The sequence below is a fragment of the Malus domestica genome, chromosome 06 (genome assembly GCF_042453785.1).
Source record: "Malus domestica chromosome 06, GDT2T_hap1".
Classification (NCBI taxonomy): domain Eukaryota; kingdom Viridiplantae; phylum Streptophyta; class Magnoliopsida; order Rosales; family Rosaceae; genus Malus; species Malus domestica.
This window is the reverse complement of record NC_091666.1, coordinates 5,072,263-5,144,351: the sequence shown is the minus strand read 5'-3', so window position 1 is coordinate 5,144,351 and position 72,089 is coordinate 5,072,263. Positions and strand designations below refer to the sequence as shown.

General features: G+C 38.5%; 3 protein-coding genes and 1 long non-coding RNA gene across 12 annotated transcripts; 2 read left to right on the top strand and 2 right to left on the bottom strand.

The window, feature by feature from the left end:
• Positions 1 to 41,695: 41,695 nt before the first annotated feature.
• Positions 41,696 to 48,592, bottom strand: LOC139196987 (uncharacterized). Of its 6 annotated transcripts, none has more exons than XR_011581921.1 (4): positions 48,399 to 48,592; positions 47,587 to 47,643; positions 47,134 to 47,469; positions 41,696 to 41,988 (listed from the first exon to the last, which is right to left on the bottom strand). XR_011581921.1 is itself a non-coding variant. In XM_070823395.1 (3 exons), the coding sequence occupies exons 1-3, from the start codon at positions 48,429 to 48,431 to the stop codon at positions 47,254 to 47,256; spliced, it is 306 nt and encodes a 101-aa protein (XP_070679496.1). In that variant the 5' UTR covers positions 48,432 to 48,592; the 3' UTR covers positions 47,046 to 47,253. The 6 variants fall into 6 exon arrangements, 1 of the variants encoding a protein (XP_070679496.1); XR_011581922.1 differs by lacking the exon at positions 41,696 to 41,988 and adding an exon at positions 48,029 to 48,148 and having other exon boundaries at positions 47,046 to 47,469; positions 47,551 to 47,643; XR_011581924.1 differs by lacking the exon at positions 41,696 to 41,988 and adding an exon at positions 48,029 to 48,148 and having other exon boundaries at positions 47,046 to 47,469.
• A 5,263-nt stretch (positions 48,593 to 53,855) lies between these two features.
• On the top strand, positions 53,856 to 54,767 carry LOC139196742 (uncharacterized mitochondrial protein AtMg00810-like). The gene has a single exon (XM_070823080.1). The coding sequence runs from the start codon at positions 53,856 to 53,858 to the stop codon at positions 54,765 to 54,767; it is 912 nt and encodes a 303-aa protein (XP_070679181.1).
• Positions 54,768 to 55,382: 615 nt separating this feature from the next.
• LOC103415953 (tobamovirus multiplication protein 2A-like) lies at positions 55,383 to 61,239 on the top strand. 4 transcript variants are annotated; one of them, XM_029104486.2, is made up of 7 exons: positions 55,383 to 55,611; positions 56,182 to 56,441; positions 57,692 to 57,791; positions 57,966 to 58,046; positions 58,133 to 58,237; positions 60,293 to 60,508; positions 60,807 to 61,239. In XM_029104486.2, the coding sequence occupies exons 2-7, from the start codon at positions 56,203 to 56,205 to the stop codon at positions 60,906 to 60,908; spliced, it is 843 nt and encodes a 280-aa protein (XP_028960319.2). In that variant the 5' UTR covers positions 55,383 to 55,611; positions 56,182 to 56,202; the 3' UTR covers positions 60,909 to 61,239. The 4 variants fall into 4 exon arrangements, with proteins under 4 accessions (XP_028960319.2, XP_028960320.2, XP_028960321.2 ...); XM_029104487.2 differs by having other exon boundaries at positions 55,403 to 55,611; positions 56,127 to 56,441; XM_029104488.2 differs by having other exon boundaries at positions 55,403 to 55,611; positions 56,123 to 56,441.
• Positions 61,240 to 64,742: 3,503 nt separating this feature from the next.
• Positions 64,743 to 65,483, bottom strand: LOC108173580 (uncharacterized). The gene is made up of 2 exons (XR_011581920.1): positions 65,247 to 65,483; positions 64,743 to 64,983 (listed from the first exon to the last, which is right to left on the bottom strand). It is a non-coding gene; the product is annotated as an uncharacterized lncRNA (long non-coding RNA).
• Between the last annotated feature and the right edge of the window lie 6,606 nt (positions 65,484 to 72,089).

The window sequence follows — 72,089 nt, the reverse complement described above, 5'->3', positions numbered from 1 at the left end:
AATTGATATATTGATAAGCTCGTCTGGAGTAGTAATTAATAATTAAGCAGTTGAATCTGGAAATGATACATTATTTGATATATAATCTGATACAATTAAGTGCTAATAACAAAGTCGATTTTCCATTACATACGTGCAGAGAAACTTATTGGATTTGCAGCAGAAAAAACAAAACACAAGCAGGCAGATGAGATCGAGGAGACGACGTCGTACTTGGGAGTCAATCCACTAATTGCGGTAGCATAGGCGATTGTAGCGCGTCCGATCACACCTCGGTGGAGGCGGATTGTGGTTAGACCCGGGGTGGCAAGGAGGGAAGCTTTTCCGATCACACGACGCCGCTCGGCCCCCATATAAGGCAATTCCGGTTAAACCTGGATTAGCGCCGGCCAAGATTCTTCGGCTGATTTCTGAGTCCATCATGAACTCCACATCCACGTCATCCAGCATGTCGGTGCGGGCAATAAGGCACGATGGGTCGTTGAGGCCGCCGTCGTCGCACCGGGTGGAGGACGGGCTGCTGGTGTCGGTGGTGGTTGCGTTGTTCACGCTTTGGCTTGTGGTCAACAGGGTCGTCACCATGGTTGCTAACAGCAATAGAGCTACTAAACGGTGGTCCATTTTGCCAATTGCCAATGGAAATTCCCCATTCTTCTTCTCTCATCAATTATTTTATAGCGATCAGAAGTCAGTCAGGAGCAAGAAATGGGAGGCTGTTGCTGTTGGTGTGGACCCGTTTGATATTCTTAAAAGATGCATCTCCAACCAGATAAATACTTCAGTGTAGTGAAAAATATCAGGTTTCATAATACAAGTGATTTAATACTTGAAAAATAAATTTGCAACCACTAGTGTCATAATACTTTGTGTACCAAATCGTATTTTCATGTACTAAAAAAATTATCCCCCAACGGTTTCTCTTAATATGACTGTTGTGATACAAATTTATTACCCACATTGCAATTTGAAAACTAATGTTTTTTTATTCACAATTTTGCTCTGACAAACTTTGCAGATCTTTATAATTTTGTTTAGGCTCTTTAACCAAAATAATATCTGAGATTTGCATAACTCCTCATTTTGGATCCTGAGATTTGAAATCAATAGAATTGGTCCCTGAATTTGTTTACCATCAATCATTTTGATCATTCCTTGAAAGATCTTCATTAAATAAGAATAGAATGACCAAAATATTCTTAATTTTGTCAAATCATTTTGACCTATTATTTATTAAATTGCAAGCATATTTGTCATTTTGATCCTTATTTAACATAATTTTGCACATAATGACCAAAATGATTGATGATGGACAATCTCAGAAACCATTTCTATTGATTTCAAATCTCAGGGATTAAATTGATGTGTTATACAAATCTCAGGGATTATTTTGGCTAAAAAGCCTTTTGTTTACTTTTATCATGTAAGCTTTTTTTAATTTTCCATTTTTTGAGAAAAAGTTGACAAAACACATTATTGAAGAATAACATGGAGAGTCACTAAATAAAGTTTGTCTTGTGGAAAGATCAATGATCTGTGAGACCCTCGTTTCACTACCTCGTCAATTAGAACCTTACGTATTAAGGATGATAATCCTAACCGTTAAACCCGACAACCGTGAATAATTGCCCGAAGGGATTAGATTTAGGTATGAAAATTCAAGTATATTTTGGGTATGGAGAAAAACCGTGATTATTATTTGGTTATAGTTTTGGAAATGGTTATAGAGGTCCCAATCCATATCCATTCCCAAATCCGAACTGAATAATATATATTATATATAATATTAAAGTATTAAAAAAAAAATATATATATATATATTATTCAGCTAATCCATTACCTTGAGAATACAAAAATTGCATTGTGTGAGTTGCATTTTGTGGAAAAGTTCAAAGTTTTAATATGAATCAAATCTATGAGAATTCAAGGGTACTTATGGGAGATATCAAATATCAAACCAACATTATCAATGTTTAGCTTTAATTTTTATACTTCACAAGATACATTAATTAAATCATTTTATACATCAAATATTTAATGACAAAATTAATATTTACTAAATTATCATGCGTCAATTGAATGAATATTATATTTACGAAGATGGATATAACCGCTAACCAATAGGGAATCCGTTACCCGATGGGTATGGTTATGGATAATATCTGATGATTAATTTTCGGTTATGGATATAGTTAGTTTTTGTGGTTATGGGGATGAATATAACATTTCCGTCCCTAAACTGAACCGTTGCCATCTCTATTACGTATGACACAAACTATTTTATAATCAAGGATTATAGAGTTTATCCAATGATGGAGGAATTAATGTGATTGATTATGTTGGGATTGAAATTAATTAATTATTGTTAATTAATATTTAGGTGCTTAAACGTTCTAATTGGGCGTTGGAATGGTTGACTTTAAGTGGGCTCATTAGGCCCACACACATTAGAGAACTTAAGTCATAAAGTGACTTAAAGTAGGATATAGCCCAATTAAGGGATTAAGGATGCGTTTGTTGAACCGAATTTTTTCGGATTAGATTAGCTTTAGAAACTAAGTTCAACTGGCTTAGATTAGACTAAGCTAGACTGACTTAGTGAAGTGTTTGATACAGTGTCGGACCAAAAAAGAAAATAATAAAAATATATATTTTTCATTTTTATTCTTTTTCTTTCTATTTTTCGGAACTCTCTATCTGTTTTTCTTTTTCTTATTATTTTTGTTTTTTAGGACTCTCTATCTGTTTCTCCACCTATTTTTTTGTTTTGTTTTCTTTCTTCTTTTCTTTTCATTTCTAGAACTATGTATTCCCTCCCTCCTCTGTTTGTCCATCTGTATTCCCCCAAGTTAGTCAAAGTGCACATATTGATAATCATAAAATGGAGACATGCCTCACTTTCAATTCTCAATTCCTAATTTTTTTCCCCAAATTTCCAATTCCCACCAAAAACCCCAATGACTGCTCCTCCCAATTTCATCGGCGGACATGGTAAGTTTTCTTGTCCGACAACCTCTCTCTTTTTCCTTTGTTTTCCCATCTAAATCCATCCGGCCAAATCCCTCTCTTTCCCAATTCCGTCGGTGGCCATGGCAAATTTTTCCATCTTAGTGTTTTTTATTCTAAGATTTTAGGGGGTTCTGAGTCGTAATTGGATTCTGGGTGGTTCCGCACCCCCTTACGATGCAAGATTGTGGTGGTGGGTCAAGGGGTTCTGGGAAGACAAGAGGCAGTGACATAGTCCTAGCTAATACCAAGATTTTAGTCGGGACTAGCTAGCTACGCTTAGCAAAGTTCGAAGTCGAGGCGAGTCCGATCTAGTGTCATTTAAGTTAGTCCCTTGCTACGCCAAACACAGGACTACACAGACTGTTAGTCCATCCTGTCCAGTGAATGCTAACAATGTCAAACAAACACCCCTAAAAGGCCTTATGGCCGGATATAGGGGAGAGAGAGAGAGAGAGAGAGAGAGGTGAGTGATGATTGTTTTTAGAAACAACCTTATGTATATATACATGTTCAACATCTATCAGTCACGCACTACTATGGTCTGATGGTATTTCTCTTCACTTGGAAGTGATGGGTCTTAGGTTCAAATCTCGTGGATGGAGAATTCGATACCAAATTAGGCTACCCATTGTGTGGCTTAGCGGAACTCCCCCACCTTTTAGTGTAAAAATATTGATGTACTCAAAAAAAAAAAAAAATCCATCATCCTTGTTTTTAGAAGGTGTCAAAAAGGTAGAAGCACCATCACTTTGGTGCGAGGGAGTTCACAACAAGATCAAGGAGGAAAGAAGGTCCTACACAAAGGGTGATCAACTTTGATTTTTCAAAATTAAATTAGTGCTATAAGATGTAGTTTTCTTATCACTCTTCCCTTACCTTTTAGTCCAAATAGTGAGTTTAAAGATTCATTGGTTTGGAAGTTTGATTTGCAAGTGTATATTTGCCTCTAATGTGGTCATATTTTCAATATTATTATCATATATTGTTTTAGATTTTGTATATATGAATGGTTTAAATGCACTAAATTATATTGTTTTGATCCTTAGGCATTCAATACCGGAGTTATGCAAAAGGAAGTGGAAAATAGCGATTTCGAGTGTCTAGAGTAATTCCAATGGAGTAAGAATCTAACTAACTGCACCAAAACATGTACATTACGATAAGGAGAAACTGCAACAATTTTGAAGATCAAATGGACATAGAAATACTATTCAATGGATTTAGGATTAGTGGTCATTTACTTGGCTTTTTTACTTGGCCTTGCCGTTGGTTTTATAAGGAGAATCCTTCTCCTTGTGAAAAGGAAGCACTAAAAACCAATCTACCGAACAACATCATTTTTCGTAGGGGTTACGGCAAGGAGCAAGAGGGAAGTGCTTTTCTAGTTTTCTTTTCTTCTTTGCTAGGGTTACAATGTAGCCTGATCATGAACACTTGATTTCTATGTGGTATTGTTATTATGAAGTTTTTCTTCTTTATTGAGTATATTTTACTATTTGTAATGCGCTTGATTTTTATTTAGATACTTGATCGCCATCTAGGTTTAGATTAAGTTGATTTGATGCAAGTTAGAGTAGATGTCATACTTAACTTGGGTTTAGCTTCTTGCAATCGATACCATAAATACCTGTTTTTGTAGATGCCATGCAATTAGGGTTTATGTGATTTTTCTAAAGATTTCCATGGAGCTTAATGGGTTCTTACTTGTTTAAATTCATCTAGATGTCATAGAGGGTTAACATGCAATGATAATTTTGATGCAACCAGATGCCATGGCAATTGAATAAATTAGGGAAATCGATCATCAATATTGGAGAACTACTTAAACATAACATATTAAGGGAATTTAAGTAGAATTGGTTACTGTGAGTTCGGATGCCCTAAGACTTATTATCTTATGTTTTCATTTTATTATTTACATGCATTTTATTTTCAGGTTTTATTTAATTTCAATTTAAGTCAAAATATCATATCTTTTCCGTTAAAGTTTCTCCATTATTATTTGTTTCAATTTAGTTAGTAAGATTTTTGGAATCAATTCGATCTCTATGGGATGATATGCATGCTTATATGTTATACAATCATTTGTTTCATATACTTGCGAGCACAAAAGTTTGAGACAAATGAAGTTATTTTGGTTATCTAATTTTCGCAACAACTTCCGCCCTTTAATTTTGTTTTTGCATGCAATTTGTTGGATCAAAATCATTGTGAAAATTTTCAAGTTTTTAAACCCAAAACCAACATACCTGGCTCGAACCACCATCAAGGCTCAAGCCTTGGCAAACTTCATAGCGGAGTTCACTCATTCTAGAATAAATGATCATACAACCTTGGTTGGCCAACATGTGTCCAAAGCACGCCTAACGAAGGATCCCAAGATGACAATATTAATTAGGCGGTCTATGGACTTGTGTTGCTCTACAGGATCTGTTTGGGAAGTAAGAAGCCCTTTTGACATCTCTTTATCTGCAAAGAATTCTCAAGCAGCTCTGGCTGAATATTTTATGTACTGTGAACAACACACCTCAATCATTTATGACGTTTTAGTCGAAATTTATAAATCATGTGATATATGACTATAAAAAATAAGTACGTAAATCAACACTTAAATAATAATTTAAGAGAAATGCTTAAAAACTCTCTCAAAATGGGGCTATCCATGAACTCTCTGCAACCTCACATGTTAACATTAATTTCCGTACCGATATTATAAAATATTGTATAAAAAACATAAGGTGGCAGAGAGTTTTAAAACATATACAACCACAGCCAACTTTAGTCCAAGATAATGACTTTTAAGTACACTATTGGAAGGATCTTAGTGGAATGGGAATTTGATACAACGTCATGATGTTATATTTTTGAGTCCATGTGTTGGTACTCAAATACCGTATTTAATATATATATATATATATATTTGCAAAACATAGCCAATGCCGTACTAAATACCGTACTAAATAGACGTCTTATAATTTGCAAAATCTATCCTAAATAGTTGGTCTGACTGAAATTATTCTTTATATAATTTGCAAAACATAGCCAATGCCAACTTTTGTCCAATATAATGACTTTTAAGTCCACTATTGGAAGTATTTTAATGGAGCAGGACTTTGATACCACTCAGATGTTTTTGTTTTTTTGTTTTTGTGGATCTGTATACCAGTCAGATGATTAATATCATGTTCTTGGAAACTTAGTGGATCGGTGGGTCGTTACTCAAATACCATATAAATATATTAATATATAATTGATTTTCCAAATTTTCCCGATAAGATCACCACTGAAATCGCATGGCTATGAAATTATGGAGTTTTAACGAAAAGTTATTTTAACGAAAAATCATATTTTTACAATAAAAAGTCAAATCTGGTACTATTTACTTTATCTTTTATTTTGTCATTATTATTAAAATTCAAAGTTTTCAAATCCTTTTAATTAATTTTGCTATGAAATTAAGCATGTGAAAAAGGAAAAGTATCAAAATAACATAGAAATTAGGATCATAAAATTGACAAGTAATTAATTAATTGATATATTAATAAGCTCGTCTGGAGTTGTAATTAATAATTAAGCAGTTGAATCTGGAAATGATACATGATTTGATATGTAATCTCATACAATTAAGTGCTAATAACAAAGTCGATTTTCCATTACATGCGTGCAGAGAAACTTATTGCATTTGCAGAAGAAAAAAAAGCACGAGCAAGCAGATGAGATCGACGAGACGACGTCGTGTTTGGGAGTCAATTCACTAATAGCGGTAGCATGCGCGATAAAGGCGCATCTTATCACACCTCGGTGGTGGAGTGGAGGCCGATTTCGGTTAGAGTCGGGGTGGCAAGGAGGGAAGCCTTTCCGATCAAACGACGCCGCTTGGCCCCTATTCGGGGTCTTTCCGGTGAAACATACACTATGGCCGGCCAAGATTCTTCGGCTGATTTCTGAGTCCATCATGAACTCCACGTCCACGTCATCCAGCATGTCGGCGCGGGCTATAAGGCAAGACGGGTCCATGACGCCGCGGTCGTCGCACCAGGTGGAGGATGGGCTGCTGGTGTCGGTGGTGGTGGTGGCGTTGTTCATGCTTTCGCTTGTACAGGGCTACTAAACGGTGACCCATTTGCCAATTGCCAATTGCCAATGGAAATTCCCATTTTTTCTTCTCTCTTTTTTCTGGGGAAAGCAGCATCAGTCATCAGTTAGTTAATAAGGATCAGGAGTCAGCCAGGAGCAAGAACAATGAGAGGCTGCTTTCGTTGGTGTGGACCCGTTTAATATTCTTAAAAAATAGCATCTCCAATAGAGGTATTTTAAGGAATACAAGTGGTTGTATACAGTATACTTGAAAAAAAAAATTCAATCATTTTTATTATATTACTTGATGTATCGGATCACATTTTTGCTGCACTAAAATTTATCCTCCAACAATTTCTCTTAATGTGACTTTTGTAATACAAATTTGTTATTTACATCGCAGTTTGAAAACTAATATTTATTGATACTAACTTTACAAATCTTAGTAATTTTGCTACTTTTCATCATGTGAACTTTCTTTAATTTTCTACTTTTGAGAAAAAGTTGGCAAAACATATTATTGAAGAGTTAGATAGAGTCTCTAAATATCGGTTGTTTTTTTGGTAGCTCAATGAAATGAGATATGCATCGCACATCTTGAGGTTATCGAGTGCACGGTCTAGGTCATTAATCTATTCATAGAGGTAGATGAGCGTACAACAAGAAATCTATAACCTTCACATTGCAATAAGAATGCTCTTTAGGGATGATTCATAGGTCTCTAACCAAATGATATAAGTTAAATGAATCAATGGAAATTAGGCAAAGTGACATGAAATAGCCTAACCAAATTACGAAAAATTGAAAGGGATTGCATTGCATCGTAATTACAAAAGATTCTCTCCTTTAATTCTATATTAAATTGGAGACTCTAACATATATCTAAGTGTCGTTTATAACCTGTGAGGCCCTCGTTTCACTACCTTATCGGTTACAACCTTACGGATGACACCCCTATTTTAGAATCAATGATTATAGAGTTTCTTCAAAGGAAAACTAATGAAAATGGCTTGAAAACTTTGAGTTTTAATGATAAGGACAAAATAAAGGGTAAAGTGAATAGTACCAGGATTGACTTTTTAGTGTAAAAATGTGGTTTTTCGTTAAAGTGAACAGTACCAGAAGCTTTTCGTTAAAGTTCCATTTCTTCAATGAAGGAAGAATTAATGTGATTAATTATGTGGGGATTGTAATTAATTATTTTTTGGTGCTTGAACGCTCTAAATGGGCGTTGGAATGCTTTTGAATTCAAGTGGGCTCATTGGGCCTACACCCGTTAGAGAACTCAAGTCATTGACTTCAAGTTAGATGGAGCCCAATTAAGGGATTGAAAGGCCTTATGGTCGGATATAGGAGAGAGAGACAGAGGTAGGTGAGGGTTGCCTTAGAAATAACCTTATGCATATATACATGTTCAACATCCATCATTCTTGCTCCTTAGTACTTCGCTATAGTGATATTTCGCTTCAATTGTAAGTTAGAGGTCTTAAGTTTGACTCTCGCCAAAGTCACCATCCTTCATCTTTACCAACCCTAGAATAGCAGGAGAGTACTAGCCCTCTCTGTTGTTCAGCATCCATCATCCTTATTTCTGCTAGGCGTTAGAAAGCAGAGGCACCATCACTTTGGTGCGAGGGAGATCGCGACAAAGGATGATCAACTTTGATTTTTCAAAATCAAATTAGTGCTATAAGAGGTAGTTTTTCTTATCACTCTTCCCTTTCCTTTTAGTCCAAGGAGTGAGTTTAAAGATCCATTGGTTTGGAAGGTTGATTTGCATGTTTGTATTTGCTTCCGTCCTTTGATTTACATGTGTGTATTAGTTTAAAGATCAATTGTTGGATCAAAATCATTGTGAAATTTCAAATTTTTTAACCCAAAACCAACATACACCAGCCACAAACCGCCATTAAGGTTTAGCCCTGGAAGATTTCGTAACGGAGTTCACTCCTGGAATAAATGATCATCCAACATAGGTCGGCCAACATGTGGCCAAAGCACACCTAACCGAAGGACCCCAAAATGACAATCTCAACCAAGCAGACTACCCATGTGATGTGTGGCGCTTGCATGTAGATAGATCTTCTAACGTAAAGGGACATGTGTAAGACTTGTATTAGTCACCCCGATGGATCTATGCTTCAACAGTCACTCTCGCTTGGATTTCAATACGTCAAACAACGAGGTAGAGTATGAAGAACTGCTTGCAAGCTCAAGGCTAGCAAAAGAAATATCAGTATAAAAAGATGGCCATCAACTCGGATTCTACGCTGATCACCAATCAGACATCCATTGAGTACATGCACAGCACTTGAGGATGATACGATACTCGAAAAAAGTTCAAGAGCTCCTCGAAGCCCTTCCAGTCTACACTAACCAAATTCCCCTAACTCTCATGTTCACTTCCTTGTCAACCTTTGATCTACCCCGGACCACCATTTCAAAGGTCAATCCTTGCCGAGCACCTTGAATGACCTAGTATCGACGAGGTCGAACCCAAAGTAATGCACATTGACACTTGTTGATAATTGCAAGTGTACAATATTGTCCAAGTAATAAAGTGATAAGTAGAGTCGTTCAAATAAGGATCGGATTAACCTAAATTTACTATTGAGATTGACACCAAACTAGACGTAAATAAAAGAAGGATTACATTGACAAATTCAAATATGCAAAGATACGAAACGAAAGTGAAAATAACACTTGATCGATCACGAAGTAAAAGTAAATGAATTATAAAAGATTAATATATGGAAACACTAGGACATCAGGTTCCTCATTCTCAATCTCATCTAATCCCGTTATTCATATTAACATCAAATTAATCCCATGTTGCTAGCAATTATTCCTTGATTCGTCAATATTTCATGTCAGAATATACTAACCGTGTTCCTAACTATCTACCCACCCATGCTATGTCTAGCCACATATATAGATAATCGAAACCTTTTACGCTAAATGGATAATTTCACAATACTACACCAATCATAACCAGTATGTCTACTCAATTATGTAATTCATGGTAATTGTTATGAGAAGCAATCTACTAAACTCAACATGTTAGTCATAATTTAGTTCTTCACACAAATAATGGTCAATTATTTGATAACGATAAAGCACAATAACAATTACTCAACATGGAAAATAACTGAGATTAATATAAAATAACGAGAATTAGATGTTCATGATAAGAGTACACCCTAGTCCTAGCAAAAGGACTTAGTTCATGATTAAACTAATGACAAACATGGATGTATTCCATAACATAAAGAAACCCAAAACTCCAATTCTATATCTGTGTGCGATAAGCCCTGGGAACCTGCAACCCTCTGTGAAGTTCTCTAACTGAAAGTTTGTGTGTGTGCGAGATATCTCCTCCTTTTCCTCCCTTTCTTGCGGCGCTGGGTTCCTCCCTTTTATGTCTCCTTTTATTTTATTTTTTTCTTAATTTCACCAAAAAGGAATTGATTCCAATTCATTGTGGGAATGGTTCACATCCCCAAACCTGCATCGCCTAGTTAGTTGGGTTGCTTAATTGGGATGCCTTTAATGTCCAATGCACCACTCCATTCCTTGCTCGGTGCTCCAACCCACTTGGCAATTCTTTGATTTTCTCCAAATTAAACCTCCAATTCTCTGTTTTGTTCACAAATCATTTTTTCTACAAAAACTCACACAAGACACATTAAACTCACCAATTGAATATAAAATCATGACTAAATAATAAGTGTAAGAGGTATAAAGCCTGCATATAAAATCAACCTAACAACACTTCTTGAAATACCATATAAATTAATTAATTATTGGTACTCAAATACCATATATATAATTCATTTTCTAAATTTCCCCGATAAGCTTACCACTGAAATTGTATGGCTATGAAATTAAGCATGTGAAAAAGGAAAAGTATCAAAATACCAAAATTTGGATCTTATATAGAATTATAACCACTTTTATAAGTTTATGATAATTATAACAAAAAAATTAATATGAAAATACTAACATACCAGTAAAATAGAAACTGAGAGAAAAGAAGAGAGTTTGAAAATAGATCCAAAAACCCAAATCGAAATTATCCCAATCCCTACTGGGTTCGTTTTTTCCCAAAGAAAAGCATGACCCGTGGACACATGGATTTTCTTGGTTTGATTTGTGTGTGATAAGCAAAAGTGATTTATCGTTCATTATTTTATTGTGAAATTGCTGTTAGGTTTTTATTGTTGTTCAAAATGGTCAGGGAAGTTGTCGAATCCAGTCCCGAATAACTTGTTCTGGGAAGATGTGAACACTCATGGCTTAGACCACTTGGAGAGCATGTCAATATATATTTACTGTCCCACATCACACACATCGATTCGTTTACATTTAGCAAATTTTTTTACCAGTTTGGGGCATCTAGCTAGCATGAAAAAGAAGATGATTATCTATAAGCTGGCATTTCTTTTATGCATTGTACTATTACAGTATGTTTTTTGTCTCTGAACTTGTAGAAAGCGGATTTAATCGTCTATTTTGGCATATTTTTTTAGTTTTTAATTTGATACAAAATTATAAAAGTGTGTCTAAGGGTATATTAGTATTTGACATCAACTTTTGGTTATAATTATCCTTAACTAAAATAATAGCTATAATTCTAGGGGTATGTTATCCACACACCCTTTTTTACTTCTCACACATCTCTTGTTAATTTCTATCTTTTGATATTTTTTTAATTCAATCGATCTAACACCCCTATATATACCCCCTTATTTCTCCAAAAACCTAAGTCCAATTCTCTTCTAAAATTCTGCAAATTTTTGTAAACACTTTTTCTTTCAAATTCTAATTTTCGCATTGAGGTTCTTTGGCCAAAGCCCCCTATTCATCGTGGGTGTGTGAGGCTCTTGGCCTTGACATAAAGTGTTAATTGTTTTGCAGGTGCATTTTCGTCTAAGAAGAAGGAGGAAATTTGCATCCACAAATTGGAGCGTTCATTGAGAGTCTTGATTCAAACGCTCGTAAAAGACTCTCGCATTCAAGGTTTTTGTTTTTTTGTTCATTTGTAGATTTTTCATACGTTCTTATCCTTGGAATTTTTATTTATAAAAATTCTTTGATAAAATGTAAAAGAAAAGTACAATGACAGGAAATTTGGAAACTCCGACAAACGAAACTTCTTATGTTCAAGGATTTGGACTACGACGATCTACGAGGCTCACCACGGCGACAAGTGGAGTAGCACCACTATAGCAGCCACCACGATGGCCATCACGGCAGCCACCACTGTGGCAACATTTGGCAAACCCATAGCCCACGGTGGGCAGCAAGCCAGGCGCCGAGAATAACCCAAGCTATTGCCCCAGCAGCGCGAGCCCAAGCACAGCGTATGGCCTAAGCTATGCCAAAAATGGCCCAGCACCCCACGCCTTTCCAAGCCACGTAGGCCCAAGCCTAGGAGGAGTCAACCCAACCCACGACCTGGTGTGAGCCTAGTGTGTATTTGAGCCTAGCCCAGGGCCAACTCTCACGTGTGCCGCACATGGAGCAACCCACTTCCATGGCCCAGCCTACTCCTGTGGAGTCCCAAGCAGCCTAAACCTGCCCAAGAACGGTTCAATTATCTTGGCTTCAGATTTCTGGGTCAACAATTGAACTGGGGGCATTTTCATCACATTTCTCCACGAATTTGAAATTTCTCAACTTAAATCTCGTGCCCGAAGTCTATCACACTTCAGCTACTTAAGGAGATGCATTATGTCTAAGCTCTTCCAACCCAAATGGTAAACAACACTTGTCTCGACAAGTTATAGAGTTGACAAGTGCCATTGTGCAGCAAACAACCTTGGTGAATCAGCTTTTACAGCACACCAAGATGCAAATATCCAGCAATGTCCCAACAAACAACCACTAGACCAGCCATGAACCGAGCATTCCGGCAGTGTACACTTCCGACTAAGCCTCTGAGATAGTGTATACTCCCATCTTAACGCGTGAAGGACCGTGCAATCTTGATTAGGCCCATGGATGAGTATACACTCACGGTTGGAGCTTTACTCTGATAATCAACATGAGCAACCTTCCATGCGAAGTGTTCATTCATGGATAGGCTTGCAATGAGCATCTTCCACCTCACATCGGAGTAGGCAGCATGACGGACGGAGAGAAACAATCACTCAATCAGGGGCTCAAGTTCAACCGGCAGCCTATAAGGAATTCAATCGCCTGTTAGCAACATACCACAGGCACTGCAGCTACCCCAACAAAGGCAAATTCAAGAAGAAGTAGATAGGCTCTTAACCGAGCGATTGTGTGATTTCCAATGCAACAAGGTCGGCGTTACGACATGATATGACTAACATGAGCAGGTCACCATTCGTGGATAAGATTAAGCAGGCAGAGCCTCTACGCAAGTTCAACATGCCACATTTCACATCCTTCAAAAGAGATGAAGATCTGGAGAGACACTTAAAGCACTACCAAAACATGATGGTCTTTTATTGGAACAATGATGCCCTTATATGCAAGATATTCGCCACCACTTTGCAAGGCGAGGGGGAAGATTGGTTCCACACCTTGTTGCCACAACCCATTTGGAGTTTCGATGATCTTTCTTTGGTTTTCACCAAAGAATATTCGTCCTACCGCTCAATCAAGAAGAAGCTCGACCACTTGTTTAACATGAAGAAGAACCCATATGAGTCGTTCCGTAACTACGTGAAAAGGTTCAAAGCAAAGAAGGCAAAGATAGTCGGATGCGACGACTCGATAGCAAGCGCAACTTTCCAAAAATGACTCCTAGTAGGCCACCCACTATTTGGAGAATTGATCATGAAAGAAGATTTAACTATGGTAGACTCTTTCGTTCTAGCAGAGAAGCATGCATTTTAGGATAAGGCTCGGTGAGCAGACAGGGTACCCGAGCAGCCTTGAAAAAAGTCGACAGTGGTTCAAAAGAATGAGAACATGAAATAGTACAGCAAAAGCAGGTAGGAGGCCAAGCGTAGGGATCGACCCACGACTAAAGAAGGCTTGGCGTCCAAGAACTACTCTAAGTTCTCAATCCCGATTCACCAAATCCTCCGCGACATCAAGAGTGAACCATGGTTCAAGCTGTAAAAGCAATCAAAGGGAGATACTTCCAAGTTGGATCACACCAAATACTGCGCATTCTATCGAGGTCCCAGTCACATAACTGACGACTGCTGCACTTGGAAGAACTACCTAGAGAAGTTCGTGAAAGAAGGCAATTTGATAGATACTTGGACAAGCCGACTGCGCAGCTTAAAAGGAACGTGGATGTCAACGAAGAACTGCCTAACAAGATGATTCAGATTAACAGCTTCTTCGTCGAATCTAAGCACTTGGGGGCCACCAACAATTCAAAGAAGAGGAAGATCTAACATGCTCTACTAGTCTCACAGGTCTAAGCAGTTGATACCCAACCTAGACGCATCGTTGGCTTCACCGAGCAGGATGCCTAAGGCATTGATTTCCCCGCACGACGACGCACTGGTAGTATATGTCCAATTGGCCCATGCCATAGTCGACATAATGATTGTTGATAACGAAAGTGGGGTCAACCTACTTAAGCTCTCAGTAATTCAGAAGGTGGGCTTAGAAAACACAATCATACGTCGAGCGGAGGTATTCATCGGATTCAATAGACATACCTCGACTGTCATCAGCCACATCACACTTGACGTGAAAACTCCACAAGTTATCTTAAAGCAGACGTTCATGATAGTAAGCGATCTGTCTCCCTACAATGGGATTCTAAGGTGACCTTCGCTGATAAAGCTGGACGCCGTCACTTTCGTTAAGTACCAAAAAATCTGATTCCACACCCCTGGAGGAGGAGTAGGAGAAATAAAGTATAACCAAGCGGTATCTCGACGATGCACTATGCAAGTACTGAAGAGTCAAGAAAAAAGACCTTTACCCCTATAGAGGCTACCGAGGTCCAAAGGGACGATGAAGCTACCAAATATCAATTACAGCAAGCAGATCAAGAAGATGGAGTCCAAACCAATGCGCTAGCAGACGAGATAGGATGGAAACCCAAAGAGGGCGCCAAACACATCATTCTTGATCCCAGCAGCAGGAGAAGACTGCTAGAATCAGCTCACGTTTGAGGCCGAAAGAAAATGAAGAACTTACGGTTTTCCTTAAAGAAAATCATGACATCTTTGTATGGTCACCTTCTGACATGCTCGACATCGTCCCCGAGATAGCTTGCCACAAGCTGCACGTCGACCCTACTGCCAAATTGGTGATCCAAATGAGAATACATTTTGCACCCAAGCCGGTGGCGATCATCGAAGTGAAAATTGACAAGCTAATTAATCCTAATTTGAATGAATAATTGGCGGTTACCTTGTGGGGATGATTTGATGAGGATGGATGGAATATTTTTTGAATAAATGCCTATTTGATCACTTTTGACCTTGATTAAGTCGTGATTGTCCGTTGCTTGCACGTAGGAGTCCCGATGTACCTCAAAGGTAATTTTGTCTTTTTAACCAAGAATCCACATGTCGCTTCCACATTTTTCTTGATTATTTTTTGCTCCACATATGCCCCCACACCTATTAGGCTGCTCGTAGGAAATGGCAGCAAGTGTAGAGATCTTATTTCTTTAGGAAACATATGTTTGTTTCCTATTTTGACGTAGATTCCCTCTTTAATTAGAAATTAGATCCTTAAAGGAAAGGGAAATAAATCACTTCCAAAGTCTATTTAAGTCTACCTTAAGTAGATGATTAAATCAACTTCAGAGAGCAATTTATTATGCCCTGCAAGAGAGAGAAAGCTAGAGGATATTTGTTTCCTCTATCTTAGCAATCTTCTACACTTGCTCGTGCAAAGGACCATCTTTCGTTGCTTTCTTTGTCTTCTCCGCGCAGCACCGAGATAAGAAAAAATAATAATTTTTCTTGTCTTCTTCTTGGATAGTGCTGCAAAGGAGCAGCCGTCGGGGCGGTGCGGCACGTCGGTTGGCAAAGGCCAAGAGTCAGCTCGGCATGAACTTAGGAGGTGTTGTGGCAAGGACCACTACTTGGGTTGCTCGGTTTGGCTAAAGCCAAGGGCAGCTATGCAGTTGGGGTCGTGGATCAAGGCGTTAGGGTGCAATGATAGCTGAGCCACATGGCTCATGTCTTTTGGGCTTTTGGACTTGACGTGGGCCATGCCGAAGATTGAGAGCAATGATGAGATCGTGGGCCTCATGGGCTACTGGAATGTTGGGCATGCAAGTGTAAACATGAAAATTCTGTATCGAATGAAACAAGAACATGTGTACAAAGTATATTTGAATTGATGAATTTGTAAGGTTACAATCTCTGTTTACAATTTTCCTCTGATTCAGTCTTCAAATTTGATGTAGATAAGTAGGTTGTTAATTCAAGGGTCGTGATGACTTGATCTCGGATGAACGATTAAACGATTGCTTTAAGTTTTGAGCTTGAAACAATGCGTGGATGGTCTTCACCTCAAAGTTGCGGCAAAGATGATGTTGATGTGCGATTTCAATGATTCAAGGGTTTTGGTGACTCGATCTTGAATTGAATGTCGTTACAAGTTTTGAGCTTGCAACAAAATCTTGAAGGAATCGACATAAGTGCTTGTTGATTATTCAAGGGAATGCTTCAACTTTTGTCGAAAAAAAGTTTCAGCTTTGGTTGTACGTTCTTTGAAGAAAGCTTTGGCAGCGTATTAGTCTTCAAAGATTTGGCAGAGGTTCTTCTGAATGTAGAATTTTTGACCCATTTGTATGTCTTGGGTCTTTGTATTTATAGACTTCTCAAGCTTGCCTTTGGATAGATTTAGCTTTGATTTGTGTCTTGATTTGTCCATGGGAGAATTTAGGCATGTTTTGTGTCTTAATTTCAGCCACCTTCTTCATATTGGTCAAAATTTATAAGCCTTGTTGCCTACTTTGTGAGTAATCTTTAATTCTTGCTTGTTTTGTGAAGATGCTTTGGCTTTCTTTCCGGTTTTGAGAGATTTTGGACCCTTTACTGATTTCAAGGGGGATTTTCTCTCTTTTGCCGAATTTTGGGAATGTTTTACATTTCCTTTGCTTGATTTGTGCCATATGTCATTGGTGACTTGTCCATTTGTGATGAGTTATATGCCACGTGGAGCCTTGTGATGCATCATTTATATGCAACGAAATTTACATGTCTACAGCAGGCTTCCTGCATGCTGGTCTGAGAGAAAAAATGAGGGAAAAGCCATCATGGATTGAGCTCCCTTACCGAGTATCGTGAATGGTGTTGGATGCTTAATCCTCTTTGCTAGGAGAAATATGGGCTGCCCCCGAGAGATGAGATAAAGTGAATCTAGGCGTTGCCTCGTTCGATCGCTGTAGTGGAGCTTGCTGTGAATAAAGGTAGGAAAAAGAGATCTTCCCTACATGCTCAAGAGATGCCGACTGAGAAAAAACCAAAGACTTCTTTCGCTGCTTGCGAGGGTTCGCCGATTACCCCCAGGCTTGTGATTGACTTGACTTATTCCAAGGGAACGAAAGATGGGGTTACTAGATCTGAGCCAGTGATGACTACTATGTTAAAGATAGCTAGTTCAATTGTTGATAGGATTGCTCAACATAGAGGCTCCATCGTGCCTCCATTGCTGAAACCAGTGCTAAGGCGTCCGTTGGGAGCTAAGTCTGGTTCATCTTTAGAGAGGCTTGCTAATATGAAGAGCAATAAAGTGGACTCTGCTGCTAAAGTGACGCCAAGGCCTACTCCCCATGCTGCTGAGACTGATTCGCCTGCTGGGAATGAGGAGACTACTCGTGTGGGCACTTGTAAGAAATCCACTAAACCTGCTTTTGGGGAAGCTGCTGAGATCTGTGCGCTTTTGAAGCCAGATATGCTTGACGACATGGACCCCTATGTGCCAAGTTTGTCAATGGGGTTAAAGGGGTTGTTTGCCCAAGTTCCTTTGCGAAACATACGACCGAGTATAGGATGACTGCCCTACTTGCCATGATGCAGAAGACGTCTATGCCTATTGACCAAAACGATACCATGGCTGGCAAGGAGGTGGCAAAGGCTATAGTAACTGAAGCTTATTCTTCTACCGAGAATATCATAAGGTTGGAATCTGAGCTTGTCGTTTTGAAGGGGTTTAATATCTTTGACCCCACTTCTCTGTAGCTTGAGACCGCTTGCCAAGAGATCGTTGACTTAAAGCCTAGGCTTGATGCGATCCAAGTTAAGTATGAAAGTGCAAAGAATGAGATTAGATGTTACATACCTCATACTTAAGATCTTGAATGTGCCATTTTTGAGCTTCGTTCCACTACTTATGCAAAGGATGAAGAGTTGATTGTTGCTTATAACTGAGTGATCCACTTCAAGAAGGTCGTTGATAGGCTTAAACCTCAAATGTTGGAACTCTAATGTGTACTAAAGATGAACAAAAGTATGAAGAAGGAAGCGGATGAGCTGCAGTGCGTCCGTGTTGGTGTGCTCGAGGAGAACGAATGGCTGAATGGTGAAAAGGCTGGGCTCGAGGTTTCGAGACCTTCTCTATTTCTCTGGAAGACTTGCTTGCCTTTACTTTTAAGGACCCCATTGGTGAAGTAGTCGGAGAGGTTGATGCCCAAGCGGGAGCAACCAAAGGTAAAGTTCTGAATGATGCCGCTGCTGGGAGAGTTGCGGCTGCTGAAGGTGTGGCGGCCAAGTAGTGGTAGGATGTCCAAGTTACTGAAGGGTAGTCTTCTAAGTAGCCTTTAGGATTTTCTTTGTTTTAATTGTTGCTTTTTGCTTTACTTGAACTCCTTCGGTCTTCGCTAGTCGTGTATCAATTTTGCTAGAAAATTTAATAAACTTGATTCCTTCATTTTTCTTCATCTTCGCTTCTTTTGTTAACGCCCAACCTTTGAATTTTAGACCAGGGGCAGGCGTGCTGTTTTTTTTATAAGCAGATAGGCTTGGGTAGCCTATGCAGCCATAGGTATTGGTGTAGAACTTTTGCAAGGTTGTTAACTATAGGGTCGGCAGCTAGACGCCTTACTTACAGAAGCAGACTCGTCCGCGTGACCACTTGGTTATTAACCTTGGCTTTCTTTAATCCTTTGAGTTATGTGGCCTGCATCACAACATACTAAAGATTTTTGGGTCATGAAATTCGCTATCCATTCATATCAAAAGTACGTGGTTGTAAGGAATTTCATAAGTAAAGGTTCGAGAGAACTTCTTTCTCTTTATCTAACCAATTTTGTGGGTTGCATAGCAAGTATCACAACACATTAGGAATTAGTGTAGATCTAATTGATCATGCCGTGCTTGGCAGAGATGAAGCTTATCGACTGCATAGCATGTTGGCAGTGAATAAAGCTTTGTATATACATGCTAGCTTGTTTAACCTTTCACAAGAATGTGCAGTGGCATAAGTCTAATGCGGCCTTACTACTCGAAGGGCAAGCCGTAGGCAATTTTCTAGAAATCGTAGGCTACCTTAGTGCACTCAGTAGCAGCTTTAGGGTTCCAAGGTAGTTGTCCATGGGTCGTACTGTGTAATGTGCCTCATCCATCTTTGAGGCTCGGTTCCCTGCGGATTAGGCCAAGAGGCCCAAAATCATTCAGTTAGCTAAACATTGAAAAAGTCCATTGTGGCTACTTCTAGGAATTCTGGCGTAAGCCATCGTGCACCTAATTATACCAAAACAGCCCGGCTCATCCACGTCTAGATATTCAGAGTGTAAGTTTATCCTTCCACTTTTGAGAGTAGACCCATGTGGGTGTCGGTAAATTGGTTTACCCTCTCGTACTGGATAGCAGACCCAGATAGTTGTCGGGGAATTGGTTTACCCTATCCCACTGAAGAGTATGGTTGGTCCCTCGGGGGGTGCAATCTTGTGATGAGTCTCTAAGAAGGGCGCAGTCTTCTTTTGAAGTGCAAGATTGATCAATTGTTGTAAGCATGCAGCCGATCCAAGTTGTAGATTACTTCCGAATTCATTATTGAAAAATAAGTGAAACGAACGAGAACTTAGTTGTAAGGTAGGAATTGTATAACAATTGACTAGTCTTCAGCTTGCAAGATGGCGCCCGTCGAGCTGCTTGAGTCTTTGGGCTTTGATGTGGTGGAAGGTCACACATGATACTTCATCATATTGTAGGCGTTCCACTGCTTTTTGATCTCTTTGTCGTTCATGGTGGCAAGGGTGTAACTACCCTTACCGCCTACTTTCCTGATCTTGTACTGACCTTCCCATATGGGATCCATCTTTTTAGAGCCTTCTCTACAAGTAGTGATGAAGACTTTTCTTAGGACTAGATCTCCGGGTTGGAACTATCGAATCTTGGCCCTTTTGTTGTAGATGGAGATAAGCTGCTGGTGGTAGGCTGTGATATGGGTGATTGTCTGCTCATGCTTCTCCTCTGCCAGATTTAAGTTATGGCCATCTCCTTACTGTTCTGCTCAATGCTTGGCAGTAGAGTGCTGATACTTGGCACGATGAAATTTGGGAGGAATGATTGCTTCTGAACCAAATGCCAAAAAGAAATGAGTCTAATTGATGGCTCGTCTTTTGGTCATGCGATATGCCCATAGAAATTTGGGGAGTTCGTCTGGCCACTTTCCCTTCTTGTCAGAGAGGGATTTCTTGAGGCCGTCGATAATCTTCTTGTTGGATGTTTCGGCCTACCCATTACTTTGAGGATATCTCGACGTGGACATGTGCTGCTAGATGTCATACTTTTGGAAGAACTTCACCAAATCTTCGCCCATAAATAACAGGCCGTTGTCAGTGAAAATGGGTTGGGGATGCCAAATCGATAAATAATGTTACTCCATATGAAGCGCTTTATGTCCGCCTGAGTCGTGGTTGTCATAGGTTCTGCTTCTACCCCTTTGGTAAAGTAATCGGTTGCCACAATCATCATGCATCTGTCCCCAGTAACGGGTGGCATTGGCTTTACCAAGTTGATTGCCCATTGCATGAATGGCCAAGAACTTGCTTGTAAGTGTAGCTTGCTGGCAGACAGTGCTAGTACCGACATGTAGCGTTGGTAACAGACGCACTTTTCTACTAACTCCTTAACATCTTGATGCATGGTAGGCCAGTAGTAGCTTGCGTTAAGAGCCCTCTACCCTAAAGATCGGCCTCCGGTGTAATTTCCACAAACGCCTTCGTGGATTGAGCTTAGAACCTTTAGGCCATCAGGAGGCACTAGGCAATGAAGATATGGTCTAGTGTAGGATCTTCGAGCGATAATGCCTTTCCACATGTGGTAGCGTGCTATTTTTATTTAGAGCTTTCTAAACTCCAACCTTTTTGTGATGAGTGTGTCGTTGACTAGGTAGTCTATAATATAACTTTGCCAGTTTGGAGTTATACTAATATGTGACACTTGGGCTGCCAACTCCGTATCTATGCATGGCTTGTCTAAATACCCCATCGAGATAGAGTGTTGAGGGTCGAGGGCAAAGCCTAGGTCGGCCAATGCGTCCATGTAGGTGTTGTCTGCCCACGAAACTTGAGTGAGGGTGTAAGTCTAAAATGCCTCAAGCTGCTTGAGTACTTTCTCTAAGTATTATGCCATCCTTGGATGTTTTGCCGTATACTCCCCAGTAGTATGACTGGTGATTAGCTGGGAATCGGAATGAATTACAAGCTTTTTCACCACCAAGTCTTTTGCCCTTTGGAGGTTTGCCAATAGGGCTTCGTACTCTGCTTCATTGTTGGATGCTTTGAAACCTAGAGTGATTGCCTACTCGAGCATCGAACCATCTGGGGTGACAAAGGCCAAGCCTGCTCCCGAGGCCTTGTAGTTGGATGCGTCGCCAACTTGCAAATGCTAGAAATATTCATCGAGTGAAGTAGGCGTGGCTAGAGTGTGCTCGGCTGCCTTTGGAGCTTCGTTGGGTCATTCTGTTGTGTCACCTAGGCTAGGCGTGTAGGCTCGGTAAGGAGCTGTGGAGCTAGGGCCATGTTACACATAGTAGGAGATGCTCAACTGCCGGTATCGGGCCACTTTAGAGCTGAATTATGGAGCAAGGGTCGACTGGGGTCGTGTGACGCGCAGTAAGAGGTGGTGCTCAACTGCTTCCGAGTGTCCTTCTAGTGTTCGTCTGCCCTGGGCATACCTTTTTTTTGCTGAGTTGTTGCGTTCGTAAAAAAACTTTACATCGCCAGTGTCTGCACCTTTATCGTCGCACGTCTGGATTGGGCGGAATAGCAAGTCATGAAGATGATTGCGTGCCTCTGAAGGTATAATTTGAGCTTCCGAGTTGCAACAATTGTCGCCAAAGTTAGCTTTTGAATTTTGGTAGCTGGTTTCCACATCGAGGAGAACATTTGAACTGTGGAATACAGGTAGTTGGGCCCCCAACTCTTCTCATATGAGGGTAGAGCTTATTACTGTTTTAGATGCGGCTGCTCATCCAATCAGACCTTGAATCTCCTTTAGAGCAGTAGACGACTTCATATTCAAGATCACTAGGATTTGCCCTGAATGTGCATCAGCGAGCTTCGTCCCAAAGTGCATGCTTCTTTGCCAGAGAAAAAAAGTCTGCCAAAGTTAGATCTTCTTTCATGATCAATTCTCCGAACAGTGGGTGGTTTGCTGAGAGTTCTTTTTGGAAGGCTGCTCTAGCTATCGAGTCGTCGCATCCGATTATCTTTGCCTTCTCTGTTTTGAACATTTTCACATAGTTGCAAAACGACTCCATTGGGTTCTTTTTGACATTTGAATAAGTGGTCAGACTTTTTCTTGAATTTTCCTTTGGGTAACGGATCTCTCGGCTGCCCCTAGTCATGACTTACTGGTCTAAGTTGCTCTTCCATGTGTTCAGCTCATTTATTCCGCAGTTGCGGTGCATGAGGTACGTTTCTAGCAGGCGAGCGAGTTCTTCACAGGGTGTCGGTTGAACTTGAGCCTGATTGAGTGACTACTTCTCTCCGTCCGTCATGCTGCTTACTTCAATGTGAGGTGGATGATGCTCTTTGCGGGCCTAACCGCAAATGAACACTTCGCCTGGAAGGTTGCTCATGTTGATTATCGGAGTATGACCCCAACCGTGAATGTATGCTCGTCCGTGGGCCTAACCAAAAGTGCACGTTCCTCCGCGCGCTAAGACTAGAGTTTACGCTATCTCGGGGGCCTAGTCGGGAGTGTACATCGCTAGAATACTCGATTCGTGACTGGTCGAGTGGCTATTTACCAGGACGTTGCTGGAGAGGTTCATCGTCTGCCCTTATCCTACTTCAGGACACATCATCTAGGGCATATTGCATCTCGATACGCTGTAAAAGCTGATTCACAAAGGTCGTCCATTGTGCTAGGGCATTTGTCAACTTTATAACTTGTCGAGACAAGTGTTAATCTCTATTTGGGTTGGAATAGCTTGGACAATATCCATCTCCTTGAGTAGTGGAGGTGTAGTGGACTCCGAAGGCGAGATTTAAGTTGGGATATGTCAAATTTGTGGAAAAATAGAGTGAAAATACCCCTAGTTCAATCGTCGGTCCAGAAATATGAAGTCAAGACGGTTAAACCGATCTTCAATTGCTTTGAAGGCCACAGGAGTGGGCTAGATCTCAAATTGGGCCACTAGCGTAGGGTTGCTCCGCGTGCGGTGCGCTTGGGTGCTGGGCCTACTTCCTCATCTGCACGGCTTGGGCCAGCTGTTATGCGGCGTGGGCCTAGGCTTGGTGCTGCTCCGTGGCATGGGCCTAGGCATGCTAGGCTTCGGCTGTTGGTGTCTGGGCCTGGGCTGCTGAAGTGGCAGCAATTTAGGTTGCCTTTAAGGCTTGCGCCTTTTGGGTCGTGGCCTGCTCAATCTGGGTTGGCTGCCTTATGACACGGGCTTGGGCCTGTTGCTGTGAGGTGGCCTACTCTCCGTGAGTAGTGGGCTCTTTGAGGGTTGCTGCCATGGCTGCTACCACAGTGGTTATCACGGTGGTGCCCCGTAAAGGTGGTGCCACTCCACTTGTCATCGTGTTGAAAATTTTGTTCGTCGTGGTCCAAATTTTTTAATGTTGAAAATTTTGTTCGTCGTGGTTTCCGAATCTCTAGTCATTGTACTTTTCTTTTACGTTTATTCAAAGAATTTTAAAAAAAAAATTCTAGGAATAAGAATGTACGAAAAATCTACAAATGAACGAGAAATTAGAAACTTTGAATGCAAGAGTCTTCTTCGAGCGTGTGAATCAAACTCTCATTCAAAGCACCAATTTATGGATGCAAATATCTGCCTTCTCCTTCTTGGATGAAAAGGCACCTACAAAACAATTAACACCTAAGGTCAAGGCCAAGAGCCTCACGCACCCACGATAATTGTTAGAATTCGAGGGAGAAAGTGTTTAGAGAAATTTGGAGAATTTTATAAGAGAATTGAACTTAGGTTTTAGAGAAAGTGAGGGGCTATATATAGGGGTGTGGCCGGCCCCTATTTAGAGAAAGGAGGTCCCACCACTTATGGTGGTTTTTTGGTGTAATTGAAAGATATTATGTTAATAATATCTTGCAATCAATTAGGAAATTAATTAGAAAATTAATTAATTAATTAATTACGAAATTAATCAATTAATTTAGGTAATTAATCCTAATTTGAATGAATAATTGAGGGTTACATTGTAGGGAGGATTTGATGAGGATGGATGAAATAGGTTTTGAATAAATACCTATTTTGATCACTGTCGACCTTGATTGAGTCGTGATTGTCCGTTGCTTGCGCGTGAGAATCCCGATGTGCCTCAAGGGTAATTTTGTCTTTTTCATCCAAGAATCCACGTATCACCTCCATATTTTTCTTGATTATTTTTGGCTCCACACTAGCTACAACCAAATAGCCATGTATGAGCCCGACAAGGAGAAAATTGCATTCATGATCGAGCAAGGCACCTACTGTTATAATGTCATGCCCTTTGCCCTCAAGAACACTGGAGCCACTTACCAAAGGTTAGTAAACATGATGTTCAAGAAGCAAATTGGAGTAACCATGGAGGTTTATGTCCACGACATCATGGTGAAGGGCAAGCAGCGATCAGAACACATCGGCAACTTGGTAGAAACTTTCAACATCTTTAGAAGATACAAGATGAAGCTCATTCCCACCAAATGCACAGTTAGAGTATCTTCAAGCAAATTCTTAGGGTACCTAGTAACCCAACAAGGAATTGAAGCACATCCCAAATAAATATGAACAATCCTAAAGATGAAGTCTCCAACTACCTTGAGGAAGATCCAAAGCTTGACCAGATGAGCAGCTGCCTTCAAGAGGGCATAACGAGACAAATGGGATGATGAATGCGAAATAGCTTTCCAAGACCTAAAGTAGTATCTCACATCACTTCCCTTACTAACCAAGTCGGAAGCAGCAGAGGATTTATACATTTACTTGGCAACCTCCGAAGTAGCAATAAGCTCCTCCTTCAAACGAGAAGAGCTAAGGGCCTAACTGCCGGTATTCTACACTTCTAAAGCTCTTCTCAATATGGAAACTAGATACCCCGAAGATCGAGAAATTAATTTTGGCACTAGTTGTTGCAGCTCGAAAGCTTAGACCATATTTTCAAGCCACACAATCATTGTCATAACTTAATATCCTCTACGATCAATCCTACATAGACTCCATGTTTCTCAACGAGTAATGAAATGGGCGTTGGAACTTGGTCAATATAGCTTAGTTTTTCAACCCCTCACATATAGCCTAGGCAACGCAAGAGAGCAGTCCAACGACACCCCGGAGGTAGGCGAGCACACCTTAGCCGTGCCTACTCCACCTAATGGAGACTTCTGGCATTTGCATGTCGACGGTGCATCCAACTGGAAAGGTTCGAGAGTAGGCGTGGTCTTAGTCACCCCAGACAATTCGATGCTCGAGCAGGCGATCACTCTAGGCTTCAAAGCACCTAACAATGAAGCAGAGTAAGAGACCTTACTAGCAGGCCTCCAAATGGCAAAATACTTGGTGGAGAAAAAGCTAGCAATTCATTCTGATTCTCAACTAATCATTAGCCAGACTATAAGGAGTACATGGCGAAACATCCAAGAATGGCGCAATACTTGGATAAAGTTCGAAAACAACTTGACGCATTTCATACTTATACTCTCACTCAAGTTCCGCGGGCAGACAACACTCACGCGGACGCGCTAGCCGGCTTAGGCTCCTCCCTCGACCACCAACTCAAACGCTTTATTTCAGTGGAGTATCTAGACAAGCCAAGTATAGAGGCGGAGCCGGTAGCCGAGGTGTAACAGGTTAATACAAATCCAAACTGGCGAAGTCTGATTATAGACTATCTGGTTAATGGCATACTCCCCACGGAAAGTTTGAAGTCTAGAAAGCTCCAAACGAATGCAGCACGCTATTACATGTAAAACAGTATTCTCATATGAAGATCTTACACTGGTCTACATCTCTCTGCCTAGCGCCTCCCGACGACCTAAAGGTTTTAAGTTCAATCTACGAATAAGTTTGTGGAAATCACTCCGAAAGTCGATCCTTAGCATAGAAGGCTCTTAATGCAGGCTTCTATTGACCTACTATGCATCAAGACGCTAAGGAATTAGTACAAAAATGCGACATCTTCCAACGCTACAAGCCGGTACCAGCACTGCCTACTCGTAAAATACACCCACAGACGAGTCATTGGTCGTTCATGTAGTGGGCAATCGACTTGGTAGGATCGATGCCGCCCACTACTAGGGGTAGAGGCATGATGATCGTGGCAACCGATTGCTTCACCAAATGGGTAGAAGCATAACCCATGACAACCACAACTCAGACAGACATAGAGTGTTTCATATGGAGGAACATCATTTGCTGATTTGGCATTTCTCAATCCATTATCACAGACAACGGCCCACAATTCATAGGCAAAGATTTGGCTAAATTCTTCCAAAAATATAGCATCAAGCAGCATATGTCTCCACCGAGGTATTCTCAAGGCAATGGGCATGCTAAAGCATCCAACAAGACGATCCTTGATTGCCTCAAGAAATCCCTCTCCGACAAAAAAGGAAAATGGCCAGACGAACTCCCCAGATGCATTTGGGCGTATCACACAACTGGTGAGACTCATTTCACTTTGGCATTTAGTTCAGAAGAAATCATTCATCCCAATGTTATCGTGCCAAGTATCAGCACTTTACTGCCAAACGTCGAGCAAAATGAAAATGAGATGGCTATGAATCTAGATCTGGCAGAGGAGAAACGCGAAAGGGTCATCACCCATATTTCAACTTACCAGCAGCAACTCACCTTTAACTATAACAAAAGGGCCAAGATCCAGCAGTTCCAGCCCGGAGATCTAGTCTTAAGAAAAGCCTTCATCACCGCTCGAAGAGAAGGTTCCAAAAAAATGGATCCCATCTAAGTACCATGCATGACCTCCCGCTACATCAAAACCCGAAGGCTCAAGCATTTCAGCAAGCACCATCTCGCGAGTCGATGATTATCCAGTTGTTATGCAGTTTCTACTTTACAACTAAGTTTTCGTTCGTTTCACTCTTTTTTCAATGAGGAATTGAAAAGTAATTTACAACTTGGCTCAACTGCATGCTTACAACAACTAATCACTTTTGCACTTCAAAAAAAGATTACGCCCTTCTTAGTGACTCATCGTAAGAATTGAGCCCTCCGAGGGACCAACCATGCTCTCCAGTGAAAAAGGGTAAACCAATTCCCCGACAACCACATGGGTCCGCTCTCCAACGCATAAGGATAAAACTCTACACTCCGAATATCTAGACGTGGATAAGTCGGGTTGCCCTAGTATAACTAGGTGCACGATGACTTGCGCTATGATTCTTAGAAGTAGCCATAATGGTCTTTTTCAAGGCTTAGCTAACTAAAGGATTTTGAGTCTCTTGGCCTAATCTGCAAAGAACTGTGCCCTAGAGATAAAGGCGGCACATTACGTAGTACGCCTTATGGACGGTTGCCCGGGAACCCTAAAGCTGCTACTGAATGCACTAAGGTAGCCTACGGTTTTCAGAAGATTGCCTACGGCTTGCCCTTCGAGCAGTAAGCCGCGTTAAACTTACACAAACGCATATTTTTGTGAAAGGTTAAACAAGTTAGTGTGCATATACGAAGCTTTATCCACTGCCGACATGCTAGACAGTCGATAAGCTTCACCTCTGCCAAGCGCGAAATGATCATTTGGATCTAGACTAATTCCTAAAGTGTTGTGATACTTGCTACGCAACCTATGGAATTGGTTACATAAAATCAAGGAGTTCTCTCAAACCTTTGCTTACAAAATTCCATACAACCGCGTACTTTTGATACGAAAGGTTAGCGAATTCCATAACCCAAAAATCTTTAGTACATTGTGATGCAAGCCACATAGCTCAAAAGATTGAAGAAAGCCAAGGTTAACAGCCTAGTGGTCACGCAGACTTGTCTAGTTTTGTAAGTAAGGCGTCCGATTATCGACCCTATGGCTAACAACTTTGCAAAATTCTACACCAACACCCACGGCTGCATAGGTTACGTGGGCCTGTCTGCTTATTAAAAAGTAGCACGCCTACCGCTAGTTTAGAAGTCAAAGGTTAGGCATGAACAAAAGAAACGAAGATCAAGAAAAGCGAAAGATGCAAGTTAATTAAATTTTCTAGCAAAATTGATGAACAACTAGCAAAGGCCGAAAGAGTTCAAGCAAAGCAAAAAGAAACAAGGAAAAAAAAGAAAATCCTATTGATTACCTAAGAAGACTACTTTTCAGCAGCTTGGACATCTCGCGACTACTCGATTGCCACACCTTCAGCAGCTACGATGCTCTCAGCAGCAGTATCATCCAACATGTCACCCCTGGCTGCTCCAGCTTGGGCAACAACTTCTCCGCTTCACCAATGGAAGCCTCAAAAGTAAAGGTAAGAAAGTCTTTTGTTGAAATAGAAAAGGTCTCAAAGTCTTTCCCAACAAACTCAAAGCCAAACGACCTACCAAATAGATGGTTTACATAACCTAGCTTGTAGGAATCGGCTTAACTTTAAGCAAGCGAGGTCTCTAGCCTAGCTTTATCACCTTTCAACTACTCATTCTCTTTGAACAGGCTGACACGAACCTGCTGCAGCTCCTCCACTTCCTTCTTCAAACTCTCGTTGATCTTCAAAGCACCTTGGAGTTCCAACACTTGGGGTTCAAGTCTATCAACGACCTTCTTGAAATGGATCACTTGATTATAAGCAGCGATCAACTCTTTATCCTTTGTGTAAGTAGTAAAGACGGTACGCTCAAGGTCTTGAATCTGAGGTATGTAACACCCGATCTCATTCTCTGCACTTTTATACTTAACTTGGATCGCCTCAAGCCTAGTCTTCAAATCTACGATCTCTTGGTGAGCGGTCTGAAGTTGCAAAGAAGTAGGGGCAAAGATATTAAACCCCTTCAAAGCAGCAAGCTCTGATTCCAACCTCTTGACCTTATCGGTGGAGAAATAGGCTTCAGCCGCCATAGTCTTTACCCCCCTTGGTAGCCTTGGTATCCTCTTAGTCAAGGAACATAGACTCAGCTACTAGAATCATCGGTTTCTGCATCATGGCAAGCAAAACAGTCTTCCTATACTCGATCGTATGTTTCACAAATGAACTTTGGCAAAGAACCCCTTTAACGCCATCAGTAAACTTAACACACACATCCATGTCTTCAAGCAGATATGGTTTTAAGAGCACATAAACCTCAGCAGCTTCCCCATGAGCAAGCTTGGTTGATTTCTCATAATTGCCCGCATGAGCAGTCTCCTTACTCTCAGTAGATAAATCAATCTCAGCAGTAAGGAGAGTGGGTTTTAGCGCCACTTTAGCAGGCGAGTTCACCTTGTTGCTCTTCATAGCAGCAAGTATCTCCAATGGTAAACCAGACTTAGCCCCAGACGGACGTTTTAGCATAAACTTTAGTATTGGGGGCACGGCGGAACTTCTACGATGAGCATTCATATCAGCAATCGAACTAGCCACCTTTGGAATGGCAAGTGTAATTGACACAGATCTAGCAACTTCATCTTTCTCACCCTTGGAAGAAGTCAAGTCAATCACAAGCCTAGGGGCAGCCGACGAACCCTTTCGAACAGCAAAAGAAATCTTTGGCTTTTCTCAACCGGCATCTCTTGAGCAAGCAGGGATAATCTCTTTTTCCCATCTTCATTTACAGCAGGCTCCACATCGGTGATCGGGCGAGCTAGTGCCTCCGCCTTGATCCGATGTACCTTCTCTCTCGGGAACAGCCCATCTTTCTCCTTACGAAGATGACCTAGCAGTCAATGCCACTCACAGTATTCAGAAGGGAAACCTAGTGCAACATGCACGTTCTTCATATCTGGAGAAGTCTTAGGAGTCAAGCTGAATTCCAAATCTACAAGAACAGAGGAAGACAATTAGTAAATCAGAAAGTAGCTTAACAAAAGTGTAAAGCAGCTGAAGGATTAAGTAGTCTACTTACCGAAAATAAAAACCGTCGGAACGCGTAGCTCGAAAGAAAAATCAGACTCTCATTATCCATTTATCTCCAAAGTCTCCTTGACTGAGTCATCATCTCCCTTACTCGAGTGATCAAAAAGCCTATGATGAGAACACAGCTGCACAACCCCTTCAATGTGGCCTATGTCGAAGAAGTACCAAAACTCGTTGACGTTCAAATCTAAGTAAAAAAAATTAGCTTAGATTGAAGAATCCCACCATCACGCGGACCGCATTAGGAGAACATTGAGCAAAGGCACACTTCATAGAGCAAAGCACCACTTGGAAATACACAACATAGAAAAAGTAAATCTCAACAAAAAGTAGTAGGGGTGAAATTTGATAGCTTTCTAAGCCCCACTACATGACTCACAACGGCTACCTTCCTTGACACACTTCACGTGCACCCGCGACGGAATGGCATGCCTATAAGCCTAAATAAAGTCTTTAAACGAGTCATCGGAGCTAATTTTGAAGTGAGCAACCTTGAAATAGCCCAACTTACTTAAGGACCTACCTTCATGATACAACGGTGGTACACTGTCATCACTTTTGTGACTTGAAGAAGACATGCTTGAAGAAATTCTACAAAGACACATGGAAAATTCATTAGACGGCTGCATAAAAAAATTAAAATAAAAGAGAAAAATGAAGGGCTCGACGTGATAGACTCCTCAGCCCAAGACAATTCCAACAGGCCAAGCTTAGCAACCCGCATCTCTATCTCTCTCTCCTCTCATGCACGGGCCCGAGCCCAGCATTAAAAAAAAATAACGAAAAAGAGGCTCACCCCTTCTCAGCCCAACCACCATGCTAGCATGGGTCTAAGCCTAGCGGCCCAATCTGAATAGAGGGGGCTGACGCCCCCGCGTCTTCCTCTCTCTATCTCCTTTCCCGCACGAGCCCAAGCCCAGCAACCCAATTTTAACGCCCTAATGCCTCACACACCTGGCCCATGTCAGGCTTAACCCCGCGGTCCACGCCGCCACATTAAGCCAATGACAGCCAACCACCCACGATAGCTATGTCGTGGCCTCCTCCAACCAATTTTTCACATATCCTCAACCCCCATCGAGCCAAATTTCAAGCCCCGAAGCTCCTGAAAATTACGAAGACAAGGAAAAATCAGTTTTTCTTACCTTGGTGCGGCATGAAGACGAAGAAAGCAACGAAATACGGTCATTTGCACGGGCAAGTGTAGAAGATTGCTAGGGGAGAGGGAACAAATATCCTCAAACTTTCTCTCTCTTGTAGAGTAGAATAAATTGCTCTCTGAAGTTGATTTAATAATCTACTTAAGGTAGACTTAAACAGACTTTAGAAGTAATTTATTTCCCTTTCCTAGAAGGATCTAATTTCCAATTGAAGAGGGAATCTACATCAAAATAGGAAACAATCCTATGTTTCCTAAAAAAGAGAAGATCTATACACCTTCTGCCCTTTCCTACAAGCAGCCCAATAGGTGTGGGGGCATTTTTGAAGCAAAAAACAATCAAGAAAAATATGGAGGCGACACGTGGACTTTTGGGTTATAAAAACAAAATTACCTTTAAGGCACACCGGGACTTCCACGCGCATGCAACGGACAATAACGGCTCAATCAAGGTCAAAGGTGATCAACATGGAATTTATTCAAAACCTTTTTCATCAATCCTCGTCAAATCCTCCCCATAAGGTAACCTCCAAATTATTCTTTTCAAATTAGGATTTATTAGCTAATTAATTAATCAATTACACTTAAATCACCACCATAAGTGGCCGATCCTTATTTCTCCAAATAGGACCGACCACACCCTTATATATACCCGCTCATTTCTCCAAAAACCTAAGTCTAATTCTCTTCTAAAATTCTCCAAATTTCTATAAACATTTCTATTTCAAATTTTAACTTTGGCATCAAAGGTTCTTCGACCAAGCCCCCCATTCATCAAGGGCGTGTGAGGCTCTTAGCCTTGACCTAAGGTGTTAATTTTTTTGCAGGTGCTTTTTCGTCTAAGAAGAAGAAGGTGGAAATTTGCATCTACAATTCAGGCCACCATCGTTGCACAAGGTGAAGGATGGGCTGCTAGTATCGGTGGGGGTGGAGTTGTCCATGCCTTGACTTGTGGTCAACAGGGTCGTCGCCATGGTTGCTAACAGCAATAGAGCTACTAAAATGCGACCCATTTGCCAATTGCTAAATGAAGATTCCAACGTTTTCTTTTCAGTAAGGGAAGGCAACATCAGTCATTAATTATTTTATAAGGATCAGGAGTTAGTCATGAGCAATACAAACAGAGGCTGCTGTTGTCGGTATGGACCCGTTTGATATTCTTAAGAGATAACATCTCCAACCAGAGAGATTTTTCAGTGCAGTGGGCTCTAGTAGAGTCCAGATCCTCTTTGTGAGGATCTCGAAGATTCATGAATTGTGTCCGTTCATCATACATCATGCGGACAGAAATCATTTTAAATATTTTTATTTAAAAATAAACATAAACAGTACTTGACAAAAACTGACCGCACGCTGTACGATGAATGATGAATGGACACGATTCACTGATGTAACGACCTGTCCCTAAATATTTTAGTTTTTATAATTTTAAAGCATGAATTTACAAAACTACCCTTTCGAGGCAAAACATTGACTTTTGTTGATCGCCTTGCTGTGTCACATAAGGTTTTTATCCTTGGTGTATCCTTGTAGTACTCGTCGCTACGAATTCATAAGCGCAAGTGGAATTAAATTTGGAGCTAAAACAAAGATTGTATGGAATTCAACACATAGGGGGGGCATTTTGGTAATTTTCCAAGTGAAGATATTTTCCACCTTGGATCACTCTCAGGCTGACACGTGGCAGTTTCTTCCCTATTTTCTGGAGTGTTCTTTTTGGCTCGTGTGTCCCCCTCCCATGACATCTTTCTCTAGAAACATTTCTCTCTCTCTTAAACTCTTCCTTCCTCTCATTATTCTCCCCTTTTCTCCGTGAGAGTGGCCGGATCACCATCATTATCACCAACTTACCACTCCGGCGAGCTTTGTTACTATAACCCAAACTACCACCTTGTCCTTCACCTTGCCATCTTCCCACATTCACTAACTCTCTCATCTTTTTCCCTCTTGGTTCACCACCACTCAATCTCACTAACTCAGGCGAGATTTCCAGTTCTCCTATCAAGGTAAGTTATGGATCACCTCTGCCGTTCTTCCTTCGTGAGTTAGAAATAATGTTAGGATGCAAAGTTTCTGATTTGAGGATATTGTACACAGAAGCAACAAAGGTGGAAACTTTTCCAATTTCTGACGAGGGACCGTGAGGTTGTAGGCCTTTTTCGGCCATTTTTCGACCACGGGTGTGAATCAAAATGGTATAAATCGAATCTCTATCCTTCTAGCTTCATGTTGGTTTTTAAATGGTGAATTTTAGTTGAGATTTGAAGCTAAATGGAGCTCGGGAGTTTCCAAGCCATTTTTCTAAAATTCGACAGACCCACGGCCTAAAATCGGGTTGACCCAACCCGTAGCCCAATTAGATCTAACCAAGCCTAAACCAAAACTAGTCCAACCCAGTAACCGGAGCAAGTCTAAACCCTTGGGCCATTAACCCTAACCCTGCCTAACCCAGCAACCCAAACCCAGTTCCAACCCGGATCTCACCCAACATGGACCCAGTCCTAGAGTCCTGGGCAGGCACGTGGCCTGCGCATGGGTTCGCATGGTGGTTGGTGCATGAAGCACACGTGCCTCTGTCGCCATGGCGAAGACTTTTCCAACGACTAAGCTCAACGCGTGGCAACGCGTGCAGTGGTACGTAGCCGTCTAGGCCGCCTATTGGCGACGCATGGGGAAACCCGAGGTTCTTCCTTAGGTTTTTCGACGTGCCGAATTTGAATCCGCTATCCCTTTTTTTGCAAATTCTATCGTTTTGGTAAAGTTTTATTAAATGATCTCTATTTGTGTTTAGGTGCGTCCGTTGGAAGTGACCCGTCCTCCCTAGTTCGAGCTGCTCCCTGGGCAATGGAATACTATAAGTGGATCCCTTCTCAAATTGCATGTTTTTATAAATTATTAGGCTTGCATGCATTTCATATTTCATCAATCAGTTGTGTGTTATAGTACGTTTTACGGATTTCTATAAGTTATGATTTATTTAAATTGCTTTTACGAAATAGTTATGATTTATTGAATTTATGTTTTACTAAAGGCTATGAATTATGGAATTTCCGTATATGAAATTCTATGGATTTACGGATGTGGATTATCATGGATTTATAAGATAAGGCTTTGAGCTTTTAAGTTCCAGATTTGATATGAGACTTTTGAGATACGTTTTCGGTGCTTATCTAGTGGGTTATCATACATCACATACACATAACCGGGTATGTAGACGTCTATGACCATAGGACACAATTGAGGATATTTATGACATACCCTTAGCTTCACTAGCACGGGGCTAGTGTCGGTGTGATATGTTATATCTATATGTTTCTTCTCTAGCGTAACCCAGAGTCATACAGTTTCACCTTCGGGTGATGAAAGCTATGTTTCTTCTCTAGCATAACCTGGAGTTGTACAGCTTCATTTTTAGGTGATGGACCCACTACATATACATATATATATACACACACACATACGTATATCTTTTCTCTGGCGTAACCCAGAGTCATACAGCTTTACCTTCTGGTGATGGACCATGATTTCTTCACTGGCATAACCAAGTGTCATACAGCTTCACCTTTGGTGATGGTTATGTCTTCGGGCCATAATGATACCCCTAGTTGAGTACATCACTAATGTGATTTACGGAGGTTTACGGATTTTCCTTCGAGCGACTATATTTCCATTATTGAGCACTGGTTTATACGTACTTGTTTTACGAATGTTTTTCATAACATTCTAGAGTTTTCAGAAAACTTACTATGTAGTACTATATATGTGTTTTCAAAACAAGGGGTTAGTAAGTTCAGAAAAACAATGGTTTTCTTATTATTAGTATTATTATTATAAATTGTGGTCCATTCACCCTTTCGAGGCACACGATCCTAGCGTAAAGGCATTTCCACGTAGGTATCTTCGAACTCCCCTCGTGGTGTGAGACCCACTTTCTTCGTAATCTCATTTATTTTAAAATATTCCTTTCATACTTTTCTTGATTAGTTGTATGCTCTGAACACGTTCATGCAAATGCCTATTTCATTATATTCAAATTTACACATTTTGTTTACGTTGATTCTTTGTTTATAACTTGCATGCATGTTTAAAATGGCTTCGTCACCCTCAGGTGTCGTCCAACACATGTCTATCCTAGTATTTAGAGATATTGGGGTCGAAGCATGTAAACAGATCCCTAGGATCCTTACCAAAGGGATCCGGGGAGGATCCTATTGCGTTCCGGTATACCAAATTTTATAAAATAAGTGATTGAGTACTTAAAAAAAAACTTTAACCACTTTTATTATAACACTTGGTGTACCGGACCATATTTGTGGAAACAAAAATAATTCCAAAAATTGTGGAGGTGACACATGGATTTTTGGATAAGAAGGACAAAATTACTCTCGAAGCACACCGGAATTCCCACACGCATGCAACGGACAATAACGGCTCAGTCAAGGAAGAGTCAAAGGTGATCAATATAGTATTTATTCAAATCCCTCTCTTCACTCCTCATCAATCTCTTATTGATTTTATTCAAAATGTAACTCCCAAAACTTCCTATTTAATTTAGGAATAATTGCCATGTTAATTGCAAAATATTATTTCACATAATATCTTGCAATTATTCTTCAATTACAACCATATATGACCGGTCACTCCTCACTCAAAGGGTTGGCAATTCCCTTATAAATAACCCTATTATTCCACTAAAAAGCTAAGTCATTTGCTACCGATAAACTCCTAGACACATTCTTTTCATAATTCTAATTTTGGCATTGAAGATTCTTCGGCCAAAGCCCCCCCCCCCCCAACAATTCATCGTGGGCACGTGAGGCCAGGAAATTTGCATCCACAATATTTATGCCGCATTGAAAAGTTTATCCTCCAACATTTTCTTTAATGTGATTCATAGTCTTGCTCTGACAAACTTTAAAAATCTTAGTAACTTTGTTACTTTTCATCGTATGAACTTTTTTCAATTTTTCATTTTTGAAGAGTAAGATGGAGAGTCTCTAAATAACCGTTGTCTTGTGGATATATAGCTCAATGAAATGAGATATGCATTACACCCCTTGGGGTTATCGAGTGCATGGTCTGGGCCATTAATCTATTCATAGAGGCAGGTGACTAAGGAATCTCTAACCTTTACATTGCACGGAGAATGCTTTTTCAGGATGATTCATAGGTCTTTGGCAAGAGCATATAACTAAATGAATCAATGGAATGTGGTTTAGGCAAAGAGACATGGAATACCCTAAACAAATGACTAAAAATTGAGATGGACTGCATTGCATTGTAATAATTGCAATAGATTCTCTCCTTTACTTCTCTATTGACTTGGGAGCTATGACATGCGTCAAGGTGTCACTTATATTCTGTGAGGCCCTTGTTTCACTACATCGTTAATTAGAACCTTACGGATCACACATCCTAATTTAGAATCAAGGATTATAGAGTTTATACAATGATGGAATAAGTAATGTGATAATTATGTTGAGATTGAAATTAATTCATATTTATTAATTAAATTTTGGGTGCTTATAAGTTTTAAATGGGCGTTGGAATGGTTTTGAATTCAAGTGGGCTCGTTGGGCTTATACCCATTTAGAGAACTTAAGCCACTGAAGTGACTTTTAGCAACCTGAAAGAAAGAAAAAAAGTGACTTGAAAGTGTGATGGAGCCCAATTAAGGGATTAAAGGCCTAATGGCCGGGGAGAGAGAGAGAGAGAGAGAGAGAGAGAGAGAGAGAGAGAGAGAGAGAGAGAGAGAGAGAGAGAGAGAGAGAGGTGAGTGAGGGTTGTTTTAGAATAGACGGTTCGGATCGTTGAAGTTCGATGTGGAGTGGGCCTCACAACTAAGATCCATTTTTTGGAAAAAATGGAATTCTCTTCCCTTAAAGACCTTCTATATATAAACGCACTCACTCTTTTTTAGAGTAAGAAGAAAAAGAAATAGAAAACCTCTCTCCATCTCTTTACACCGAAATAAACCAACCCTCTAATAACAAGAGTGTACTGGCCTCTCTCTCTTGTTCAACATCCATCATCCTTGTTTCTAGAAGGTGTCGAAAGTAGAGGCACCATCACTTTGGTGTGAGGGAGTTCACAACAAGACCAAGAGGAAAGAAGACCGTACTCAAAGGGTGATTAACTTTGATTTTTCAAAATCAAAGTAGTGCTACAAGAGGTAGTTTTTCTTATCCTTTTCCTTTCCTTCTAGCCCAAAGTGTGAGTTCAAAGATTCATTGGTTTGGAATTTTGATTTGCATTGTGAAATTTCAATTTTTTAAACCCAAGACCAACATACCGGCACCGAACCCCCATCAAGACTCAAGCCTTGGTAGACTTCATAGCGGAGTTTACTCCTTCTAGAATAAATGATCATCCAACTTTGGTCAGCTAACATGTGGCCAAAGAACGCCCAACGAAGGATCCAAAGATGACAATCTCAACCAAGTAGACTGCTCGCGCGACATGTTGCACTTGCATGTAGATGGATCTTCTAACAAAAAGGTGTATGCGCAAGACTGGTACTAATCACCTCCGATGGATCTATGCTTTAACAGTCACTCTCGCTTGGATTTCAAAACCTCAAGCAAGAAGTTAGAGCATGAAGCATTGCTTGCAAGTTCAAGGCTAGCAAAAGAAATATCAGTAAAAAAGATGGCCATCCATTCCGATTCCCCACTGATCACCAATCAAACAATCCACCGAATACATGGAAAAGCACATGAGGATGATTCGATACTTGGAAAAAAAGTTCAAGAGCTCCTCGAAACCTTTCCAGTCTCCACTTTAACCAAATTCCCCGAGCAGATAACTTTCATGTTCACGTCTTTGTCAACCTTTGATCTACCCTGAACCACAATTTTGAAGGTCAATCACTGTCGAGGACCTCGAATGAACTAGCATCGACGAGGTTGAACCCGAAGTAATGCAGATTGACCCTTCGCCTTGCTGGCAAGACCCTGTCATCAGAGGTTGGAAGATCGCAAACTGCAAAACGAAGCATCCATCTTTTACATGAGAAACGACACCTTATGCCGTCGAGGATTCACTGGTCCCGTCTAGAAATGTGTCTGAGGCCCACATAATCCTAAGTTCTATATATGATGACGACAATGGCAACCATCAGTGTGCAGACTAGACTAGGTAACACTCTGTTAATAAGTTTAACTAACTTGGACTCTAGGGTTAACCTCTCAATTCTCTATAAGTAACCAAGACCAACCATTTTATTCTGGTTTTGGTGTATGGGTTTTCGTCAATTAAACCACGACGAAAATTTGCTCTAACAAGTACAGTCTGACATACCAAACGAGGTCTTAGTGTTGTTTAGAGTACAAACTTCGCTTATATTTAAAAAAAAATAGCAATGAAAGCTACTTATCTTGTAGAAAATACTAGTTCAGTGAAAAGAAAAAAAACAAATAACATGCCAAATTGCCACTATACCATTTCGTACATGATTTTTTTTTTTTTAATCTAATGTGTTTCAAGCTCAAACTATTCTCTCCTTTTAGTCTAGTTTAGAATCTATTTTAAAACCCAGTATCCCAAGTTGAAATCACGTGGTGCAACTAACAATCATCTTATAGGTGCATCAATTCAAGCTTGTCGTGCAATGTTACTTTCTGAGAATGTAATATTTAGTTTTATCTATTTTTTTTTTGTCACTTGATTTGGTAGCCTTGATGAAAGAGATTCGAAGATGATCTCTTCTCTAATTGGAATTTGATAGAATGTAGTACTGGTTTGTAGGATTCCTGCCTTCTATTAATTTGACCAATCTTGTGTTGACCTGTAGTTGATTGTGTCTTGAACGTCAGTTAGATTCAGGTTGTAGTATTGTACTACAATAGTAGCATTGTTTTTTATTTTTATTTTTCTCTTTAAAAAAGGGGACAACTAGTAACAAATCACAGTTATCTATAGGTCCTGAGAGGCTATGAGATATTAAACTCTGTCTGCAACCACTCACCAGCTTGGAGTCTCAAACCCGGGACCTCTCACATTTTTTATTTATGAGAGGGTAAACAGCCAATTTAGTCCCTAAATTATCACCCTTGTGAAAATTAGGTCTCTAAACTATATTTTCAGAAAAATTAGTCCATGAATTATAAAAATCTGCCAATTACATCCCTAATGTTATATTCGAAGCTACTGTATTCAAATTTTCGTCAATTTAAGTCACGTTACTTGCATGTGATACATATTGGAGAGTAGATTGATAGTTTTTCATAAAGAAATAGTGTATGAAGTTAACTTTGGAGGATAAATTGATAGTTTTTCATAAAGAAATAGTGTAAGTTACCTTTTGAGGGCAAATTAGACATTAAATTCACAACCTATATGAAATGTTAAGGGCTTATAGACAAGAAAATGATGGTATTACACTCTAAAGTGTGTCAAGTGACTTAAGTTGACAAAAAATTGGATAAAATAGCTCTGAATATAATAGTAGGGATGAAATTAGCAATTTGTAATGAATTCAGGAACTTATTTTACCAAAAAAATTATTCAAGAACCTAATTTTCACTGAGGTGATAATTTAGAGACTAAATCAGCACTTGTTATGGTTCACTAGTAGTGTTGTTAGTGCCCATCCACTTATTATACCAAATAATAAGGATATATATATATATATATATATATATATATATATATATATATATATATTAAGGGGGAAGGTATGACTTTTCTTTTGGGTGATATCAAAAGCATTTCCATCTACTTTTTTGGGCGTGGCTCCTAGTTAGAGGAGTTTGTTTTTTATTTTTTTATTTTTGGAAAAAATAAATTTATTCAAAATGAAATTTCGAGTACAACCATTTTTAGTACAATCAAAGAAAAAACATTTCTAGCAATAGTTGGTAAAGACATATCCTAAATAAAAGTATCATGAATGTAGTGTCCAATGCTAGTAATGACATTAGTAAGAAAATTTGCCTCCCAAAAGATATGAGCCTAAGATATATGTCCACATTTTATTTTCAACTAGCCTCTCCGCACACGCTCACGCACATGTGAGAGGCAGCGCCCCTAAAGATGTGTTCTTTTGGTTATGCATGTGAGAATGTCATAACAATTTCTTATTATTTTCTTTTCTTCAATCATCTCCTTATGATATTTTTTTTTCTCTACGATTGTGTTAGAAATTATTATTATTATAACCATGCTTTCTAATTAACGCACATAGTCAAGGCTTATTGTTCTGTAATTTCGGGTGTTACACCCAAAGAACTTTTACATATGTCGAAACCATGTATGCCAATTTGTAGCCATTGTTATTATTTTTTTTTATCATTGGTGCCACATTATCAAACGTTTTTTATCACACACACCAAAACAAATAAGTATGAAATCTGAATTTTTCCGACTATTAAGAAAGATAAAATGCACAAATATTGTCTATAAATTTAGTCTTCCTAACATTACCCATATTGTTATCTTTGAAATCCATTATTCAATGATGACAATAAATTCTGCAACATCAGCGCTACAAATAGAGTACAACTAATATGAATTTGGACATTGTATTTTTGAAAAAAAAGAACTTGTAGAAAAAATGTACAAAATGCAATTACAATTACAGTACATAATGCAGAAAAAACCTTAATCATTCAGTTTGGTGTAGCAAAGGAATGCGTACGATTGCAATTACAGTTCAAAATGCAGAAAAAATGTATCAAGAGAAAATGGCAAAGCTCTGAATATAAAACTGAATTGATTGTTGGTCATACGTATTAGATATAAGTGATTGCAATCGTATGCAGAGACGATGAATTACAAAGTGTGTGATATCTTTTTTTCTCAAGGCCTTGTCTGATGATAAGAACGAAACCAAAGATCTTGAATCAGAATCCAGAATCTCTGGAATTGAAAGTTAACTTTGTTTGCAAGGAAATTAAATCCTACCAGTGAAAAGCAATTTGTAGCACAGGCTTTTAGAATTCACCCAACTGCTCCGAAAACATTGGTTTGATATCCTTTTCTCTATAGGCATTGATTTTTAATCAAATGCTAATTGAACTTATAAATTTCTATGTCAACGTTGTGTACATTAAAAATGTTGTTTCTCACCAATTGCAAGTAAAATTGACAATTCGTTATCAGGTGGTACTTGTTTGCAAAAGTACAAAAATTATACAGAAATTTGTTATTCCATTCACTACACATGGAAAGCAAATTATATTTCATATACTGTTATATTTTTCTCCTCAATCCACATATAATTCAAAAACCTTTGTATTTAATGTTTATACTTTTGTCCTCCACAATGAGAGTAGTCAAGAACTAATCTCCATCTTCCATACTTGTTTTCTCTTTGGCATAGCAGATCTCCAGTGGTTCATTCTCTTTGCACTGATCACCATGGAAAAGAGGAAATTTATTTATTTATTTTTCAAATAAAGAAGACGTCCAACTTCTCACCCAAACATTGAAGTAAAAGCATACAAATGAAGCCACATAGAATTGTTTGAAACTAAGATATATAAAACCCAAAACAAAAACCTGATTAAGCAAGACAACACATAGTCCTAAATTCTTATTTGGATGGACTTTGTTTGTACCATACTTAGGGTCTCCGTATTTAGATCTCGTATAAATACTCGGGGGACTTAAATGTCATTATGTAATAAATAGATGGGCAAATATGTAATAAGTGAGGAGCTCTTATTCTATAAAATGACTCTTTTCTCTCCTCATTAGGGGAGGCCAATTCTTACGTCATGGGAGAGAGCTCTCTTACCCTCAGAAGCTTTCTTCCTCACATACAAAACCACAAGGCTCACAAACAGAAAAATACAATATTAGTGTGGACGTAGCCCAAACCTTGGGGTGAACCACAATACATCTTATGTTATTTATATTCTTGCAGATTCACGGTCGGATTTACGTTGTTCCAAGACCTCCGATTTTGTGCATCAACATTTGGTGCCGTCTGTGGGAATCGATACAAAAAGTTGTGTCGGTTCTTTCTCAATTTTTCACCTCCACTGTGAATCTGCAGAAACCCGAGAACCCAAAAACCTCACTCTTTGGGCTTCTCTAGAAAACTTTTGCAGACCTCCAACCACCTCTTTCTCCTCTCTCGGTCAATCAACACGGAAACCAAAACAAAACAAAAAAGAAACTTTCCCATCTCTGTAACCAAACACAAATCGATGCTTTAAACCCGTGACCAGACAATAGTTTTCCTCATCTCCAACAAGTCTGCGTAGACCTTTATAGCCAGTCACGGTGACCTCGTCGGCTCCGCCATCATCTTCCAGATACAAGCCATTGACTTCACTTCACCAATCTTGTCCTCAGCCACACCGAGCTCGATCTCACTCGCCAAGATGAAGTCGGGTCCTTCACCAGCCTTGACGTCGACAAACCCACATAGCTGCAGATTTCATAGCTGTCATTCGCACTGCATCGATTAAATCAACGGTTGGAAAAGGGATTGGGGCGGTGATGGGATCAGTTGATGAGAGAAGATGGAGGAGAGAAGGTTTTTCAACTTGAAGAATCTCTCTCTATCCTTGTGGGATTGTATTTCTGCAAATCAGAGGTGGATTTATGGATACGTGATACAAAATTGGACCGCGGGAATCAGCCAAGAAAGTCGTCGCATTTTCTGCAATCATTTCCAAGTATCAGCCATCGGATCGATTAATGCCTCAATTCTCTGATTTCATGTTTATATATAAAGGAAGTATCTCTTTCACTTCGGTGATTAGAGTGCTCTCCGTTCCCGGAGTCGCAGCCCCGACATCAAACTCCTCCTCCTAAAATCTGAAGGTTTCAAGCATCCACTCACATTTCCCCCTTTATCACATCCACCCACTTCCTCACCCCGCCATATCCCCCACTTCTCACAGCCTCCCTCACTGACTCAATCACTCTCATTCTCCTATACACGCTGTCGTTACCGTTTCTGGGTCACGATTCTGGTGACCTGAAATTCCGACGCCATGTACCAACGTGTGGCCTGCAGTTTTGTCAGCCAAGCCTGGGTCTCACCGTAAAGTTCCGCTGTACCTAAATGGCAATTGGCGCTGACCACGAAGTGGTCCTGCTCAGAGACGAGGTGGTGGATGTAATCGAAGCCGTGGGTAAGGTTGATGGCGATCTGCATCCTGGAGAGCCACGACGATTGGACAGTGTAGCTCGGATTCTTCCGGTTACGGAGGCAGTCGGTCAGGTTGGTGTCGGCGATGAATTCATGAATGAGACAAATGGCTACAACCACCTCACCGGAAGTGTTACTTGACGTCCTTCCATACCTCCGAGTCCTTAAAGATGGCACAATCGGCAGACTCACCGGAACCCAAGTCGCTCATCCCGACCTCGATCCACAAACCAGAGTTTTATCCAAAGACATCGTCATCTTCCCCAAGACTGGCGTGTCTGCCCGACTTTACCCACCTAGCACCGCCAAACCCAAAAGTGGAAAGCACAGAACAAGATAAGATTCCACTTCTAAAGAATGATGTCTAGAGATGAGAAAAGTCGATGAGGAAGTGGATTTACAGTCACTGCTCACCCATGCTGTAAACCTGCAAAGCAGAAAAGCAAAAGTAGAGAAGAGAATAAAATCTGAGAGATTGTGATTTGAATAAGCAGGACCGCAAGTGGTAAGGGACAAACGGTAAAGAAAAGATTAATGATTAATTGGGTGCACATGCATGACAGAGACAAAAAGAGAGGTGCGGTGGAAAGAGGAAAGGAAAAGAAGAAAAAACTCTCCAGTACGCAATAGGTGCAGTACGCACCAATGATCTGCAACTGTCGAAACCTTTGTTTTGAATGATGTGATTTATTTTTCTTATCTTTCGGAGACATCTGTATAACTCCATCAGAGGGTAATAATAAAATAAAATAAAATAAAAATAAAAAAGGGCAAGCCCAAAATAATGGGCTGGAATTTTATGTGGAGGGCGAATGCCCATATGCCCAAAAGAGTCAGGCCCTCTATTATCACCAACCAGGTGATCAAAAGTACGTCCAGTACTACAAAAAATTATTTGGTAGCTTGCCGCTAGTACCACCAACCAAGCGATCAAAAGTATGCTTAGTACTCCAAAATTATTCGGCAACCTACCGCTATTATCACCAACCAGGTGATCAAAAGTACGCCCAGTACTCCAAAATTATTCGGCAACCTGCCGCTATTATCACCCACTAGGTGATCAAAAGTACGCCCAGTACTCTAAAATTATACATGAGCATCACTCATGTCATTCATACATAAATATTCATGAGCATCACTCATGAAAATCATACATAAACATTCATGACCATCATTCATGCCAACATTCATGAGCATTACTTATGTCAACATTCATGAGCATCACTCATGTCAGCATCCATAAGCATCACTCATGTCAATCTAGCTTCAAAAGCTTCATTTACAGAGCTCTAGCTTCAAAGCTTCACTTGCAAAGCTTACCTACAAAGCTTCAGTGCAAGGTATACAAATACCGCCTCCGAACAACCGCCACTTCGGCCCATACATGGATTCGATTTGAAATCTCCAGCCAACATACTCTATTGACCGAAAACTTGGGGGACTACATTATGTACCATATATTGGGCCTCAACTGGGCCTCATGAAAAATACTTGGGGGACTTAGCCCATTATTTATGTATTGATGAGCGAGCCCTTATTCTATAAAAGGGACTCCCTCACTTTCATTAGAGAGCACCCATTATTCATGTACTGAGGAGCGAGCCTTTATTTTATAAAATGGACTCCCCCACCTTCATTAGAGAGCATCGCCGCCTGCTGAGCAACCGCCTCGCAGCGAGCATCACTCCTAACCCATCACTTATGTATTGAGAAACGAGCCCTTATTTTATAAAAAGGACTCCCCTACCTTCATTAGAGAGCATCGCCACCTGCTGAGCAACCGTCTCGCCGCGAGCATCACTCTTAACCCATCACTTATGTATTAAGGAGCGAGCCCTTAGCCTATAAAAGGGACTCCATCACCATCATTAGAGAGTATCGCCGCCTGTTGAGTAACCACCTCGCCGCGAGTATCAACTCTAGCCCATCATTTATGTATTGAGGAGCGAGCCCTTATTATATAAAAGGGAATCCCTTACCTTCAACGCCACAAGCCGAGCCAACCAATGCAACATAAGCCACAAGCCGAGCAGTCTCATAACATGTGATACTTCTAGTTGAGCATCATTTCACTTTGAGCACCGCCTCATATCAAGTATTAGACGACATCTAGTTACTTCGGCCCACACATGGACTAAATTTCAAATCTCCAGCCAAAATACTCTCTTGACTGAAGACTTGGGGGACTACTGTTTGTACCATACTTAGGGCCTTCATATTTAGATCTCGTATAAATACTCGGGGGACTCAAATGTCATTATGTAATAAATTGAGGGGCAAATATGTAATAAGTGAGGAGCCCTTATTCTATAAAAGGACTCATCACTCTCCTCATTAGGGGAGGCCAATTCTTAGGCCGTGGGAGACAGCTCTCTCATCCTCAGAAGCACTCTTCCTCACATACAAAGCCACAAGGCTCACAAACAAAGAAATACAATATCAGTGTGGATGTAGCCCAAACCTTGGGGTGAACCACGATGCATCTTGTGTTATTTACATTCTTGCACATTCACGGTCGGATTTACGTTGTTCCAAGATCTCCAGTTTTGTGCATCAACAGACTTCAAATGGCTTGCAAAAATGCTTATCATTCCTTGTTGATCCAAACAATCAAAAAGCTTTATCTTGTTCTTGGCCAGTCAAGAAAAAAAAACACACGGAATGAAAAGAAATGAAACAATAACAGATAAAACAATCGTGGAGAACTAAGAGCAAAGCAATTGTAATTTTGCAAATCGAATCTACTACAATAAAAATCCAATCATATATCAAAATGAGGGAGATCAAAACCTTATATCTCCACATACGCTTACACTCATGTGAGAGGCCTTTTTTTAATCACGGGCACTACACGCCCCTAAAAATGACGAATGCATACAACATATACATTAGATGGGTATGTCTGGTTTCAATCTAATTAAACTATGTCAATCATATCGCAACATGCCTATATTATGATTTCCTTCAGAAAAATCAATGGACCAGTCAATACAAAATTCGGATGACCACATTATGGGCATGAACAATTTTCTGCAGGGTTATTTGTCCTTATGATTGAATATGATTTACAGTTTAACTTCTCTTGTATAATTAGTTCAATTATTTTAACTGTGTAAGGTTTTTGGGTAATCATATTGCATTCCATTAGAATCAGAAGTGTGGGAGTACTTTGATCCTCTTGCCATAAGTATTCATTTTGTTATCGTCAGAAGGATTTTTTATTTTTATTTTTCCCATTTAGATCTCATGTAAAACTACTCAGATGCATCCCTACAGTAAGTAACATAGGAAAGAGATAAGGAAAAAAAATATGGATAGCCTAAGTTTATTAGAAAACAATCACACGACACTCGAATAAAAAGTAGGTAAGATCATACAAAATACCATACCTTTTCTATAAGAAAAATCCACATGAGAAATGCCTTAAAGTTCTCCATTCATCTGCAAAGAAACAAAAGAACCCGTTATGCTCTACAGTTTGTGTTCTTTCTCACAAAACTGCCATTGCTTTATAGTTTCATCCCATGTTTATCCTTTTGAATATTCCGTTTGAGGAGACTGGTGAGCATATGGAAGAAGATGGAGGATTTCAATCCAACTGGAAATTGTAAGGTGCAAATGTAGTGGGGGTGAAACTCTTCCGAATTTTCCTCTTCCTCTTCATATTCTTCGCCATCCTCATTGTCCTCATAATCCTCATATTCATCGCTTGACCGACCATATTCCTATGCCAAAACAACATATATCAATTGTTAAACTAATTTCTCCAAAAAATAATAAAGTATCGTGATAAAAAATTTACATACAAAAAGTCAATGGTTGAAGATTGGAAATTTGGTTACATCTCTATCATATCCCTGCATTCCCTCTTGAAATAAGCAATTACTAATACAGAGTACCTGAAAATTAGCACACCAAAAAAAAACTGTAATTTTGATTATGCTGAACAATTATGAATACAAAAAAAAAATCACACAAACAATCCCTAATTTTTATCACAGACTTAATATGCAGTGGCCTAAAACAATGCAAAATCTAATCAAGTTCATCAAATTCAATATTAATTATACATCAAAGACACAATCTTTCTGTATCCTAAGCCTAAAATACCATACACATACCATAAATTTTCCGAATTTCCAAGCAGCAATTCAATCTCTCAATTCACAAACAAATTCTTTTAGAAGATAGTGATGTGGGGTAGTAGGAGGAGGGAGGACGCTTCATGCAGAGAAGCTACAAATTAAATTTTTTTGGTCGAAATTAGCAAAAGACCAAACTTACGCAAAAAAAAAACAAATGAACGGTCTTGCCATTGAAATTGAATTACTTGTCCAAGCCTTTTTGGCCCAGCATACACTATCTTCAAAATACGCACATCGGCTCCGAACTGCAAACGGATGTCTGTTACCATACGAAATAACGAAACTTTATTCGAATGAAGATCTTAAAACACAAAGCAATTTCATATTGTTGAACAGATCGTTAGTTTAAACCTGTAGTAATTCATAACATTCACAGCTCTTCATTAGAAATGAACAACTACAAATTAAACTAAGCAAATTAAATTTTTTTTTTAGAATTCAGTCGAAATTAGTAGAAGATCAAAATTATCCAAAAGTAACGAATGATCTTGGCGTTGAAATTAAATTACCTGTCCAAGAGTTTTTAGCCCAGCGTCCACCATTTTTAAAATATGCAAATCGGCTCCGAGCTATAATACCTTATCGAAATTGAACAAAAACTGAGCAAAATGAATAGGAAATTTAAGACGATAAAAGCGGACGAAGAAGAAGCATAAAACAGACGATGTGAGAAACGGTTATGCGCGGTTGAGTTCGTTTCTCCTTTTTCTATGAATAGTGTGGATTGAGTAAGCTGTTGTAGCCTCTTGAACATGCGGTTGGTTATAGTTTCCATTGTAGTAACTGCTTGTAGAATGTCTTTCATCTAAAGGGTCACAATTTGTTTGAATGGGGGATGTCTTTCATCTAACAGTTGTAAAAACATATCTGAATATTATATTGTGTGCATTACGATTTCAGCCCTATTATAGTTGCGTATTACGATTTTAACCGTATTCTATTAGGATGATTTTGTGTTTTTTTTCCTGAAGCGAGAATATTCTTGACATTTTGAATGCTTCACCAAACTGGCATTCTTTCTTTATATATATATATATATATATATATGAAATGAAATAAGAATTATTTTAATTTAAGATACATTTTTAATAGGTATCTTTTTTTCAAATTACAAGGTCAGAAAAATGTTACGTGGCAAAGACTATGGCACCCTCACTAGTAGGAGAGATTTTTCAATCTAACCGAAATATGGGGTGGTACACTACATGTTACTATATAAATAGTGGAACATGTGTGTTAAAAAGTTAATAACTTAAAAAATAAAATTTTCACCACTTATATAAAAACATGTAGTATACCACCTACATTCCGATCACAATAAAAAAATTTCTCCATGAGAAGGCCATAGTGGTTGATATTGGATAAGTATATAGCCTGTGTCATTACCACTACACGTGCAAAACATGTGCTCATATGGCTTACTAGATAGAATAGTATAAATACCTTTTCCTTTCCTTTATTTTTGTAAGATGTTGTAATACCTAAAACAGTTAGAGAAATATATTGTAATTCTTTCGGCCTCTCCTCTAAGTTTTCTTCTACAGTGTATTTCTTGATTTCTATGAAATTCATCTCTACTGTTAAGATGGTATCCAGAGCTGTTCTTGCTTGCACAATGGTACTGGTTCATCGTTTCCACTGCTTCGACTGGTAAGAAGGTGATATTACTTCTGGGCTTTGTCTCTGGACATTTGTTCTTTGCGTTGAAAACCCTAAAAGAGTTTAGTGTTCTTCTAAAATTTCGTTTGAATTAAAGTGTAATTGAAGGCCGATGCCATAGTTTTTTGGTTAATTGAAGAGTTATATGTTGATTTGATAAAGGCCGATGCCAAAATTTGTTGTGAATTTTCAATTTCTTGAAGTGATTTGAGTTGATTGAAGGCTGATGCCATAGTTTTTTTGTTAATTGAAGAGTTATATGTTGATTTGATGAAAGGCCGATGCCAATATTTGTTAAGAATTTAGTTTCTTGAAGTAATTGAATTGATTCAAGGCCGATTGCCATTGTTGACATATATATATGTGATTCTTGCTTCTCTGCGATCGTATAGTGATTGTCTTCGTAGTTGGAAATCAGATTTGCAATTCTTGTTCATCTTGAGTTATCCACTGACTCATCTTGCATCTGGGTCTTTCTGGGTATTTTCACACCGACATAGTTTTGATTGCTTCTCTGTTTTTGTCTTCATATCATGGCAAATCAAGTGCGGATCGAAAATTTGTTGGGTATGCTCACTATTAAACTGACTGATGATAATTTCATTAAATGGAGTTATCAATTTGGCTCGGTTCTTCGTGGCTATGATTTCTTTGATCATTTAACTGGTGATTATGTATGCCCTCCCAAGTTTGTTATCACTTTTGAATTAGGGGTTACCAATGAGATAAATGCAGCTTATAAAGAATGGATTGAGATTGATATGGCGTTGTTAAGCTTGTTAATTGCTACACTCAGTGATGATGCTATAGAACATGTGGTAGGCTGTAAGACCTCTCATGAGGCATGGACTGCTTTACAGGATAGATATATGTCTGTGTTTAAAGCTAGTGTCAATCATCTCAAAGCAGAATTACATACTATGCAGAAAGGGGGGATACTATTGATAAATATCTGTTGAGGTTAAAGGCTATTAAAGATCAATTATAGGCTGCTTGAGAGAAAATGCCAGACAATGATCTCATCATTGCTGCACTAACTAGCTTACCTTCTGATTATGATATGATTCGGACTGTTATTTTAGCTAGAGAATCATCGATTACACTTAAAGAGTTTCGGGCTCAATTAATTGGTGCAGAGAAGACAATTGAAACTAGAATGCAATATTTGGTTCAGAGTATGTATGCCATGTATGTTAATGCTAATGCTTCTAATGATCATACTGGGAGTTCTTACTCTCAGTTCCCTGCATCTTCAGCTCCATTAGGCAGTTCTTCTAATGCACAGTTTTCTCTGACTGTTGGTTCTAGTTTTTCTGGAAGTTCATCATTTGTTACAGGTTATCATGGTAATCAATTTCAGTCCAACGGCTACTCAGGAAATAATATGATTGGCAGATCATTCAATGGAAACAATTATAGACCAATGGGAAATGGAGGCTATAAGCAGAAATTTAATGGGTCGAGATCTAGAAATAATTGGTAACAGTGGTCAGGAAATACATCCAATCGGTTTGAGCCTATTCCTGAGTGCCAAATCTACTCGAGAAAGGGTCATGTAGCAGTTACATGTCTTTTTAGAAATGATAATGGTTCAACTGTACAAGAATGTCAAATATGTGGAAAACGGGGTCATATTGTCTTGAACTGTAGGCATCGGAACAATTATGCATATCAAGGAGCTCAGCCATCTCCTTCCTTATCTGCCAATTTTGCATATCAAGGTTTTCCTATGTCCCCTAATGCAGTTGATATGGGAATGATCACTACTCCGTCACACTTTATCCACAATAACCAATCCCCTCAGTTTGTGAATGTCAATCAAAACTCCTTCATTCATTTCTCAACCTGTGTCATTCTCTTCTAATTGTTTTCCAGCTATGAATGCTTAAGCTTCTGCAGCCACTTCAAATGAAGAATCGTGGATTCTTGATTCTGGTGCCTCTTATCACATGACCCCAGATTTAACAGTTCTTGCTCACTCTACACCATATGAAGGCACTGAGAAGATAATAGTTGGTAATGGTGAAGGTTTGGATGTACAAAATATTGGTCATGGCACTCTGCAAACTCCTTCTCATATTTTGTCTCTTAATAGTGTTTTACATATGCCGATACTAACTGTTAATCTTTTGTCTGTTAAGAAACTGTGTAAAGACAATCACAGTTGGTTCATATGTGCTGACATTCAATTTTTCGTGCAGGACAAGGCAACAAGGGCAATCCTCCACCACAGAAAGAGTAGCAATAATGAGTTGTTCAGAGTACCTTTGCATATTTTTCCAACACTGTTGAATAAAGGTGCAACTCCTTCTGCTTATTTGGGACATACAGTGCAATCTTCTTTGTGGCATCAGAGATGTGGACACCCTTCAAATGCAATCTTAGCAACTATGCTTAGGAACTCAATTATAGCTTGTTCTTCCGATGACATTAGTAAAGTTTGCTCACATCGTCTTGAGGGAAAAATGAGTAGACTTCCATTTTCTGCTAGAGTTGATACAGTAGACATACCTTTTCATAAGATTCATAGTGATGTATGGGGACCTTCTCCAGTTTCTGTTGAGGGGTTTCGCTATTATGTGTTGTTTATAGATGAAGCTATTAGGTTTGTATGGATTTTTCCTATAATAAATAAATCAGAGGTTTTCAGTTCATTTGTCAAATTCTGTGCTTATGTTGAGAATCAATTTCAGACTATAGTTAGAATGTTACAGTCTGATGGTGGTGGAGAGTTTCTCAACAATGCATTTAAGGAATATTTGGCTACACATAGTATTTTACATCATATTTCATGCCCATACACACCCCAACATAATGGTCTAGCTGAGAGGAAGCATAGACACCTAATTGAGACAGCAATTACACTGTTATCTGTTGCTAAGTTACCTCATAAGTTTTGGTCTTATGCCATAACACATGCTGCTTTTTTTATTAATAGGATGCCTTGCAAGACTCTTCATATGGACTCCCCATTTGGAAAATTGTTTGGCAAGCAACCTGATCTAGTGAATTTAAAGATCTTTGGCTCTGCAATCTATCCTTACCTCAGACCATATAATACTAATAAATTGCAATCCAGATCCACTCAGTGTGTTTTCTTGGGATATCCACAAGGTTATAAAGGTGTCATCTGTTATAATTTGTCAACTAGGAAAGTTCTCATTTCTCGCCATGTTTATCATGATGAGACTGTGTTTTCTTACAAGAATGGTATTAATATAGCTAGTAAAACTACAACTTCTTCTGGTTCAAATAGTCATGTGACACCTATTCTTGTTCAGCTATCAGTTCCAATGGCACATGGTGTTAATGATGATGATCATCAAGATTTCCAGAATATTTCATCTTCACAATCTCTTAGCTCTACATCACGGCATCTCAACTCTATTTCTTCTGGTTCTTCAGGTTCTTTGGAAAATGCACAGGACTCTACCTCACCTGCTACTCTTTCCCGCCCTACTTCTATGTTGCCTGTCCTTCAATCACAACAGTTACAAGTGGAGTTACCTACTATTACTTCATCTATTTATCCTACCACAGAGAATGTGTCTCTATCACAAGGTATTCAGACCAGATTGAAAACAGGTGCAATTACCAGAAAGGACTACTCCGCTTTGACTGCTATATTTCTAGAAGTGGCATCCTTAACTCCAGCAGATGATGCTCATTTTTCAGGGGGTTTCACATTTATTGCTGATATTTTGGATGCTTCTGAACCATCAAATTTCAAACAAGCCTATCTATTCCTCAGTGGCAATCGGCAATGCAAGAAGAGTTTGATGCTCTTCAATCTCAAGGCACATGGACTCTTGTTCCTAATTCTTGTGATAAGAATGTGATTGGAAGCAAGTGGGTGTATAAAATTAAAAGAAACAGTGATGGTTCTATATCAAGATATAAAGCTCGGCTGGTGGCTCAAGGGTTTAACCAAGAAAAAGGGTTGGATTATACAGAACATTCAGTCCAGTTGTTCAACATACTACAGTGCGTTTAGTTTTAGCATTGGCTGCAACACATCATTGGGAACTTAGACAACTCGATGTGAAGAATGCATTTCTTCATGGAGAATTGCAGGAAGAAGTCTATATGAAGCAACCTCAAGGTTTTGTTCATCCTTAATTTCCTACACATGTTTGCAAATTGGTTAAGTCTCTTTATGGCTTAAAACAAGCTCCACGAGCTTGGAATGATAAATTTACTAGTTATCTGCAAGCAATTGGTTTTGAAGCCTCTCTGTCAGATTCTAGTTTATTTGTTCGAACTGATGGAGTTGATGTTGTCATTTTACTCCTCTACGTCGACGACAAATGATTCAATCTGTGATCACAACTCTCAATGCAGTATTTGATCTTAAGGATATGAGGCGATTGGCTTATTTCCTTGGGCTTCAAATTACATATAAATCTAATGGGGACCTGTTTATTAATCAAGCCAAGTACACTAAAGATGTGATTCACAAGGCTGGAATGGATGACTGTAAACCATGCTCTACACCCTACAAACCTCATAATCAGGTTTTATCCAATGAAGGTACCTTATTATCAGATCCCACATTATATCGTAGCTTGGTTGGAGCTTTACAATACCTCACATTTACACGTCCTGATATTGCAGTTGCTGTGAATAATGTGTGTCAATATATGAATGCTCCCACTGACATTCATTTTGCTATGGTTAAAAGAATACTCCGATTTCTCCAAGGTACACTTCATTGTGACTTAACATATATTTTTGGAGGTCCAGTTACGGTCACTGCATATAGTGATTCTGATTGGGCAGCTGATTTGAACACTCGAAGATCTATCACTAGGTATGTTGTTTATCTTGGGCGGAATCCTGTTTCCTGGCAATCTAAAAAGCAGTCATCTGTTTCTAGGAGGTCAACGGAGGCCGAATATCGTGCCTTAGCACATACCACTGCTGATATTTCTTGGATTCGGCTTATACTCAAGGATTTACACGAATTTGTGCCTTCTCCTCCAGTGCTATATTGTGATAATCAATCTGCTATAGCATTGAGTTTAAATCCAGTTCAGCACTCTCGGATCAAACACTTAGAGATTGATTTTCATTTCGTTTGTGAACGAGTTCAAAAGGGAGATTTATCAGTAGAGTATCTGTGTACTAAGGATCAGATTGCTGATGTGTTGACAAAGGGACTGCATAGACCAGATTTTCTCCGCCATTGTTTCAATCTTAAGCTTGGGTACCCTTGCTAAGATTGAGGGGGTATTGGATAAGTATATAGGCTGTGTCATTACCACTACACGTGCAAAACATGTGCACATATGGCTTACTAGATAGAATAGTATAAATACCTTTTCCTTTCCTTTATTTTAGTAAGATGTTGTAATACCTAAAACAGTTAGATAAATATATTGTAATTCTTTCGGCCTCTCCTCTAAGCTTTCTTCTTCAGTGTATTTCTTGATTTCTATGAAATTCATCTCTACTGTTAAGAGTTGACGACTGAGATTTGTATTTAGGGAGCTTTAACGACAAGCACTCGGTACTGTTCACTTTAACGAAAAATCATATTTTTACACTAAAAAGTCAATCCTGGTACTATTCACTTTACCCTTTATTTTGTCCTTATCATTAAAACTCAAAGTTTTCAAGCCCTTTTCATTAGTTTTCCTTTGTATTTATCATTTCCTTATTGTTCAAACTTTTCTGGTTTTTTTAAATTCCATTTTCGCACAATAAAAAAAATTCTGTTTTAAAAACCTATTAATATGTGATTTTACCATATTATCCCTTAGCTTATATCAACTGCACACAGAAACGGTCCAACGGAAAATGGATAAGTTCATTAACGTCATTCAGCAAATAGAAAATAAAACGGTGACAGAGCACAAATGGGGAGGTGTGGGGTACAAATAAAAAAACGCCAGCTGGCAATAAACAAAAAACAAAAAAAAAACCAACAACCTCACCGACCTTCCTCCTTTGGCTGAGATCGTCTCTGTCCCATCTTCCTCTTCCTCTTCCTCTGTGTCTGATATCAGAATCCGAAGAAGCTCGAAATCCGACTAGCTCCTCGTACTCGTGACTTCTAAATCTGTAAGTCTTTTGATTTCCGCTCATCTTTCGATCTCTTTAAGATTTCCAAACCATCATGAAACTATTCTTTTGGGTTTTTTTTTTATTTCAAATTCGGATAGGAAAATATATGGTTTGTTGGTATTTTATTTCGTATGGATATTTTGTTAATCTGGATGGGTTAAATTTTCGGTTTTTGAAAAAAATTAGATAGTTGAGTAGGTTGGGAAATTGAGGTGATTACGTATCTGGGAAAGACTGGAAATTTTTTGATGAGCTTGAGCTGAATTGCATATATAGTTTTGGTTTTCTATTTTTTAAAAATAATTTTAGTTGATTTATTACCCTGATCTTAGAAAAGCATAATGTTGGAGAGATGGTTTATGTGTCTAGTTTTTCTACACTTTCCAAGCAACCAAACACAAGTCGATGTGTGAATTATGGAATTAATTGCGAACTTGTGGTAGTTAGTAGTCAGAACTGTGTGATTGAGTTACTGATCTTCAGGCCAAATGTGGGTCTTTTGTCGAAGGTAGTCGGCTAAGTGATAAAATAGAAGAGACCTATTTGATTTGAATTTGGAAATTGAAGGGGTCGAAGAAGTTGTCGAGGATGGCCTGCAGGGGGTGCTTGGAGTGCCTGTTGAAGCTGTTGAACTTTGTTTTGACCCTTGTGGGGCTGGCCATGGTGGGCTATGGGATCTACTTGCTGGTTGAATACTTGAGAGCTTCGGACTCAACCGTTATGTCTTCACCTGTAGGCGACGATCATGATTTGGTACGGTTGAGCCGACCTTTGCTCATGACTGTGTCTCTTTCAACTAGTGTCTTGGATAATTTGCCAAAAGCTTGGTATGTCTACTACCAAATTCACTAAAATTGTTTTTGGACTTTTGAGTTATGGCTAGTTACACATTTATTTTATTCTGATTGAGGAAATCTGTTGTTTATTTTGATATTTGATGTGGCTGTAAACAGATAAGAAGTAACAAGTATTCTTGTGTTAGACTTACCTTCTTGCATTTGATTAATATTTTTATTTTCCATCAGATGTCGTATCCCTTATGTGATTTTAGACAAATAGAAAGATAAAGAAAATGATCGAAATTCTTAGGAATGAAATCATTGCCTTCCATTTTTTTCTCCTCCTTTAAAACAACTGAAATTTACACTAAATTAGCTATCCTATTATCTAAAGAATAGTTTGGATGTGAAATGAATGTTTAATTTAGAAACTTAGCTCTTGTCTGAATACAATTTGGATGTACACAAAGTCTTGGACATTCTCCAAGGGCTTCCTGCGTTGCTGGATCGACATGGCTTCCTAATTTCTATTTAAACCAATCACCAAATTGACATTAGGAACCTCACTCCCTCCGAAAACTCCACCACCACCACTCGCCAATAATAAATAGCCTCCTATCCTTTCCACAAACTATCCACAAGACAGCCATTCTGCAGTAACCCCACAAAATTCTACCCTCTTTTTGTCTACAGGTAACTTGTACCATTAGTGTTCTGTTTTGTATGTGATTTGCATTCTTTAATAATTCAAGTTGTATAATGAAGGGTTGAGTTCCCATCAATATAGTAATCGGTTGCTGGTTGGCATCTCTAGAGCGTTGAAGTAAATTTTTAGGACCTTCTGATGATTCTACTTGATAAATCTTATTGATCTAAAAGGCTAGATCTAATCAACTATTCAGTGCCAACCCCAACTATTTCTGGAAGCGATGTTCGTCTCACTAAGTTAACTGATGCACAGTGAAGATTGAGCTGACTTTTATTGCATTAAGTTGTCCATTTTATTTTTCTGAGTTTCCCATATTATCTTTTACAATCATTGTTTTATGTTTTTTCCCTATGCTTACACTTTTCTTGAAGGAACCTATGCCTTACGTATGCTAGATCTATCCATAATCCCATATTAATGAATTTATTTGCGCGCGCGCGCACACACACACACACATATATATATATATATATTAATTATAAAGACCCATTAAGGATTACACTCATATTGTTTGTTATACGTGTTGAGTTCAAGATGCTAATTCTTCTTTCTTTTTTCCTCCAATTTTTTACACCATATTCTTTTCCAGGTTCATATACTTGTTTATTGGCATTGGAGCGATTATATTTATCATCTCTTGTTTTGGTTGCGTGGGTGCTATGACACGGAATGGCTGCTGCCTGAGTTGTGTATCCTAATTACTCAATTCTTTTTATCTAAAAGTATATCTGGTAATAGTGTCATGACATATCCGTTATGTGATAATAGTATGCCTGTCATACCAAAACATGCATGTGCATACACCTATGCTTTCTTTATTTTGATTTTAAATTTAACAAAATGGGGTCCTTAAGTCAGCATAGTATTCGGTCCTGGTGATCCTTTTGATCTTGGTAGAGCTGGGAGCTGCCGCCTTTATATTCTTTGACAAAAGCTGGGAAGATGTAAGTGTTGTATCAACTGATGTTTTAAAATTTAAATTGTAATGTTATGATTGGCTATCTAATCAGTGTCACAAGTTACTCTTTAGGAAATACCAACGGATTCAAGTGGAGATTTTGAGATGATATATGCATTTCTGAAAGCTCACTGGACCATTGTTAGATGGGTTGCTCTTGGAGCTGTTGTCTTCGAGGTAATTCTCACAATTCCAGAATCTCGTCCTGGCATCTTCAGTTTTGACATCTTTTTGTATGATTTTTATTAAATATTCTTTTGGGTGGATTTATGGCTATATCATTTAATCATTTAAAGGAAGATTGCTTGGCATGATAGTCTCGTTTCTGGATGATGTTCCCTCCCTTCCCCTTACTTTATTTGGAATTATATTTCTAACTCTTCTTACCCGTATAGAAAGATATAAGATGAATAAAAGGGGGTGGACATGTTTTAGCAAGCAGTGCAGACACTGAAAGGGAAGCAAAAGTATACTTAAGAGGCAAAAAAATTATCTTACCTGAAGTTTCTGCAGAGAATTTACCTCTGTTTTTCATTGACTAGATTTGAATGCTTGCCACCATTTAGTTGGTTCTGGCTTGGCCTAATCAACATGTAGCATTAGAAGAAAAGTTCTATGCTTTGGATCTTAGCTCGTATTGTTTCTTATATGTTTGAGTTTCACTTTTTGGCTATCAGTTTTTTTTTTTATGAAAACTAAAAAGTAGTTATCGAACGAGTTTTCAGATTTCATAAAAGTGAAAACGATAACTGAAAACGAAATAGTTATCAAAAAGCCCAAGAGTGAACAACAGTTGAGAATAAAAAAGAAAATAGGAAGAAAAAGAAACTCCTTCACCTATAAGTGTTAATGTCACTTGCGAAATAGTCAAGCGCAATAGCAGTTGCTTTCAGGGGGATTCCCCTCTTCAAAATGGGGTTTCAAGTGTTTTTCACTATGAAAAGGAGTTTTGACTGGCTCATGTGTGAAAGTCTGCCCCTTTTTATAATGGCATTATTCCTACATGACAATGACATTGAAGAAACTTTCTTTATAGATCAGTGATCTAGAAAAATTGTGGAGATCTTGTCGCTGCTTCTTAACATTCTTCTTTTCTGTAATGAAATTATGTTTCTTACCAAAAATTACAGAAATTATGTTTCTTACCAAAAAAACAAAAAAAAATATTGAGTGTCATAAAAAACGCTCCCCGAGGCGCGCCTAGGCGGCTTCGGAGGCGGCGTCGGTGAAATCGCCTCTGCCCAGTGGGAGAAGGCGAAAACTCGCCTAAACGTGGTCAAGGCGCGCCTAGGCGGTCAATTGGGCGTCTTTTTTTGTGTAAGAGCTGCTGGAATCTGGATAATTTCGGTTGAATATGGAAGTTGCAGAAGCACCAATGCTGCCTGAAGAAGATGCATAGCACCGCGTAGTTTGCTGTGCTTTCATTTGCTTGCTTTTTGTTTTTTTAATATTATTTTTTTGGCTGATTCTGTTTCCCTTTAAAGTGACTTCCAGCTATCCAGCATCTCAAAGCATATTCTCCCAACATATCTATAAAATTTAATATTATTTTATAGATTTCTAGAGACTCATTTCTATAAAAATATCTTATAACTTTATATTCCTTAATAAGTGGCCGGCAAGAAAAATCAGTATTTATTTGTTTTTGTGTAATGCTATATTTTTTTTCTTCTTAAAAAATTATTCTTGTTTTTTCTTGTAAGACTCTCAAGTATTCCACCAAAATATTATATAATATACGTAATTATATGTAGTTTATACTAAAAATCTTAAGTCTCATGAGGCCTCAAGGCTTTTGCCTAGGTAAAGCTATCTGTAGAACGCCTCGCCTAATCCTTCGCCTTTTAATAATACATTGATTGAGAGAAATGTTTGCATGAGAGTCGAGAACAAAACCATTGAAATGTGACATTAATGTTGGTTCCAGAGACAAGGAAAATGACAGCAAGTTCCTTGATGTTGTTAAAATTTTCTCATGAACCTCTTCCGCTTTGCCAGATATTGGTTAACATCTCCCCCTTATCTGGATAAGGGTTTTGTGCATTCTGTGTTTAGCTGCTGCACAAAAGCACTGCTAAGATGAGTGTTCTTGTGTTGTGATTCTTGAATCTAGTTTTAGTTTGTGATTCTTGAATCTAGTTTTAGTGGTTTGGATATCACCAGTTAAAGGTTTTTTTGGTTTTTTGTTGTGCCAATATGTTGCATAGATAATGATTCTCCATGGAATTTCAGGCTCTACTTTTCTTGCTAGCTCTAGTGGTTAGGGCAGCAAACAGACCAGCAGAATATGACAGTGATGATGAGCTCATTGCTCCAAGGCAACAAATTAGGCAGCCATTGATTGCCAACAGGCAAGCTGTTCCGGCAACTGGTGCACCTGTTGCTGGGACTCTTGATCAGCGACCACCAAGCAGAAATGATGCGTGGAGTACACGCATGAGGGAAAAGGTGAGAGATTCCGGCAAAAATATTTCCTTAAAGTTTGTATGAGATGGTAGTATAGAAATATAGCTATTGAAGTCTCAAAGTAAGACCAGCGTGTTAGCATGCGCGCTTTAGACTTTTTGCTGATTGTTCCAGTACTATCAGGTTTCCACATTTTGGTGATTAGGCAAATTCCGTTTGTCAATTTATTTTTCCTATCGAAAATATAAAAATTCATTCTATTTTTTGCTACAATCTCCTCTATAGCCTATGAATCTGATGCCTGTGCTCTGTTTTGTCTGGTGACTTGCACGTAAATCAGTACGGGCTTGATACAGCTGAGTTTACATACAACCCATCAGAGTCACAGAGGCAAGTTTCAGCTCAACCACAAGAAGAAAGGAGCCGATGCATCATCATGTGATAAAGTGGAGTAAACCACAATTTAAACTTGGGTTCGGTTTCTGAAGACCACTTCTTGGACCATGTTAGAACTGCAGCATTTCCAAAGGATGGTCTTTTCCTTTTTGTTTGGTTTGTGTACAATCATGAGCTTCGCTTAATTCCCCGCGGAAGCGTGTTCTCGTTATATGTATTACCAGTTGGTGTGTAATTGTACTGCTAGTTAGTGATTACGGAGTGAGTAGTTTTATGAACGGAGTTACTTTGAGACATTCTGGCAGTTACAATGATGTACTTGATCTATTGGTTTTAAGTTGTTTTACCTAGCCTGGTTGGCATATTATTAGCTGTCATACTCAGGCGTTGATGAGCACATTGAACTATCCATGTGGTTGAGAGCCCTTACAGCTCAGTGGTAACGACGCAATTGTTAGGTGCGCGCTCGGTATTGAGCTAAATAGCCCGCGGCCGGGCCTCTCGTTGGATGCCCACTATGCCCGGAAGCGAGAGAAACCTTACGTCCCTCTCTTTTCTTTTTTACGCACCCACGTCGCCATAGGCCACGTGTTGGGAGGATTTTGGATTATCCGAATGTGTTGGCAGGTATTCCAAGGTCTTTAGTGATCAGTGCAAAAGAGACCGGAGCTGAGTTGACGCATCAGTCAGCGCTCGAGCACAAGATCCCTGGAATGGCGCGCCGCGGCCCGGGTCAGGTACTATTTTATTAGCGATGTTATTATAATGTCAGCGATGAAATTAATGTGGTATGTCACTATGTTACAAATCATTCTGAAAATGTAGAAGCTTTCAAACTTATTGCTTTAATAGTTTAATTCCAAAAGGTCACTCTTGCTCTCCTAAAGCCGTGAGAATCTGTGAGGATGAAATTCATATTAGTCACACGATTATATTAGTTTTAAATTCAAAAAATTAAAATATTTGACAACTTAATAATGCAAAAAAAAAAAATGAGTTTTCTAATAGTTCATGAGTTTTAGTTGGTTTTTCATTATTAAGTTGTCACTATTACAAATATTTTGATCTAAACTAATATAATCTTGTAGTTAATGTCGTTACAGATTCTCAAAATAGAAGATTCTCTTATCGCTAATTATTGGGCAAGCTAGTGTATGGAGGCTAGTCCATAGCCTTTGGTCGAGGCTTCTTGTGCTCGGTTAGGCAGGCGTGATAGCGAGAGATACACAGTTGTTTAGTCTCCGTGTGCGTGCGAGCGCGCGCGTTTGTGGAGGTTTGTGGTCCAAAAAATTATGGAAAGTGACAGGAGACCGACAGTTGGATTGGCGTTTTGCTTCTTGTTTGAGAATTTTTTTTTTTCGGTCGCCGGATTCACTGGATAGTGACGTGCCCTTTGAATTCTTCAGCGCGTTTCGTTTTAGGGGTTTCCTTTTTTTCTTTCCTCCTATGCTTATCAGAGCTCCCTTTCAATCACTATTAATTTCACGTCTGTGTTACCCCGCTCCAAAGTCAAAAGATGTATTTGTTTTTCAATCTTCAGACAAGCCTAATTATGATTTTTTTTATCATCTAGTGCATGTAAATTTCAATTTTCTTTGTTTTTTTTTTTACGCATAAGCAACGACACTTGCATATTTGAGGTGTATGTGAGATCTTACCTTCATTTCTTGCTACAGGTTTTGATCCACATTATTTTTAGTCGATTATGAGACTTGGCCACTTTCTCGCCTTCTTAGTGTTGATATTATCGTTTATTAAATAAAAAATTACATAATCAATGTTATTGTCTTTTATCGTTTTAATTATATTAATGGACAAAAAATAAGTCACTTAATATTACAATTTAGTGTTATTCTTTACGTATAAGTAAAATTTTAAAATTCGAATCTAACTAAAGGGGAGTTCAAAACTAATCTATTTCTACATTAAAAGTGTAGCTATATATTTTTTTGTATAAAGATTAAAAATAGGATGAGAAGAAATAATATCTGTAGATTTTTTTAATAATAAATTAAGTGGTATAAGAACAATATTGTTGGAGATGGAGACAACTCGGGGGTTGGAAGGAATGGAATTGAAAATTTCACTGTTAAAATAGTGAAACATGTCCGTTGAAAACAATGTTGTCCGGTCATTTTAATTAATTAATTAATCTCTGTCGACAGCAAACAAGTGGAGGAGAAGTGGCCAGTAGCCACGTAGCGAATAGGCAGTACCCATTAAGATAACGAAATTGGATTCCATCAGGATCCAGTTTGCAGGAATTGTAGAAATTCTTGTATCTTAGTTATTTATCGTGTATCGTAAAATTAGAAATTATTTGAAATTTTTAAAATTAAACATAAATAATATCTAACGAAAACTGACCGCACGATATACGATAAATGGCTAAAATATGGGAATCCTAAGATCCCCACATAATAGATCGAGAGATGATCTTTTTCCTAAGATAACAAACACAATACGAGGAGGAGCACCACCATTCATTTAGAGATGGTGACAATTTTTATCCACAATGCTTGATAACTTAAGGATAAATAGAAACTTGGAACTTCTATTTAAAATTTTGTGTTCGGTTCACAAAACTCTAAGCTTATAGTCAAATTCGTTCCTATTCTAAATCACTTTGTAAAGGTCTTTTCTATAAAAATAAATAAAAATAAAAATAAAAGGAATTAAAACTAAGGTCAGTATGTCAATCAAACTGTAGTAATAAATAGACAATTTGTAATATTTTTACTGCTATCGTCCATCTGTTCTTATACAGTTTGATAACTAAACAACTTTAGTTTTAATTGATTTTTTGCATACATGACTTTTATAGGGTGCTTTATAACATGAACGATTTTGATCATAAACACGAAATTCTATGAATTGAATACGAAGAAATTTTTAATAGAAGCTCCTAGTCATACTTTGAGTAATCAAGTATTATTCAATTTTTATGTGCATTCAGAACAAAACCGCGAGTTAGCAGTAGTCAAAAGCCAGTAGGATAACAAAAACATTAGTAGAAAGAACTGCATGTACTCAGAACCGAACCACAAATTAACGTGCAGCTAGTAGCTAGTAGGATAACAAAAACAATAGGAGTCCTCGCACCGCCATTCATTTAGAGCAAAGGGATACACTCCCTGTAATAATATATCTCATGCTATGTAATGAGTTCTTGCATCGTGAGAAATGAGTGGCAATATAATTAAGGGAACTTTAACGAAAAGCACTCGGTACTGTTCACTTTAACGAAAAATCATATTTTTACACTAAAAAGTCAATCATGGTACTATTCACTTTACCCTTTATTTTGTCATTATCATTAAAACTCAAAGTTTTCAAACCCTTTTCATTAATTTTCCTTATAATTAATGGGGAGTCCTCCCTTCCATGGAAAAGGTCAAAAAGTCAATGCGAGCTGACTCTCCCACAACTGCGACTCCACTTACAAAGTTGCATGATTACTAATGGATGAGTGAGTGGGTGAGGCCGAGCTGCAGTGCCGGTGACTCTCCTGTTTGTCAGTAATGTATTATACTGAGCTGGCCAGCTTAATTTCCAACCATTGCTATCAAACCTTAATCGTAAATTAAAGTAAGAAAACAAAATCATTAGCTTAAAAGTATGCATAAACAACTCCAATAGTACACAATTTTCACGCTAAAAAAGTTGACCAAATTAAATATATCTTACAATTATATTTAGTGGTTCGATTTATTTATACCGTGTTTGTTTGTGATGAAGTTTCCAGAAATATCATGTTCTGTACGTTATAAAAAAACAATTTAGGAAAGATAATACCAATATAGTTATAATGGTTGGTTAACTCGTTTCTATAATATTGAAGAGACCAAATTTATAAATCAAATTTTACAAATCAATGATGTGACGATGGTAATTGGATTATTACTTAAATGCTTATTAACGTACTTATTTCTTATTGGTGCTTGAATACAAACTGGGGCGACTCACAATGATGGCTGCATCAAACAAATCATCAATATCTACAATACAAACAGAAACCTCTGTAAATTCTAAAGTCCTTAATGTTGAATAATCCTTTCGTCGGGGTAACAAGAATATAACAAATCTTCAACATGAGTTCTAACCAATCCCTCCATGAAAATCTGCTCCCAACAAATCATCAAACAATAATCATAAAGAAATATCCTTTAAGAACCAAAACTTGAAAAAATATCTGCAATACGAACCCACAACACAAACCCACAAATAACTAACAAACCCACAACACAAAAATCAAACAAATCTGAAATACGAACCAAAACAACAACCATAAATTTACACCAAAATTTCAATCTCCCTCTTTGGAATTTACCCTAAAAAAAACCCATAAATCGACAAAATAAATAAGAGAGACTGGAGATTTTACCTTGGAGTGAGAAGATCAAGAAACAAAGAGAGAAGAATGGAGAAGAATGGAGAAATTGGAGGCATAGACATGGAGGAGACTGGAGGTGTAGGGGACGAGAGAGAGAAGAGGGGAATGAAAAATAGAAAAGGTGTGGCTGCTGCTACTACTAGTGGCTGGCTAGGATTTTGTTGATTTTTAATTTTTATGATTTTTATAATTAAAATATTATAAAAAATTAATTAAATATATATATCGGTTTGGTTCGGTTTCCGAACCTCAAAAACTGAAACCGAACTGGCCAGATTCGGTTTGGTTCAGTTTTTTTCAACCTCGGTCCTGTTCGGTTCTCAATTTTTCTAAGTTTTCGGTTTTTTGAACCCACCCCTAATGTGTAGTTCAATATATAAATCATTGTAAAGGGCAATAATTCCACCCACTGTATATAAATTGCTTTAAACAAATAAAATTTCTGATAAGGACTTTGATCAAATTTAAAGAAAATGAGTGTTATTATGAGAAGGGAGAAAGTACCGGATCATTCTAATTGAATATGTTAATATAGGAAGGGTGATAACTCCGCATTATTCATATTATAATAATATATAGTATAAGACGGGGGATAATACCACTCATACTAGCATATAGGCACACACAAAGTGTGTGAGAAATTTTTTTTTTTTTTTTTTTTTTTTTTTTTTGAAATAGAAGGAGATAGGAAGAAAGTGTTAGAGAATGTGGGAGTGGGAAGTTTTTTTTTTTTTTTAATTAGAGATATGTTAGGATTACATGTACGGCTTTGAAAAAACAAAATTTGGTTGTGTGAAATTACATTTCTGCTCCATATTTCTTATTCATATTCTGGTTTAATTAGAAGGTTAAACTGGTAATTTTATAATATTTTGACTGACAATGAGTGTTTTATTAATTAGTAAAAATTAATAACAAAACTAATGATAATAAGGACAAAGTGAATATTAACTCATTATACTCCCTTTCTTCCTCTTTTGCCGACACTTAAGTGCACCCAATTTTTCTTTTTCTCTCACAATCCTTTTTTCTTTCTTTTGCTTTCTAGTTGGTCAAATTAGAACCAACCACTTTGTTTTTCTCCTCAATGAGATAACAAAGTAACTGATTGACACCAACCCATGCCTTGATGATTTTCACAGATTGATCTCATGAAACTAATAGTATTTGGCAATCCAAATTGGAGTAGAATTTTGTCCCCTCTTAATTTATCTCTCCATCCATTCCCTTCTATTTAAACGGTTGCGATTACGCCACGTTTACATCTTGTTTTGAATTTTTTTTTATATAGAGAATAAGACAAAAAAATATGAGAGAAAGGGATGGAAGGGAATAGTAATAGGAGGCGAGAGAATCTTACTTCATCCAAATTCACCATGTGGGGCCATCCACATTTACGACAATTTATGCATGCCCACTCCTTGTGTACAAGCATGAGACAATCCGTTCGGATGGTCTCACTCAGTACACATGTCCTCACTTTGGCTAGTGGTAATGTGGTCGCACACACATATCAATTAAGAAAAATGTTAGGGAAACAATATTTTTGTCCAACATTTTTATACTATTTGACATGGCAAGTGATGCGTGTGTGTCATATTAGTTACTTTGTTATCTCATTGAATGTTGGTTGTATGCATTATTTACCACATCATACTTATGTGGATCCAAATTTTTGCCAATGATGGATTGACATAAAAATCTACACATCAATTAACACTGTTAGACTAATTGAAGAACACTGAAAAAAAAAAGGGGGAGGTTCTTAGCCAAATGGCATTTAATGCCTAAGTCGGAAAAAGGTTTCAAAGAAACTGAATTCATAGGGATTTCTAAGTGTTAAATGACGATTACCAATTTCCCAAGCTGACTTGCCTATTTATATAGACTCTTCATATGCAGCCTAAAAATAGGGTTGCAACCATGCTAGGCAGAATTTTGTTGTTCTGCTAGGATGGTACATACCTTTGTTGTTCTATTAGGATGGTGCAAACTTTACTGAGGAAATCACTTGTGCAAATCTAGTCGTAACCACGATCTTTCACTTATGGGACCGTCGGAGCATGGACACCTAAGAGAGACTCCGAAGAGTCAAACCTTGCCTCTTTAAGCTCAAAAGGGCGTGGTGGCAAAGGTAGAGACATCATGGACCTGAAGGACGCGTTGATATACATCTAGGCTCGAAGGTCCAAAAACTATAGGGCATGCAACGGTTAGCCAATTGAGCTTATAGTCCTATTGTATAAATATGTGGTCTCAATAACATTGCTCTTAAAAGAATTAGTAAATTTAATCTTTGGATATTTATTTTTATGTTGCTGCCTCGAGGTCGAGTCATATATCTTAGTTAATATATATATAGACTAGATGTATCTTGTGGCTACCATGCCAAGTGCCTGCCCATCTCAATTGAATCTTCATTACTTTTCCGTTGTTGTTCTTTGTCCTCCTCCTATCAACGTGAGGTGCCAGTGCCACCAACAAAAAAAGGTAAGTAGCTGGCCAGTAGAAGGTTAGCCCTTTAAATATAAAGACGAAGGAATATTGTATGAATCAGCTGCACGTATATATATCCAAGATAAGAATCTTCAAATCCGCTTACACCGGCATCTTTAGCTTTCCGCTGTGAGACAAAACATTTCACATCCTCAGGATGTAACACTAGTGATTTTCACACCAGTTGTTTGACATAGATACATCATACATCCTCGCACGCCAGTTGTTTGACATAGATGAACGGTCATGTCACGAGTCTCCCAACCGCGGTAGAGTACAGCTGATTTGTGATTTTCACATTTCCATTCCCCACTGGAGATTGAAGGAAACTTCCACTACCTAGCCAGTAGCTAGCTAGCTCTCTTTATTCTGATTGCATGGACGCCTTTTCATGCTCTCAAAAAGTCCATTTCCAAAACTTCAATCCGATTTGTACGATTCTCCAGTTCGATAACTTCCTTGGTGTTAAACTAGGGCTGTAAATTTTTTCCAAAAATTCCAAATCAAACAAAAAAAATTTCAATTCCATACCGAAAAATCTCAAACCAATAACACCGAAATTTTCAGGACTACATGCCGAACCGATCTCGAACCTTTTGTTACGGGAATCGGGATTACATATTCAATAGTTAGGGAATCCCGAACTGAACTGAATATATATGTATGTATATTGGTTGCATGCATGCTAATGTTAAATTTAAGTAGTTTGATAGTAGACTAAGTATGAAATCAAGTAGTTTGGAACTTTGGAATGTCAATTTGACTTGGGATGAATGAATTGGTAGTCCAATTTGTGTGAAATTTCAAATTGGTATGAGGTAAAAAGCCTACATGTCAATTGATATGAAATTGGACAACAAAATTTTAGGCCAAAAGCCTAAATTTTAGCCTACAATCCAAAAATCTCAAATTTCAACCTAAAAGCCAAAAAACCAAAATCCAGTCCCGATCCATCCCAAAATACCACAGACATTTTGGGAATCTCGAAAATTGGGAATACCGAAATTTCGATTGGGACTGGTCTTCGAATTCCCATCTGAAAATCTTCAATTTGAGATTCGAGATCCCTTTTTCGATTTGAGACAAGGGATCCATTTTTTATTTGGAATCTCATGCGGAAGCACCCCTACATTAAACTGGATTGTCAAATTTAAACTGCTAGTTTTTTTCTCTCTCTCTGTCTGACATAGCACGTTATTTTTTTTTTCTTAATCAGAAAAGATGCCATTTTCTTTTCCTTTCTGAGTTGTGATTGGACAAACATAGAAAATAAAAACAAATTCAGAAAGAAATAATTTAAGACGAAGTATAGCTGGTGGGGTGGAGAATGCAAATATTGCATTGCATGGCATTCAGTAATTTCAGTTCACATACAGTGCGGCACAGTCCATCCACTTAGTGGTCCCCAAATAATAGAGATATTACTTATAGTGGGTGTCGTTCTCCTTCCCTCATTTCCAATTTCCATTTCCATTTCCCTCCCTCCCCTTCCTTCCGGATTTTGCAGAAAAAGAACAGTTTATGGTCACATGTCCCATCCCATCCCATCCTTCGTCCCGTGGTTCTACACACTACAGCTGGCTTGACTTCCTAACAAGCACAGATACGTGGCTTTGTAGCGTATCGGATACAAAAAAAAAGAATATGATACGCATTGAGTACGATTCGATACAAACATGACATGAAATTATATCAAATCTTTATAGTTATGGATCACTAATTGTTGGGCACAAGAGATTAGGAAGTGCATCATAGACCATTACAAAGGCATATAAGAGGGATTAGCAACTTCTTCTTGGAATATATCATTTGCAAAGTCATCTTACATGTTGTTGTAGTGCTTTATGATGCATCTCCTAATCCCCTTATAATTTGGCTTTCAACCACATAACTTGCTTTTCCTGATCTAATTTTGGATTTCATATTTTAGTAAGAACTATCTTGGTTAATCAATGGCAAATTTCACAATTTAACAACGTAAGCATTTCATTTAGGTTCTTTAAAGATAGACTTTTACAACTTTAATTTTAGGCATATACCCACCCAATTCTAACCTTTAAACAAAATTCAATATTCAAATAGATTGTAGGCAAATAAGTGACCTATTTTTATAAATTATTTACAAGTTTCAAATAAATTATAGGCAAATAAGTGATCTATCATTATAAATTATTTACAAGTTATGCCACAACACCCTAACCAACTATTGACGCTTTTCATTACCCACCCTATTGGCTAACCCTTGCCCTAACGTTTGTGCCTTCAATATAATGCTAATTTAATTACCTAATAATATGTATATACAATATTTTATTAGTTTACCTACATGTAAAGTAATTGATCTATATATTTCCAATTCACATATATCGCAAAGGAAATGTTGTTGTGAATACATTTGCTAACATGGACTTGTCTTCTTCTACTTTGGTGTGGCATTACTTTCCACCGCCAGCGGCTCATGCTGCTTTGTTTTCAGACTATGTTGGCTTGCCCAACTTCCACATCTCAAACTAATGTGCATCTCGCCATGCAGGTATGTCTCCCTTTCTTGTTCAGGTATGTCTCCATTTCTTTTTTTTTTTCCTAACCTTGTGGTGTTGTTTGACTTGTTTTGCAAGTTTTAGACTTTTTAGGTTTGACTTTATAAGGGTTAGGTTTCATGTCCCCCCTCCCCCCATTTTTCCTTCTATCATTTTTGTTTTCATTTCTAGAAGGGTAAGATTTATGACCCCCCCCTTCTTATTCATGTTCTTTTATCTCCTTTTCTTGGTATTATAAGGGGTAAAGTTTATGTCCCCCACTAATTAGGTATAACTTTTTTTTCGTTGTTAATAAAATATCCCTCGTACCGAGATTTTCTTAAAAAAATATATATGTAAAGTGTTGAGGATTATCTTAACTTACATAATTACATGTACATTAATGAACCTACATTTGTATATTAATTTACCTATATTTTCATGTACAATAATTTACCTAGCGGCAAACATATAGGTAATTTCATATAAAAATATAAGGAGCAAGAACATATTAGATACAACAACAAAAATAGCCTTATCCTATTAAGTGGGGTTCGCTGTATGAATCATAGAAAGTCATTGCGCTCGGTTATGTGTCAAGTCTTCCATTAGATCCACGTATTCCAAGTCTGTTCTTAGAGTCTATTTCCAAGTCTTCATAGATCTTCGTTTCACATGTCCAAACCACCTCAACATATTCTCTCCTCTTATCTTCAATTTCGATTGCTCCTACTTTACCTCGAATATCCTCAATCTTACCCCTATCTTTTCTCGTGTGCCCAATTAACATCCAGAGAAGCATTTTCATTTTCTCTGCAATCATTTTGCGTATGTGTTCATACTTGACCGCCCGACATTCCGTGATATGGTGGTATTATTGTCGTCCTATAAAATATTCCCTTGAGCTTTAATGGCATACGATAGTCGCACAACAATACACCTGATGGACTCTTCCACTTCATCTATCCAGCTTGTATGGTTAAGGTAATAGACTAAATTCACCAAGAACATCTTAGATAATAGACTAAATCCTTGAGATCACAAGTTTGTGTTATTGCGTAACAAAAATGTGATAAAGAAGAAGGAAAAAGTGACTGTCAAACAATCTCATGTCTAACAGACATTGCTTTAACATAGTGGCTAAAAGTAATCATGTTTATGCATTCTAGTGCGGATTCAATCTCCATTGATCACCATTCCCTTTAACAATTAACAACTTAATCTATTAACGCTATAGTTTGTAAAAAGAATCTCATCCCTACCGATTAAACACGCCAATTAATGTGGAAATTTGAATCAATGTAGCCAATTTTGCAATGAATTCTACAAAAATTGTTTGAAATAATGAGGGGGCATTTTGGTACGAAAAAAAAATATTATGAATCTTTTGGAAGTGGTTTTAAAATGATTAAAGAGAGTGCTTTTCTTGAGTTTAGTACATAACTAGTGCTTCTTTTAGGAAGCAAAACATTTTTGCTAAAAGTGTTTTCAGTAATTTAAAAAGCAGTTATAAACAAGTCTTCAGTCGTCAAACAATAAACAAAATTGTTTAAGTGAAATCTAGTCATTAGGTTTTAGTAATAAAAAATAAAATAGAGAGTCGATCCTCGCCAGATCCTCTTTATGAGGATCTCGGGAATCCTCCAATCACATTCGTTCATCATGCATCGTGCGATTAGTTTTTGGCATGTACTGTTTATATTCAATTTTAAATAAAAAAATTACAATGATTCTGATCGCACGATATACAATGAACAAATATAATTTGAGAATTCTTGAGATCCTCACAAAAAGGATCCGGCGAGGATCCTCACTCAAA

What these genes read in the sequence shown, in the direction of transcription:
- LOC139196987 (XM_070823395.1), bottom strand. Translation starts at nt 48,431, where the DNA reads ATGGTGGACGCTGGGCTAAAAACTCTTGGACAG. An exon ending in GGCTAAAAACTCTTGGACAG is followed by an intron (nt 47,644 to 48,398) that starts GTAATTTAATTT and finishes GCTAATTTTCAG; the next exon opens with GTACTCTGTATTAGTAATTG. An exon ending in TGCAGGGATATGATAGAGAT is followed by an intron (nt 47,470 to 47,586) that starts GTAACCAAATTT and finishes GTTTTGGCATAG; the next exon opens with GAATATGGTCGGTCAAGCGA.
- LOC139196742 (XM_070823080.1), top strand. Translation starts at nt 53,856, where the DNA reads ATGATTCAATCTGTGATCACAACTCTCAATGCAGTATTTGATCTTAAG.
- LOC103415953 (XM_029104486.2), top strand. Translation starts at nt 56,203, where the DNA reads ATGGCCTGCAGGGGGTGCTTGGAGTGCCTGTTGAAGCTGTTGAACTTT. An exon ending in TTGACAAAAGCTGGGAAGAT is followed by an intron (nt 58,047 to 58,132) that starts GTAAGTGTTGTA and finishes GTTACTCTTTAG; the next exon opens with GAAATACCAACGGATTCAAG. An exon ending in GTACACGCATGAGGGAAAAG is followed by an intron (nt 60,509 to 60,806) that starts GTGAGAGATTCC and finishes CACGTAAATCAG; the next exon opens with TACGGGCTTGATACAGCTGA.